Genomic DNA, 71,624 nt, shown 5'->3' with positions numbered 1-71,624 from the left:
CTCACCTTCTCTGCCTGCTGATCGGTATGCCGCTTCACCCCTCCGAGCCAGAGTGCTGCACCTGAAAAATACAAAGCAAAAGGCACATGCTGAGATACTGCCCCAAACCTCTGCCAGCCACCAGCAATTCCTGTCTCCCACTCCTTTACCTTCACCACTTGCCCACATGCTCTCCATGATGTTGGCTTGTGCACCCTCTGTAAAATAGATCCAATGGACAAACAGAACTCCTAATACAACTTAGACTCTTACTGCTGTTCCACCTACCCCTGACTCTACAACCTCGGGCAGGGCAGCTCCACACCAAACACACCCATGTGCAGCCCAACACGACACAACACTGTCGACAATGCGACTCAAAGATCAGAGAAGACTCTCCACAAAAAGAATGACTCCAGACCAGAGACGGCCTCGGGCAAGATGTCAGTGCTGTGGCTCTGTAGATGAGGAGGCTCTACGGCAATGCCATCAAAAAGTCAAATGTAATGGCCCATTACAAGAAGTGACTCTCAGAAATGAGATGATGTATGCGCAAGAAGCCTGACTTCAAGACCTGGGACCATAAGGATGCAGGGAAGAAATCCCAGTCCCTGAAAACGGATGCCGAGAGAACACAGCGGCTCATGCAGCCGGGAATGATGCCACAATAACAGGACCATCCAAGAACGTCCGAGATGCAAGGCCAATATGCACTTTAAGATTCTTATGCAAGAAAAGAAGCGCCCACTGGGCATGATGCCAATGAGTACAGGGGTTTGAGACCCTACAGGTGGTGCCCGAGGCTCATGTCCTTCCCCTTGAGCACAAAGAGCAACGAGGACATCAAGACCTGAGGAAAGTCTAAGACGCAGGAGACAGACCATACAAACTACACGACAGACACCGGCCGGAACTGCCCTGCCTGGCACACGCTGGCTTCGTGCTGAAGAGGAACCCGCCCCCTTTACCTACCCAGAGGGCACTGCCACGGGACAGCCCCCTGCTCCGCTCCAACTTTAGAGCCCCTCCCTGCAACGCCCAACCTAGTCCCTTTCCTCCCCCTAACAATCTCCAGTGCCAGACCCTCAACTTGGCTTTCAGAGGACCAGACATTTGAAGCTATCCTCCACGAGGAAAACCACAATCAGTCAACTAGATCAGTCCTGCAGTCCTGAGGCTCCTCTCCATAATGTGTAAAAAAAAAAAAAACCACAAAAAAACCCAAAACAAAACAAAAAAAACCCACACACCAAAAAAAAGGAAAAGGCAAAGAAGAAAAAAACATTCCACACACAGCAGTGCTGTCAGTGAGCATAACATCAGGCAACATGGACCTTTCCCACAACACCGCCCACCTCAGATGTGCTGTGCCATTCTGTTCACCTGCTCCGCACAGATTCCAGAGTTGGACTTATCAGCATTCACTGTTTGCGGTGCCTAAAAAACCAAGAGACACAAAAATACCATTGAACATGCAAGACACCAGCCCCAGGTGCCTCCTCTCTACTACCTGGCCCACCTCAAACACCCATCCGGTTCCAAAGGCAGCCTGCACAGCACCTGAAAAAACAGAGAAACACTTCACTGACCTGCCATGTAATACTTCGCTAGTAGACATCAACCCCATCCACAACAGCCTCACCACCTCAAACCGCTCGCCAGCATGCGGCGTCAGCCCTCCAAGCCTGTGTACAGCACCTGCAAGAACCCAAGCAAAATGGCATGTGCTGAAATTCTTCCCAAAACCGCAGCCTGTGTGCGCCAATTCCCATCTCCTGCCCCTTTATCTTCACAGCTTGCCCGCTTGGCCTCCATGAGTTGAGGTTGCCAGCTTCAGACTTGCCGACCTCTCTCACAATTCCCCCGTCCTCAAAAGCATGATGGCATTCTGCTCAGCTCATCATTCCACAGTCGGATGCTGTCACCGTCATCACTTGTGGCACCTGAGATAGTAATTTTATTTCTTGGTGTCTCTAATGCTCATCAACTTCCAAAGGCGGCTCACAGAGAACCTGCAAAACCACAAGGTAAATAGTTATACCAAGCTGCCATATCATACCTTAGTATGAGACACCAACACGGCCCACAACCGCCTCACCTTCTCAGCCCGCTCATCGGCATGACGCTTCACTTCTCCAAGCCTGTGTGAGGCATCTGAAAAATACAAAGCAAGAGGCACATGCTGAGATACTGCCCCAAACCACAACTGGCCCCCAGCGATTCCTGTTTCCCACTCCTTTACCTTGGCTGCTCACCCAACTGCCCTCTATAATTTTTGGGCTGTTGCTTTGAGGCTTGCGCACCCTCTGTAAAACAGAACCAAAGGACACTGCAAACATCACCCACAACACCTGAGAAAGAAGGGCTACTTCAGGCCACTAGTCACTGCTCACTTTGCCCGAGGCACCTCCAGTGCCAATATCCTGCTTTACACATAATTTCACAACTTCAAAATTAAAAAACCCACCACCAAACCCTAATGTAGGCCCATAGCCACCAGCTGCATCTTCCCCCCCCCCTCCGATACCATGCACCGACCAACCATCTAACAGTGCCCTGCTCGCTTCCTCCATCGCTATTTGGTGCGCATCTTGTCCCTATGCGTCTGAAAGAGCAGTAGTTAAAAGTCACCCAGACGCTGATCAGCAGATGAACAAGTCCAAGTGTCCTGTTTCCATTCAGGAATACCATCTAGACTCCAGCTACAGCCTGCCATTAAAAAAAAAAAAAATTGGACCAAACATTAAGCCCCACACACACAAGCCTTAACACCTTCCATCTTCTTCGCTACCGCCAAACAGCCCATCCAAAAAGGCTCCAATCATCTCCATTAAACTAGATGGAAATGACTGTCCCTGCCCATGGCTACTTGATCTGCAACGACCATATAGCTTTTGCCTCCACAGATTGGTCAGACCAACATCAACCACAAACTCTTATTGCTGTTGCACCTACTCCTGGCTCTACACCCTCAGGCTCAGGCCTCAACGCTGATCCTCAAGCCTCAGGCCTCAACGCTGAGAGAAAACTCCCAGCAAGAAGAATGACACCTGGCTGGAAGATGCCATCGGGCAAGAAGACCTGCAGGACCACGATGGTGACTTGAGGAAGCTCTAGGGAAACCCTAGAAAGTGACTACAATGTAATGCCCTGGGACAGGAAGTGATTCTCAGAACTGAGATGATGTATGCACGGGAAGCCTGGCTTCAAGACCTGAAGACATAAGGATTTAGGGAAGAAGTCCCAGTCCCTAAGTATGGGCCGTCAAGAAACTTCTGAGGTGCAAGACTGATGCACACAATAAGTTTGGAACACAAGAAAAGCAGCACCCAATTGGTGCTATGCTGATGAGTACAGGTGTTCAAGACTCTAGGGATGTTGCCTGAGGTACATGCCATGCCCCTTGAGTGTAAGAAGACATTGACACCTGAGGAAAGTCTAAGACACAGAAGGCAGACCACACAAACTAGGCAACAACAGACACAGGCTAGAACCATCCTGCCTGGCACACGCTGGCTTCATGCTGAAGAGTAACCCACTCCCTTTACTTACCTGCTCCTGGACAGCCTCCTGCCCTACCCTGACTTTGAACTTCTCCCTGCAACTCCCAACCTTGTCCCTTCCCTCCCCCGAACAATCTCCAGCACCAGGCCCTCGACTTAGCTTTCAGAGCGCCCAGGATCTGAGTTCATCTTTGACAAAATCCACAGAAATCAGTTAACTGATGTATCCCTGCAATCACCAGTTCCTCTTCATCTGCAAAGAAAGAAGAAACCACAGCTCCAGCAGTGAGCATCATGACCATAGATGTCAACCTCTTCCACAACACCCTCATCCTCAGAAGCAGAAATTACATCAGCAACTTTCACAGTATGAAGCAAAACGGGTGCAAAAACCCCACAATTCCATCTTCAATAAAGTTGGGAATTCCAGGAAAATGCTGTGTGCGTGGAACAAAGGAGAGCAGAGTATTAAACCATGTTGCGACCCCTGGATACTCACTACAAAATTACTAATGGACAAAAAAAAAAAAAAAGCTAAAGCAAAGGAAAAACAGCATACAAGTTGCCTTTCTCCTATATATACTGCTGAACCTTGACTGGCCTATAAGGTCTTACCTCAGGCTTCTCACCTCTGCATGCCCAAACACACCTGCCCAAACAGCTGAGCCAGCCCCAAAGCTGCAGTCAACTGAAGGCCGAGCAGAGGTCCAACCTCAGACAACCCCCAAGACAAAATGAGCTCCCTGAGCAGGGACACCCGCCCCCTGGACGTCATATACCCCCCAGGCCACGCCCACCTCCCTCAGGCCCCGCCCACTGACCTTCCCACAATCCCCGGGAAAGGGCAGGGCCAACACCCCACCACCCCAACCCCTGAGACATAAAAGCGGCCGGAGAAGCAGTGGGATGTTTTCTCACCTGGCTTAAGTTTACAGCCCGCAAAGTACCAAAGAGGGAAAGCAGCCCTTATTAGAAATGACAGTGCTTGCTCTTTTACTGCAACTCCCTCTATTGTGTCAGTAACGTGACTGGTTAGCTAATCAAACTTATTTTTTCTGTGGTGTAGATACAAAGAAATAGATGTTAAAATAAGCTATGTAGGAAAGTAGTTGATTAAATGCAATATTATTATAAAAAGTTATGTGTTTTAGTTTCCTTTAAAAAAAAAAACCCACACAATGGTATAGCGGCATACTTCATTTCCAGCAAGACTACGCAGACTACCCAACTTCTGACAGAACTATTCTTTGTAGGACTGCATGACAAAGCAGACGTAGTTCCCACGAGAAAACCTTCTCATAAATCACTGACAACTTAGAATCACGCAAGAAAAGAAGCGCCCACTGGGCACGATGCCGATGAGTGGAGGCGTTCCAGACCCTACCAGGTGGTGCCCAAGGCGCGAGCCACACCCCTTGGGCACAAAGAGCAACGAGGACATCAAGACCTGAGGAAAGTCTAAGACACAGGAGACAGACCACACAAACTACACGACAGACACCGGCCGGAACTGCCCTGCCTGGCACACGCTGGCTTCGTGCTGAAGAGGAACCCGCCCCCTTTACCTACCCAGAGGGCACTGCCACGGGACAGCCCCCTGCCCGGCTCTGACTTTAGAGCCCCTCCCTGCAACGCCCAACCTTGTCCCTTCCCTCCCCCGAACAAATCGCCAGAGCCAGACCCTCAACTTAGCTTTCAGAGGGACAGGGGTCTGAAGCCATCCTCCACGAGGAAAACCACTATCACTCAACTGGATCCATCCTGCCGTCACCAGGCTGCTCTTCACCATCTGGGGGAAGGGAAAAAAAAAAAAAAAAAAAAAAAAAAATTATTAAAGGGAAGGAAGGTACAACCCATTCCACACACAACAGTGAGCATCACAAAGGTCAACACGGACTTTTCCGGCAACGTCCCCCTCCTCAGATGCTCCGTGGCATCCTGCTCACCTGCTCCGCACGGATTCCAGAGTTGGGCTCATCAACAGTCACCGTTTGTGGTGCCTAAGAGACCAAGAGACACAAAAATACCATTGAACGTGCAAAAAATCACCAGCCCCGTGTGCCTCCTCTCTACTACCCGGCTCACCTCAAATGCTCATCCCGTTCCAAAGGCAGCCCGCGCAGCGCCTGCAAAACCAGAGAGACACGCTTCACCGAGCTGCCACGTAATTCTCAGAGCCACCAGGCACGTCTTCCTTCTAATACCAGACAACTTCAAAATCCCTCCTACAATTGCCAACCTTGTCCCCTCTTCCCAATCCCTCCCCGGCCCCGATCCCTCCACTTAGCTTTCACGGGGCCGGGGGTCTGCAAGCGTCCTCAACACAAAACCGCCCAGCCGCATCAGCTAGCCGGGACGTTCCTGTAGTCGCCGCGGTCCTCTTCACCATCTGCAATAAAAACACACAATGCACAAAACAGCGTCGGCAGCCAGCGTCGCACCCGTCAACGCCAGCCTCTTCCACAAAACCCCCTCCTCAAAGGCACCGTGGGCTCTCCGCTCACCCGCCCCGCGCAGATTCCAGAATAGGATGCGGCGGCGGTCATCGCTTTTAGCGCCTAAGACGCCAAGGGAAATAAAATTACTGTTGTGCTGGAGAACACAGATCTGGGCAAATCAACGTCTTACCCCTGACTCTATACCCCCGGGCAGGGCAGCTCCACACCAAACACACCCCTGTGCAGCCCAACACCACGCAACACGGTAGACAGTGCGACTCAAACATCAGACAACACTCTCCGCAAGAAGAATTGCCTCCAGACCAGAGGAGCCCTCAGGCAAGAAGACCTAAAGGGCACCAGCGCTGACGTGAGGAGGCGCTACGGCGATTCCAGAAGAGAGTCTAATGTAGTGGCCCGTTACAAGAAGTTCCTGTCAAAACGCAGAGGATGTATGCGCAAGAACTTTGGCTTCAAGACCTGGGAACGTAAGGATGCAGGGAAGAACACCCAGTCCCTGAAAACGGATGCCTAGAGAACAGAGATCCTCACGCCGCAAAGAAAGGACCGTGCAGAAACATCCGAGATGCAAGGCCGAACTGCGCTTTAAGATTCTTATGCAAGAAAAGAAGCGCCCACTGGGCACGATGCCGATGAGTGGAGGCGTTCCAGACCCTACCAGGTGGTGCCCAAGGCGCGAGCCACACCCCTTGGGCACAAAGAGCAACGAGGACATCAAGACCTGAGGAAAGTCTAAGACACAGGAGACAGACCACACAAACTACACGACAGACACCGGCCGGAACTGCCCTGCCTGGCACACGCTGGCTTCGTGCTGAAGAGGAACCCGCCCCCTTTACCTACCCAGAGGGCACTGCCACGGGACAGCCCCCTGCCCGGCTCTGACTTTAGAGCCCCTCCCTGCAATGCCCAACCTTGTCCCTTCCCTCCCCCGAACAAATCGCCAGAGCCAGACCCTCAACTTAGCTTTCAGAGGGACAGGGGTCTGAAGCCATCCTCCACGAGGAAAACCACTATCACTCAACTGGATCCATCCTGCCGTCACCAGGCTGCTCTTCACCATCTGGGGGAAAAAAAAAAAAAAAAAAAAAAAAAAAAATTATTAAAGGGAAGGAAGGTACAACCCATTCCACACACAACAGTGAGCATCACAAAGGTCAACACGGACTTTTCCGGCAACGTCCCCCTCCTCAGATGCTCCGTGGCATCCTGCTCACCTGCTCCGCACGGATTCCAGAGTTGGGCTCATCAACAGTCACCGTTTGTGGTGCCTAAGAGACCAAGAGACACAAAAATACCATTGAACGTGCAAAAAATCACCAGCCCCGTGTGCCTCCTCTCTACTACCCGGCTCACCTCAAATGCTCATCCCGTTCCAAAGGCAGCCCGCGCAGCGCCTGCAAAACCAGAGAGACACGCTTCACCGAGCTGCCACGTAATTCTCAGAGCCACCAGGCACGTCTTCCTTCTAATACCAGACAACTTCAAAATCCCTCCTACAATTGCCAACCTTGTCCCCTCTTCCCAATCCCTCCCCGGCCCCGATCCCTCCACTTAGCTTTCACGGGGCCGGGGGTCTGCAAGCGTCCTCAACACAAAACCGCCCAGCCGCATCAGCTAGCCGGGACGTTCCTGTAGTCGCCGCGGTCCTCTTCACCATCTGCAATAAAAACACACAATGCACAAAACAGCGTCGGCAGCCAGCGTCGCACCCGTCAACGCCAGCCTCTTCCACAAAACCCCCTCCTCAAAGGCACCGTGGGCTCTCCGCTCACCCGCCCCGCGCAGATTCCAGAATAGGATGCGGCGGCGGTCATCGCTTTTAGCGCCTAAGACGCCAAGGGAAATAAAATTACTGTTGTGCTGGAGAACACAGATCTGGGCAAATCAACGTCTTACCCCTGACTCTATACCCCCGGGCAGGGCAGCTCCACACCAAACACACCCCTGTGCAGCCCAACACCACGCAACACGGTAGACAGTGCGACTCAAACATCAGACAACACTCTCCGCAAGAAGAATTGCCTCCAGACCAGAGGAGCCCTCAGGCAAGAAGACCTAAAGGGCACCAGCGCTGACGTGAGGAGGCGCTACGGCGATTCCAGAAGAGAGTCTAATGTAGTGGCCCGTTACAAGAAGTTCCTGTCAAAACGCAGAGGATGTATGCGCAAGAACTTTGGCTTCAAGACCTGGGAACGTAAGGATGCAGGGAAGAACACCCAGTCCCTGAAAACGGATGCCTAGAGAACAGAGATCCTCACGCCGCAAAGAAAGGACCGTGCAGAAACATCCGAGATGCAAGGCCGAACTGCGCTTTAAGATTCTTATGCAAGAAAAGAAGCGCCCACTGGGCACGATGCCGATGAGTGGAGGCGTTCCAGACCCTACCAGGTGGTGCCCAAGGCGCGAGCCACACCCCTTGGGCACAAAGAGCAACGAGGACATCAAGACCTGAGGAAAGTCTAAGACACAGGAGACAGACCACACAAACTACACGACAGACACCGGCCGGAACTGCCCTGCCTGGCACACGCTGGCTTCGTGCTGAAGAGGAACCCGCCCCCTTTACCTACCCAGAGGGCACTGCCACGGGACAGCCCCCTGCCCGGCTCTGACTTTAGAGCCCCTCCCTGCAATGCCCAACCTTGTCCCTTCCCTCCCCCGAACAAATCGCCAGAGCCAGACCCTCAACTTAGCTTTCAGAGGGACAGGGGTCTGAAGCCATCCTCCACGAGGAAAACCACTATCACTCAACTGGATCCATCCTGCCGTCACCAGGCTGCTCTTCACCATCTGGGGGAAAAAAAAAAAAAAAAAAAAAAAATTATTAAAGGGAAGGAAGGTACAACCCATTCCACACACAACAGTGAGCATCACAAAGGTCAACACGGACCTTTCCGGCAACGTCCCCCTCCTCAGATGCTCCGTGGCATCCTGCTCACCTGCTCCGCACGGATTCCAGAGTTGGGCTCATCAACAGTCACCGTTTGTGGTGCCTAAGAGACCAAGAGACACAAAAATACCATTGAACGTGCAAAAAATCACCAGCCCCGTGTGCCTCCTCTCTACTACCCGGCTCACCTCAAATGCTCATCCCGTTCCAAAGGCAGCCCGCGCAGCGCCTGCAAAACCAGAGAGACACGCTTCACCGAGCTGCCACGTAATTCTCAGAGCCACCAGGCACGTCTTCCTTCTAATACCAGACAACTTCAAAATCCCTCCTACAATTGCCAACCTTGTCCCCTCTTCCCAATCCCTCCCCGGCCCCGATCCCTCCACTTAGCTTTCACGGGGCCGGGGGTCTGCAAGCGTCCTCAACACAAAACCGCCCAGCCGCATCAGCTAGCCGGGACGTTCCTGTAGTCGCCGCGGTCCTCTTCACCATCTGCAATAAAAACACACAATGCACAAAACAGCGTCGGCAGCCAGCGTCGCACCCGTCAACGCCAGCCTCTTCCACAAAACCCCCTCCTCAAAGGCACCGTGGGCTCTCCGCTCACCCGCCCCGCGCAGATTCCAGAATAGGATGCGGCGGCGGTCATCGCTTTTAGCGCCTAAGACGCCAAGGGAAATAAAATTACTGTTGTGCTGGAGAACACAGATCTGGGCAAATCAACGTCTTACCCCTGACTCTATACCCCCGGGCAGGGCAGCTCCACACCAAACACACCCCTGTGCAGCCCAACACCACGCAACACGGTAGACAGTGCGACTCAAACATCAGACAACACTCTCCGCAAGAAGAATTGCCTCCAGACCAGAGGAGCCCTCAGGCAAGAAGACCTAAAGGGCACCAGCGCTGACGTGAGGAGGCGCTACGGCGATTCCAGAAGAGAGTCTAATGTAGTGGCCCGTTACAAGAAGTTCCTGTCAAAACGCAGAGGATGTATGCGCAAGAACTTTGGCTTCAAGACCTGGGAACGTAAGGATGCAGGGAAGAACACCCAGTCCCTGAAAACGGATGCCTAGAGAACAGAGATCCTCACGCCGCAAAGAAAGGACCGTGCAGAAACATCCGAGATGCAAGGCCGAACTGCGCTTTAAGATTCTTATGCAAGAAAAGAAGCGCCCACTGGGCACGATGCCGATGAGTGGAGGCGTTCCAGACCCTACCAGGTGGTGCCCAAGGCGCGAGCCACACCCCTTGGGCACAAAGAGCAACGAGGACATCAAGACCTGAGGAAAGTCTAAGACACAGGAGACAGACCACACAAACTACACGACAGACACCGGCCGGAACTGCCCTGCCTGGCACACGCTGGCTTCGTGCTGAAGAGGAACCCGCCCCCTTTACCTACCCAGAGGGCACTGCCACGGGACAGCCCCCTGCCCGGCTCTGACTTTAGAGCCCCTCCCTGCAATGCCCAACCTTGTCCCTTCCCTCCCCCGAACAAATCGCCAGAGCCAGACCCTCAACTTAGCTTTCAGAGGGACAGGGGTCTGAAGCCATCCTCCACGAGGAAAACCACTATCACTCAACTGGATCCATCCTGCCGTCACCAGGCTGCTCTTCACCATCTGGGGGAAAAAAAAAAAAAAAAAAAAAAAATTATTAAAGGGAAGGAAGGTACAACCCATTCCACACACAACAGTGAGCATCACAAAGGTCAACACGGACCTTTCCGGCAACGTCCCCCTCCTCAGATGCTCTGTGGCATCCTGCTCACCTGCTCCGCACGGATTCCAGAGTTGGGCTCATCAACAGTCACCGTTTGTGGTGCCTAAGAGACCAAGAGACACAAAAATACCATTGAACGTGCAAAAAATCACCAGCCCCGTGTGCCTCCTCTCTACTACCCGGCTCACCTCAAATGCTCATCCCGTTCCAAAGGCAGCCCGCGCAGCGCCTGCAAAACCAGAGAGACACGCTTCACCGAGCTGCCACGTAATTCTCAGAGCCACCAGGCACGTCTTCCTTCTAATACCAGACAACTTCAAAATCCCTCCTACAATTGCCAACCTTGTCCCCTCTTCCCAATCCCTCCCCGGCCCCGATCCCTCCACTTAGCTTTCACGGGGCCGGGGGTCTGCAAGCGTCCTCAACACAAAACCGCCCAGCCGCATCAGCTAGCCGGGACGTTCCTGTAGTCGCCGCGGTCCTCTTCACCATCTGCAATAAAAACACACAATGCACAAAACAGCGTCGGCAGCCAGCGTCGCACCCGTCAACGCCAGCCTCTTCCACAAAACCCCCTCCTCAAAGGCACCGTGGGCTCTCCGCTCACCCGCCCCGCGCAGATTCCAGAATAGGATGCGGCGGCGGTCATCGCTTTTAGCGCCTAAGACGCCAAGGGAAATAAAATTACTGTTGTGCTGGAGAACACAGATCTGGGCAAATCAACGTCTTACCCCTGACTCTATACCCCCGGGCAGGGCAGCTCCACACCAAACACACCCCTGTGCAGCCCAACACCACGCAACACGGTAGACAGTGCGACTCAAACATCAGACAACACTCTCCGCAAGAAGAATTGCCTCCAGACCAGAGGAGCCCTCAGGCAAGAAGACCTAAAGGGCACCAGCGCTGACGTGAGGAGGCGCTACGGCGATTCCAGAAGAGAGTCTAATGTAGTGGCCCGTTACAAGAAGTTCCTGTCAAAACGCAGAGGATGTATGCGCAAGAACTTTGGCTTCAAGACCTGGGAACGTAAGGATGCAGGGAAGAACACCCAGTCCCTGAAAACGGATGCCTAGAGAACAGAGATCCTCACGCCGCAAAGAAAGGACCGTGCAGAAACATCCGAGATGCAAGGCCGAACTGCGCTTTAAGATTCTTATGCAAGAAAAGAAGCGCCCACTGGGCACGATGCCGATGAGTGGAGGCGTTCCAGACCCTACCAGGTGGTGCCCAAGGCGCGAGCCACACCCCTTGGGCACAAAGAGCAACGAGGACATCAAGACCTGAGGAAAGTCTAAGACACAGGAGACAGACCACACAAACTACACGACAGACACCGGCCGGAACTGCCCTGCCTGGCACACGCTGGCTTCGTGCTGAAGAGGAACCCGCCCCCTTTACCTACCCAGAGGGCACTGCCACGGGACAGCCCCCTGCCCGGCTCTGACTTTAGAGCCCCTCCCTGCAATGCCCAACCTTGTCCCTTCCCTCCCCCGAACAAATCGCCAGAGCCAGACCCTCAACTTAGCTTTCAGAGGGACAGGGGTCTGAAGCCATCCTCCACGAGGAAAACCACTATCACTCAACTGGATCCATCCTGCCGTCACCAGGCTGCTCTTCACCATCTGGGGGAAAAAAAAAAAAAAAAAAAAAAAATTATTAAAGGGAAGGAAGGTACAACCCATTCCACACACAACAGTGAGCATCACAAAGGTCAACACGGACCTTTCCGGCAACGTCCCCCTCCTCAGATGCTCTGTGGCATCCTGCTCACCTGCTCCGCACGGATTCCAGAGTTGGGCTCATCAACAGTCACCGTTTGTGGTGCCTAAGAGACCAAGAGACACAAAAATACCATTGAACGTGCAAAAAATCACCAGCCCCGTGTGCCTCCTCTCTACTACCCGGCTCACCTCAAATGCTCATCCCGTTCCAAAGGCAGCCCGCGCAGCGCCTGCAAAACCAGAGAGACACGCTTCACCGAGCTGCCACGTAATTCTCAGAGCCACCAGGCACGTCTTCCTTCTAATACCAGACAACTTCAAAATCCCTCCTACAATTGCCAACCTTGTCCCCTCTTCCCAATCCCTCCCCGGCCCCGATCCCTCCACTTAGCTTTCACGGGGCCGGGGGTCTGCAAGCGTCCTCAACACAAAACCGCCCAGCCGCATCAGCTAGCCGGGACGTTCCTGTAGTCGCCGCGGTCCTCTTCACCATCTGCAATAAAAACACACAATGCACAAAACAGCGTCGGCAGCCAGCGTCGCACCCGTCAACGCCAGCCTCTTCCACAAAACCCCCTCCTCAAAGGCACCGTGGGCTCTCCGCTCACCCGCCCCGCGCAGATTCCAGAATAGGATGCGGCGGCGGTCATCGCTTTTAGCGCCTAAGACGCCAAGGGAAATAAAATTACTGTTGTGCTGGAGAACACAGATCTGGGCAAATCAACGTCTTACCCCTGACTCTATACCCCCGGGCAGGGCAGCTCCACACCAAACACACCCCTGTGCAGCCCAACACCACGCAACACGGTAGACAGTGCGACTCAAACATCAGACAACACTCTCCGCAAGAAGAATTGCCTCCAGACCAGAGGAGCCCTCAGGCAAGAAGACCTAAAGGGCACCAGCGCTGACGTGAGGAGGCGCTACGGCGATTCCAGAAGAGAGTCTAATGTAGTGGCCCGTTACAAGAAGTTCCTGTCAAAACGCAGAGGATGTATGCGCAAGAACTTTGGCTTCAAGACCTGGGAACGTAAGGATGCAGGGAAGAACACCCAGTCCCTGAAAACGGATGCCTAGAGAACAGAGATCCTCACGCCGCAAAGAAAGGACCGTGCAGAAACATCCGAGATGCAAGGCCGAACTGCGCTTTAAGATTCTTATGCAAGAAAAGAAGCGCCCACTGGGCACGATGCCGATGAGTGGAGGCGTTCCAGACCCTACCAGGTGGTGCCCAAGGCGCGAGCCACACCCCTTGGGCACAAAGAGCAACGAGGACATCAAGACCTGAGGAAAGTCTAAGACACAGGAGACAGACCACACAAACTACACGACAGACACCGGCCGGAACTGCCCTGCCTGGCACACGCTGGCTTCGTGCTGAAGAGGAACCCGCCCCCTTTACTTACCTGCTCCTGGACAGCCTCCTGCCGTACCCCGACTTTGAACTTCTCCCTGGAACACCCAACCTTGTCCCTTCCCCGAACAAATCGCCAGAGCCAGACCCTCAACTTAGCTTTCAGAGGAACAGGGGTCTGAAGCCATCCTCCATGAGGAAAACCACAGTCAACTGGATCAGTCCTGCAATCCCTAGGCTCCCACACATCATCTGAAAAAAAGATAAAAAATAAAAGGAAAGAAGGTACAACCCATTCCACACACAATACAGCAGTGCTGTCAGCGAGCATAACATCAGGCAACATGGACCGTTCCCACAACATCCCCCACTTCAGATTCACCATGCCACCCTGCTCTGCATGGATTCCAGAGTCAAACTCTGCGGCAGTCACTGTTTGTGGTGCCTAAAAAACCAAGAGACACAAAAATACCATTGAACGTGCAAGAAGTCACCAGCCCCAGGCACCTCCTCTCTACTACCTGGCTCACCTCAAACACCCATCCGGTTCCAAAGGCAGACTGCACACCACCTGAAAAACCAGAGAGAAACACTTCACTGAGCTGCCATGTAATACTTCGCTAGTAGACATCAACCCCATCCACAACAGCCTCACCACCTCAAACCGCTCGCCAGCATGCAGCGTCAGCCCTCCAAGCCTGTGTACGGCACCTGCAGGAACCCAAGCAAAATGGCATGTGCTGAAATTCTGCCCGAAACCACAGCCTGTGTGCACCAATTCCCATCTCCTGCCCCTTTACCTTGACAGCTTCACAGCCCATCCTCCATGAGTTGGGGTTGCCAGCTTCAGGCTTGCATACCACCTGCAATATCCAAACACAGGTTGCTTATAACTCCACCAGCAAAACAACACCTGAAAAAGAAATGATACTTCAGCCCACCAATCACCACTCACTTTGCCTGAGTCAGCCCTGGTGCCCATATCCCACATCGCACACATCAACTCGAAGTTGCAAACTGAAAGATAAAAACCCATAAAGTAGTCATGGAGCCAACAGTCCCATCTTCCTTCTAATACCACACACTGACCCATCTACTTTCAGTGCTCCGCTCAGCTCTGCTACACTGCCCTGCACAGCTTGTCCCTCTGCATCTGAAAAAAGTGTCAAACAAGTCACATGGATACAGAGGGACGGCTTCACGTTGCAAAAGGACTTCTTTCTACATAGGAATACCATCTAGAGTCCAACTACAGCCTGCCATTAAAAACCCACAGACTTAAAGCCCCCCACAAAGCAGCCACAATATCTTGGAGATGCAATCTGCTTCCTTACTGCTGAACAGCCCCCCCCCATGGCTCTGATCTTCCCCATAAAACACTAATGAAAAAGCTGTCCACACAACCCGCTGATGGCTACCTGATCTGAGACAACTGTACCACCTTTGCCTCCACAGTCTAGGCAGATCCACATATTACGCACAGAGTCTTACTGCTATTCCACCTACCCCTGACTGCACACCCCTGGGCAGGGCGGCTCCAAGCCACACACGCACAGACCAACACTTCACACAACACAACAAACAATGCGCCTCAACGCTGAGAGAAAACTCCCAGCAAGAAGAATGACACCTGGCTGGAAGATGCCATCGGGCAAGAAGACCTGCAGGACCACGATGGTGACTTGAGGAAGTGTACATAGGTACACAGAATTGCATAGAGAGATGCAGGAAAAAAAATTTGAAAAACAACAGGGTACAAGGAACAGTGTCAAGAAATTAAAATTAGATTGGGCAGACACAGGGAAAGGCAGCAAGAAAATTTTAAACACAACTGGGTTCAAAAAACATTAGCAAGAATTCAGAAGAAAGGGATGGGGAGCTAGAAATAAAGGTTCAGAAGTGATGGGGCACAACAAACAGCGAAGAATTAAAAATTAGGGACAGGGAGCCTGATAGCTGTAACCTGTGGCGTGTTAACCTTGGCCGGCCGCTGGGTGCCTACTGAGCTGCTCTATCACTGCCCTTCCTCAACAGGACAGGGAGAAAATGTAGCAAAGAAGCTTGTAGGTAGAGATACGGAAAAGAGATCACTCACCGATTACTCGCAGGCAAAACAGACTTAGCTTGGGAAATTCATTTACTTTCTTGTCAATCAAATATTAAGAAATAAGAACAAATCTGAAATTAAACACCTTCCCGCCACCCCTTTCTGTTTTTCCTGTGCTCATCACCACTCTTGACTTCTCTACATCCTAATCCTGAGCAAGGCAGGGTGACAGGGAGCAAGGGTTGCGGTCAGTTCATCTCACATTATCTCTGCTGCTCCTGCAAACATTAAGCTGCACACAAAGTGGCCTTAACATCTTGGAGATGCAACCTGCTTTACTACCACTGAACAGCCACATAAGTCTGCTCATCCCCAAAAACCCTAATTGAAGAGCTGTCTACACAACCCGCTGATGGCTACCTAATCGGAGATGACTAGTACCACCTTTGCCTCAACAGTCTAGGCAGATCCACATATTAACCACAGAGTCTTACTGCTATTCCACCTACCCCTGACTCTACACCCCTAGGCAGGACGGCTCCAAGACAAACACGCACGTGCACAGACTAACACTACACAGAACACTACAAACAATGTGCCTCAAAAGTGAGAGAAAACTCGCAGCGAGAAGAATGACACATGGATGGAAGTCACCATTGGGCAAGAAGACCAGCGGGAGCATAAGGGTGATGTGTGGAGGCTCTAGGAAAACCCTAGAAATGAAGTGTTGAACATCATGGCCCGTGACAAGAACTAAGTCTCAAAACTGAGATGATGTAAGCACAAGAGGCCAGGCTTCAAGACCTAAGAACAAAAGGATGCAGGGAAGAAGTCCCAGTCCCTGAAAACAAACAGCTAGGGAGTAGAGCTGCTCGTGCAGCCAGGAACAACTTGGTAAATGAAAACAAACCAGAAATTTCTGAGATGCAAAACCAAACCACACTTTAAGCTTGTAATGCAAGAAAAGCAGCACCTAATTGGGGCTATGCCGATTAGTAGAGGTGTTCAAGACTCCAGGGATGGTACTCGAGGCACACACCGTGCTCCTTGAGTATAAAGAGGACATCAAGATCCAAGGAAGGTATAAGACAGAGAAGACAGACCACACAAACTACACAATAACAGACACAGGCTGGAACCGCCCTGCCTAGCTTACTGCCGGCCTGCCCTGCCTGGCGCACCCTAGCTTTGTGCTGAAGAGTAACTGCTCCCTTTACCTGCCCAAAGGGGACTGCTCCTGGACAGCCCTCTGCCCTATGCTAAGTTTAAAACCCCTCCCTGCAACTCCCAACCTTGCCCCCTCCTCCCAGCCCATCCCCAGCCCTGGTCCCTGAACTTAACTTTCCGAGGGCTGGGTGTCTTCAATCCCCCATCGACGATAAAATAACACATCAGCTACCTGGGACATTCCTGCAGTCACCGCTTCATCATCTGCAACTAAAACAAAAAACCAAAAAGGACAGGCAAGTACCACCAAAGAGGTCAATGCCAAACTCTCCCACAACTCCCAGTTCCTCAGAACACAATGGGATTCCACTCACCTGATCGTTGCAGAGTCAGATGCTGTGGCCGTCGTCACCTGTGGCACCTGAGATACCAGGAAACAAAATTATTGTTGCACATGTGAGAAGTCACTGAACTCGCGCTCCTCGCTACTGCCCCAGCTTACCTCTAATGCTCATCCATGTCCAAAGGCAGCTCACTGAGAATGTGTGAAACCACAAGGTAAATAATAAACAAAGTTGCCATATCACACTTTCCTGTTAGACACCATCATGGCCCGCAACTGCCTCACCTTCTCTGCCTGCTGATCGGTATGCCGCTTCACCCCTCCGAGCCAGAGTGCTGCACCTGAAAAATACAAAGCAAAAGGCACATGCTGAGATACTGCCCCAAACCTCTGCCAGCCACCAGCAATTCCTGTCTCCCACTCCTTTACCTTCACCACTTGCCCACATGCTCTCCATGATGTTGGCTTGTGCACCCTCTGTAAAATAGATCCAATGGACAAACAGAACTCCTAATACAACTTAGACTCTTACTGCTGTTCCACCTACCCCTGACTCTACAACCTCGGGCAGGGCAGCTCCACACCAAACACACCCATGTGCAGCCCAACACGACACAACACTGTCGACAATGCGACTCAAAGATCAGAGAAGACTCTCCACAAAAAGAATGACTCCAGACCAGAGACGGCCTCGGGCAAGATGTCAGTGCTGTGGCTCTGTAGATGAGGAGGCTCTACGGCAATGCCATCAAAAAGTCAAATGTAATGGCCCATTACAAGAAGTGACTCTCAGAAATGAGATGATGTATGCGCAAGAAGCCTGACTTCAAGACCTGGGACCATAAGGATGCAGGGAAGAAATCCCAGTCCCTGAAAACGGATGCCGAGAGAACACAGCGGCTCATGCAGCCGGGAATGATGCCACAATAACAGGACCATCCAAGAACGTCCGAGATGCAAGGCCAATATGCACTTTAAGATTCTTATGCAAGAAAAGAAGCGCCCACTGGGCATGATGCCAATGAGTACAGGGGTTTGAGACCCTACAGGTGGTGCCCGAGGCTCATGTCCTTCCCCTTGAGCACAAAGAGCAACGAGGACATCAAGACCTGAGGAAAGTCTAAGACGCAGGAGACAGACCATACAAACTACACGACAGACACCGGCCGGAACTGCCCTGCCTGGCACACGCTGGCTTCGTGCTGAAGAGGAACCCGCCCCCTTTACCTACCCAGAGGGCACTGCCACGGGACAGCCCCCTGCTCCGCTCCAACTTTAGAGCCCCTCCCTGCAACGCCCAACCTAGTCCCTTTCCTCCCCCTAACAATCTCCAGTGCCAGACCCTCAACTTGGCTTTCAGAGGACCAGACATTTGAAGCTATCCTCCACGAGGAAAACCACAATCAGTCAACTAGATCAGTCCTGCAGTCCTGAGGCTCCTCTCCATAATGTGTAAAAAAAAAAAAAACCACAAAAAAACCCAAAACAAAACAAAAAAAACCCACACACCAAAAAAAAGGAAAAGGCAAAGAAGAAAAAAACATTCCACACACAGCAGTGCTGTCAGTGAGCATAACATCAGGCAACATGGACCTTTCCCACAACACCGCCCACCTCAGATGTGCTGTGCCATTCTGTTCACCTGCTCCGCACAGATTCCAGAGTTGGACTTATCAGCATTCACTGTTTGCGGTGCCTAAAAAACCAAGAGACACAAAAATACCATTGAACATGCAAGACACCAGCCCCAGGTGCCTCCTCTCTACTACCTGGCCCACCTCAAACACCCATCCGGTTCCAAAGGCAGCCTGCACAGCACCTGAAAAAACAGAGAAACACTTCACTGACCTGCCATGTAATACTTCGCTAGTAGACATCAACCCCATCCACAACAGCCTCACCACCTCAAACCGCTCGCCAGCATGCGGCGTCAGCCCTCCAAGCCTGTGTACAGCACCTGCAAGAACCCAAGCAAAATGGCATGTGCTGAAATTCTTCCCAAAACCGCAGCCTGTGTGCGCCAATTCCCATCTCCTGCCCCTTTATCTTCACAGCTTGCCCGCTTGGCCTCCATGAGTTGAGGTTGCCAGCTTCAGACTTGCCGACCTCTCTCACAATTCCCCCGTCCTCAAAAGCATGATGGCATTCTGCTCAGCTCATCATTCCACAGTCGGATGCTGTCACCGTCATCACTTGTGGCACCTGAGATAGTAATTTTATTTCTTGGTGTCTCTAATGCTCATCAACTTCCAAAGGCGGCTCACAGAGAACCTGCAAAACCACAAGGTAAATAGTTATACCAAGCTGCCATATCATACCTTAGTATGAGACACCAACACGGCCCACAACCGCCTCACCTTCTCAGCCCGCTCATCGGCATGACGCTTCACTTCTCCAAGCCTGTGTGAGGCATCTGAAAAATACAAAGCAAGAGGCACATGCTGAGATACTGCCCCAAACCACAACTGGCCCCCAGCGATTCCTGTTTCCCACTCCTTTACCTTGGCTGCTCACCCAACTGCCCTCTATAATTTTTGGGCTGTTGCTTTGAGGCTTGCGCACCCTCTGTAAAACAGAACCAAAGGACACTGCAAACATCACCCACAACACCTGAGAAAGAAGGGCTACTTCAGGCCACTAGTCACTGCTCACTTTGCCCGAGGCACCTCCAGTGCCAATATCCTGCTTTACACATAATTTCACAACTTCAAAATTAAAAAACCCACCACCAAACCCTAATGTAGGCCCATAGCCACCAGCTGCATCTTCCCCCCCCCCTCCGATACCATGCACCGACCAACCATCTAACAGTGCCCTGCTCGCTTCCTCCATCGCTATTTGGTGCGCATCTTGTCCCTATGCGTCTGAAAGAGCAGTAGTTAAAAGTCACCCAGACGCTGATCAGCAGATGAACAAGTCCAAGTGTCCTGTTTCCATTCAGGAATACCATCTAGACTCCAGCTACAGCCTGCCATTAAAAAAAAAAAAAATTGGACCAAACATTAAGCCCCACACACACAAGCCTTAACACCTTCCATCTTCTTCGCTACCGCCAAACAGCCCATCCAAAAAGGCTCCAATCATCTCCATTAAACTAGATGGAAATGACTGTCCCTGCCCATGGCTACTTGATCTGCAACGACCATATAGCTTTTGCCTCCACAGATTGGTCAGACCAACATCAACCACAAACTCTTATTGCTGTTGCACCTACTCCTGGCTCTACACCCTCAGGCTCAGGCCTCAACGCTGATCCTCAAGCCTCAGGCCTCAACGCTGAGAGAAAACTCCCAGCAAGAAGAATGACACCTGGCTGGAAGATGCCATCGGGCAAGAAGACCTGCAGGACCACGATGGTGACTTGAGGAAGCTCTAGGGAAACCCTAGAAAGTGACTACAATGTAATGCCCTGGGACAGGAAGTGATTCTCAGAACTGAGATGATGTATGCACGGGAAGCCTGGCTTCAAGACCTGAAGACATAAGGATTTAGGGAAGAAGTCCCAGTCCCTAAGTATGGGCCGTCAAGAAACTTCTGAGGTGCAAGACTGATGCACACAATAAGTTTGGAACACAAGAAAAGCAGCACCCAATTGGTGCTATGCTGATGAGTACAGGTGTTCAAGACTCTAGGGATGTTGCCTGAGGTACATGCCATGCCCCTTGAGTGTAAGAAGACATTGACACCTGAGGAAAGTCTAAGACACAGAAGGCAGACCACACAAACTAGGCAACAACAGACACAGGCTAGAACCATCCTGCCTGGCACACGCTGGCTTCATGCTGAAGAGTAACCCACTCCCTTTACTTACCTGCTCCTGGACAGCCTCCTGCCCTACCCTGACTTTGAACTTCTCCCTGCAACTCCCAACCTTGTCCCTTCCCTCCCCCGAACAATCTCCAGCACCAGGCCCTCGACTTAGCTTTCAGAGCGCCCAGGATCTGAGTTCATCTTTGACAAAATCCACAGAAATCAGTTAACTGATGTATCCCTGCAATCACCAGTTCCTCTTCATCTGCAAAGAAAGAAGAAACCACAGCTCCAGCAGTGAGCATCATGACCATAGATGTCAACCTCTTCCACAACACCCTCATCCTCAGAAGCAGAAATTACATCAGCAACTTTCACAGTATGAAGCAAAACGGGTGCAAAAACCCCACAATTCCATCTTCAATAAAGTTGGGAATTCCAGGAAAATGCTGTGTGCGTGGAACAAAGGAGAGCAGAGTATTAAACCATGTTGCGACCCCTGGATACTCACTACAAAATTACTAATGGACAAAAAAAAAAAAAAAGCTAAAGCAAAGGAAAAACAGCATACAAGTTGCCTTTCTCCTATATATACTGCTGAACCTTGACTGGCCTATAAGGTCTTACCTCAGGCTTCTCACCTCTGCATGCCCAAACACACCTGCCCAAACAGCTGAGCCAGCCCCAAAGCTGCAGTCAACTGAAGGCCGAGCAGAGGTCCAACCTCAGACAACCCCCAAGACAAAATGAGCTCCCTGAGCAGGGACACCCGCCCCCTGGACGTCATATACCCCCCAGGCCACGCCCACCTCCCTCAGGCCCCGCCCACTGACCTTCCCACAATCCCCGGGAAAGGGCAGGGCCAACACCCCACCACCCCAACCCCTGAGACATAAAAGCGGCCGGAGAAGCAGTGGGATGTTTTCTCACCTGGCTTAAGTTTACAGCCCGCAAAGTACCAAAGAGGGAAAGCAGCCCTTATTAGAAATGACAGTGCTTGCTCTTTTACTGCAACTCCCTCTATTGTGTCAGTAACGTGACTGGTTAGCTAATCAAACTTATTTTTTCTGTGGTGTAGATACAAAGAAATAGATGTTAAAATAAGCTATGTAGGAAAGTAGTTGATTAAATGCAATATTATTATAAAAAGTTATGTGTTTTAGTTTCCTTTAAAAAAAAAAACCCACACAATGGTATAGCGGCATACTTCATTTCTAGCAAGACTACGCAGACTACCCAACTTCTGACAGAACTATTCTTTGTAGGACTGCATGACAAAGCAGACGTAGTTCCCACAAGAAAACCTTCTCATAAATCACTGACAACTTAGAATCACGCAGATTATTTTTCTTTGAGTGATTTCCCTAACAGAACTAGGTAAGGACAGAAAAGGACCAAAACCGATGGAGATATAAGAAACGTATTAGAAACTATATGAAGCAGCCTAATTAACACCTAGTTAGCTAGAACAATAGCAAATTTCAAACTACAACAAAAGTCACCACAGGAGATGTGTCTACAATAGGTGAAGGCTATCAAAGAGGAGATCGGATCTGACAGTGGACATCTTTGGGGTACCAGATACGAAACAGAAACATACTATAAGACAGAAACCAAATGGACCGGAGCACACAGATGGCTCTGGAAAAGGTTCTGGTAGAACAAGAAGCATCGCCAGAAGGAATTAGAGAGGTCCCGAAGGAGCCAGAGAGACCAAAAATGTCTCAGGGATGCAATGAGCTCAAAAGGGAATTGAGCAAAGTACAGATGTGCTCAGGGAATCAGGGACTGAATGGCAGTGCACCAAACGGATCAGAGAACAAAAAGACCGACTGGGGTAACAGGTGTGGACTCATGAAAGGTTCTGAGGGGAAAAGAGGGGTGCAGACTGCCCTAAGGATTTAAAACGAGGCTCTGGGGGATAGGGGATGTCTCACGAGACGTTGGCAAAGGGAGCAGAGGAGTCCTGCTGGGGTGTGAGAGACCAAAAAAGCCTCATAGATAACACTAAGAAACAGAAAGGAAAACTGCTCCTTGTTCTCAACTGTCTCTTGGAGCTGCTTTCATCGCTCCGCAAACCTTGTGGCTCTGTGCTCACCCGCTCCAGGTGAGGGGGGGCCGAGAGGGGTCTGGAGGCGAGGCCGATATGAGCAGGAGGCGAGGCCAGGGATCGCAGGAGGCGGGGCTGAACTGGCCAGAAAGCTGGGCCGGGGAGGGTACCAGCAGGCCGGGCCGAGGGGAGCAGGAGGCGGGGCCGGGTAGGGCCGGGAGGCGGGGCCGAGAGGTGTTGGGAGGTGGGGCCGAAGAGGCGGGAGGGGAGGGTGGAGAGGCGCGGCCGAGGGGGCAGCAGACAGCTCCCCACCTGCGACACCGGCTTTTGGTAGAAAAGTCTTGAGCTGGGACAACCAGTCCTCCCAGTACAGGGCGTTAACGCCAGGGGTGGTCTTGAGGCGGGGCCTAGATGGCCGCGAGGCAAGGCCAGAGGGGAAGCAGAACATGTGAGCAGGGAGTGATGGGAGGCGGGGCCGAGAGAAAGCAGGAAGCGTGGCCAGAGAGGGCCTGGAGGCGAGGCCGAGTGGAGACTGGAGGCGGGGCCAGATTTTTTTCCCTCTCCTTGGGGAAAAAAACGTGTCAGAGATTGAAAGAAAATTATGATTCAGAGATCCCACCCACGAGGGAGCTGTGGAGGTATTAACAAAAGTGAAGACCAACAGCAGCAACATTGAGTTAAATTTGGCTTTAATTTTGGTCACATCCTTAAGAGACCCTCCAAGTCTACACCTCATTCCTCTGAAGGACTAGTCCTTCATTTCTCTCCTTCAGATGGCCAACATCCCAAACGTCAATGTTACATAACTAGGAGCAAGGCCGTATATCAGCATGCCAACTCCGTAAAGGACACCACAGCGAAGAGCAGCCACGGAGGGGTGGCTGGAGGCTTCCCCGCACCCCAGCACAGGGCTGCTGTCAGCAAACTCCACCCATGTTGGCCTAAGGTGCCCTCGCCAGGACTGCCCTTGGGGTGTCCAGGCGGCTGCGGGCCTGGGGAGAGCGTGCATGTGGCTGCTGAGGTGCAGGACGGTGGCAAGAGCAGAGGCAGGGAGCAGGCAGGGATGGGATCAGGAGGGTATTTAGGGGAGCATGCCGGGGGTAGGTAAGCAGGGGGCAGGGGTGCTGCCGGAGCACGGTGCGGGCAGGGCTGGTTGGGTCGTGCAGCCCGATGGTGCCTCCCGCTGCTCGGCCTTGAAGGTGCCGGCGATGCAGTGCACGAAGACGTAGAACTGCGGCGTCCCATTCCTCCCGCTGCAGCCGCTCCAGCTCGCCCTTCTTCTCGCCGGCCTCCGAGGGGCTGGGGCTCCGCCCGGCTCTCTGCGCTGAGCCGGGCCTGGCCGGCTCTGGGGGGCCGCTCGGCGCGGCTCGGCCCGGCCGCGGCTCCACCCCCACGCGCCAAAAAGGACTGTCGTGGTTTTACCCCAGACAGCAGCTCGGACCACGCACAGGCAGGATTCACACCCCAGCACAATCGCGAGGAGAGAAAAGGAGGGGAAACGGAAAAAAAAAAAAAAAAACAACTGGTGGGTTGAGGTAAAGACAGTTTCACAGAACAGTAACGGTGCCCCCGAGAGCCCCCAGGGACCCGGAAATTTCCCGCGGTCCCGGTGCTCACCGTCCTGACGTAGCCTGCAGCCCCCCGAAGCCCGCGGTCCTTCCCAGTCCCGAACCACCCCCCAGCATTCATGCGGCCAGCGGCGGGCCGCAGCCAATCAGTGCGCGGCTACGGCAGGCTGACCGCGCGGGGCATGCCGGGAGTTGTAGTCCCCGCACCGGTGCGCGCATGCGTACGGCGCATCGGGCCATTGCGGCTGTGCTGGCTGCGCTGCGCAGGACGGAATTGTGCGTGCCAGGACCAACCCCGGGCGCGGGAGCGAAACAGCCTTATTTTGGATAAGGTTAGATTTTAAATCCTGCGCCGTGATCGGTAAATGACTGAATAAACACTGACTGATAAATACTGAGCCCCACAAAACAAAATAATGAACCGTAAGCCTCTCAGTGAGAAACCCTCCACAGCAAACTGAACGAAAAAAAAAATATAAATGAAAAGCTCCAAACCCTCCTTTTTAAATTAAAACCACACACACACATATAAGCAGGAACCAATAAAGGGAGGCTGTGGAATGTTTTCTCGCAGCTAAAAAAATTTTGCCCCTCACAAATGTCAACAGTGTCTTTTGGATAAATACTGGGGCATTTATCTTCAGAATTTTTTCCTTGTGAAAGCAAAACCACAAATCTCCACCTACTGATTTGCACGTACATCTTAGCAGTCAAAAGTGAGTCTATATGCCAGCACAGAAAACAGATGAACGTGAAGAGCCTGTGCCTCAGTCTTTATATGGTATTCTCTGGTCTGCCTTCAAACACAGTACCACTGGATTTGGCAGTCCTAGAGACAATATGGAGTAGTACAGTTGTCCAAATTTCTCATTATTGAAGTTTATAATTCGTGATCCTAACTTCACTACTGAAAGAAAACTATGGGACCGAGTCTACGTTACGCTGAAAGCCCGTAGGACACATCATTGATGTTTGTGCCTCTAGTTATCTAGCTAGCCTTGTGGGTCAGTCAAATACAGTAGCAAATAAAAATCAATTGTTCACATAAAGTGCACATTATTGATGAGTAGGAATGAAAAGGTCTTGATATTCAGAGAATATTTCCATGAATAAATGATTTCTGTGGTATTTGACCCTGAGCTAAGAAAACATAATATAGTCATTAAAGTTTTGAAGATGTTTTGCAGCGAACTCACCATCAATGAAAAGCCAGCGAGGTAGCTTCTAGAGCTGGAGGAAAAATAAATTTTCTCTCCTTACGTTACTAAGCATTTTGTTACTAAACAATGAATGTTGGTATGACAGTTTGTGTAAATAGTAACATCTGCAAAATATCTGGACTAAGGTAAAGAGCAGCATCAGTGCTATAAAATTGCCATTGGCACTTGAAATAATTTTCCCTCACAGCTTGTTGTTTGACTGAAATACTATTTTAAAGGAGATAATGCACCCCATAATATTATGTGCAGATTGTTAAATGTTTATCTTAACAGTTATCTTTTGCTGAACAAGTAGATTCCCAGCCGCCATAGTTTAGTCTCACCAGACACTCAGGATTTTCAAAGCAAGCTTCATCATCTTTGCGGAAGGTGGGGTGAGAGGGTCTGTGGATGACTTCAATGGATTTAGAATTTGTTTCACCAATAGCAGAAAAATGTTTAGAAACTTCCTTTAAGTACTTGATATAAGAGATGTGTTTATGTCTCTTCTAAGCCTGCTTTGAGTACGTAATAGAAATGCCTGGCTGTAGTCTGATAGCTTGCCAAAGTGATCGAATACTTCCAGGCAAGCTGTCATTTAACTATGAAATCGGACATGACCTATTGACTGATCCTCAGCACCAAAATTAAAATATAATGATTAGCTTTTTAGAGTTCTCAGTAGAGGAAGTTTATTTATCCTATACAGGACACTTGGATCAGAGATACATTTTTGCAGGGTGCTAGGAGAATCATCTAAAAGAGCGCTATAGTACTAGATACACTTTTTACCTCGTATTGATTCTAGTGGTGGAGTTAGACATTTCTACCAGGCATGCCTAACAAGGCCGTAGCCTTGGCCATTGCACTACTAATGCTGGCTCCAGGACAATCTTTGTATGCATAACAAGCATATTTTTTTCCTTGTCCTTCCATTCCTAAAACAAGGTCTCTTTCCCTCCCTTCTTCCCAGCATTTTTTGCAGACATTTCCTGAAGTTTCGACTGTTTGAAAGGGTGTTCCCCAGCATACCATCGGTCCCCAAAATACACTGTAGCGATCCAATAGGCTCAAAAAAAACCCAAAACCTGTGTTGATTTTAAGCTCTCTCAAATAATTTTCATGTGTCACCTCATCTTACAAGCTGTGATCTATTCCCGAGTGCCAGGCGGACTTTTTAAAGAGAGCATTTACTCTTAGAATCTTAATGCAAGCAAAGGAAGAAATTATTTACAATGAGTGTGGTGAGACACTGGAACAGATTGCCTGAGAAGTTGTGAATGGCCTATCATTGGAAGTGTTCAAAAGCAGGTTGGATGGTGCTTTGAGCAACCTGATCTAGCGAAAGAAAGCCCTGCCGGGGACAGAGGGCTTGGACTAGGCATTATTTTAAGGTCCCTTCTGACATTAACCATTCTATGATTCTATGTACCTTTAGCCTGTAGAAATTCTGCTGACATTCTTTCACTTTCTCCTCCTCCACATTAATCTTTTCTTTTTTAAACTCGGGGAAGGGTAATTTAGGATAGGGAGTATTCATTCTGTTCCAGGAGCTTCCTCTTTATCCTTCTTTAGGGAGAAACAGATAATGGTAAGTTTGTGGAGTACAGGTGAAACTGTGGGTTCCATTTCTAAATCTGCCGCACGCTGACATCACGCACGCATGATGTATAGTGCACAGCTTTACACAATCTTTTACTGAAAGTAAGCAGACAGCACAACATCAGCACAACAAACCTATTTATTCACCTGAGTTGCAGGACGACTCTGCTGCAACAATACATCTGATGTAAAGAAAAGAATAGGAAAGGGAGGAATTTTAAGTAAAAAGTTAACAACAATAGGTTGTAACTCGTCAACAATTATATCAATTAATATGTGTGGCCCTTGCATTCCTAAACACCTAGAAAATACCTGTTCTTTGAGACTAGGCAGTTTGTGCGCTCTTTTGTACTGGAAAATATTTCAGACCATTCTCGGTATTCTTCCTGCTGAGGTCATGTGGAGGGGTAGCTGAAGGCCTTGAATAAAAAGGGGACTTGTGTCTCCTGGTCTGTTTTTACAGACTATGCATAAGTATCACTAATAAGAAGAATGACTGGCATCTTTAGGATGTCCGACACTTAGACTGGAATGATAATGACTGGCTCCTAAAAAGAAATACTGAATTATATGGATGGGGAAAATGGTGTAAAACAGTTGCCTCATTCAGGGGTGCTTTAGTGAATTCAGTATGACAAATAAAATGGTGTAAGGAGACTAAACAAGAGGTACAGAATTGTAGAATATAAGGACAAATGCTGTCTATGAAGAGGGGCCAAAAGAACTACGATTGGGTTTTTACATCAGGAGTGTGGTGCTAAGCCATTCCAGAACAGATTGTCTGCAGAAATTTACAATGATACTAATTGGGAAGATTTACCTTCATATCTTTGGCATATGCAAGCCCAGTTTTTGCTGCTTCTGAGATATGTAAACTAAAACTTGGTACTAAAGTTTTCTTTCAATCTGTTTGTCTGAGGCTGAGATCTTTCTTAAAACTTGGAAGGTGCTGGAGAGACGAAAGGGAGGATAATGTGAAGGAAGTTAGAGCTGCAGATCTTTTCTAGCCTTTTTTAATAAGGTTTTTCACCAGTCATAGATAAACTATGCTTGGAGCGGTGGCAGACTGAACTGCAGATTGATTTTCTCCTCCCTCCATCCCTAGCAAATATAAATTCAATGGGCAAAGCTTGCGCTCCATCATTTGCTCCTGTAGCAAAATAAACTGCTTATAATGTGAAATTTTCTCACATGGACAGAAGATGGCAGGGGTCATAACTTTTTATCGGACACCGCAGTTCTTTAATTTTACACATTTTTGTAAAGAAAGGTATGTTTTATTTTTAATTTCCCATTTATTTTTAATTTGTTTGTCTTTAAAAAATGTCTACCTTGCCTATTTGTATAGCAATTTGCGAAAGTATTTTCATGTTTAGTAGGCTGCCTTCGCATAAAGGTTCCTCTCTAGTCATCGGTATTGCGGCTGTAAGACTGCAACTTCCATTTGATTTCCTAACACTCCTATTTTACAGGGTGAAAATTAATCCCTTTTGAACAGAAAACACTATGTTAAAGCACCTTTATCCTAAAAAAAAAATAATTAGATTATTCTGGTTTTAGTGTAACTGAATTCTATTGAATTGTACTGTACATAAAATGAAGAGGTAAATCTACAGACCTACAGGTTATCCCTGTACATAAAAAAGAAAAATATTTTTGTTAGTGTATACAATAACATAAACACAGAAGATGAATTTAAAATCTTGTTCACAATGTAGTATCCTGTAACGGAGAAAGAAACAAACATAGGAAAGAAAGGCAAGATGTGCAATTACATGCATATATTGCCAGTTTACCTGTACTGAGATGATAATCATTTAGGAAAATGCTGGTAGAGAATTTTTGCATAAATCATTTATTTTTCACAGAATCGCAGCCAAAGGTAGCAAAGCATAACATCTAGACCCTCTGTTCTGTATTTCAAATGCGGGTATCATTGATCACGGGAAACTGAACTGATTATGGTGATTCTATTTATTTGTTTATTGTTGACATCTGCAAACAGAAAGCAATTGTCTGTGCCAAAATATATGCTGAAACTTTTTTTTCAATCTAACAATGCAATTTTAGCAAGATGTTTTATTCCCTCTCAAGTTCCTTTGTACAACCAACTTTCACTGCGAAACAATAATTGGACATTACTGTAACTTCAGGTGTGATGTGGGGCTCGGAACATCCAAAAAGGAGGACTGAGAAATATTCCTCTACCTTCATTAGTGTCCTAAATATAAACGTACAGCTGTCACACTGCTGTCGGATGATGGTTCAAATGGGCCACACAGTGCTCTTAAAATCCTACTCCACATCAGGCACCTTAGTTTCCACTGACTTGATGCAGACTGAGGGTGCTTAATACCTCATAGCGATGTGCTTCTCAGGATGTCTTTTACTGATAAATTACACTCGTGCAGATGATGTACTTCTCCATCTTGTAGACGAGAGAGAATAACACCTAGAATATCAATGAGCAGTGGGTCGTGTTGCCATGGTTACAATGTGAGATATGATGTTTTTTCCCACTGTCATTTTTTTTGTAATGTGTTAAGGACTGCAGCTTTTACAATGTTTGATACTTTTTTCTCTCATACGTCATAGTGTTAAGATGGCAGAATAACCATGGGAGACTGGAATTTCCTTGGAGGCATTTTAGAGGAGGTCCACATTCATTCCACCATTATTGGAAAGATTTGGCTAACGATCCTCTTCATATTTCGAATGCTTGTCCTCGGAGTGGCAACTGAGGATGTTTGGAATGATGAACAATCAGAATTTATATGCAATACTGAGCAACCTGGTTGCAGAAATGTGTGCTATGATGAGGCCTTTCCCATCTCTCTCATAAGATACTGGGTCTTGCAAGTTATATTTGTATCTTCCCCTTCCTTGGTGTATATGGGTCATGCCCTATACAGACTAAGAGCCTTGGAAAAAGAGAGGCAAAAAAAGAAAGCTCAAGTAAGAGTGGAACTCGAAAGCACTGAATTAGAAATGACTGAAAATCGGAAAAGGCTGGAGAGAGAACTCCGGCAATTGGATCAAAGAAAGCTAAACAAAGCACCCCTGAGAGGCTCTTTGCTCTGCACTTACGTGATACATATTTTCACAAGATCTGCAGTGGAAGTTGGTTTTATGATTGGGCAGTATCTTCTGTATGGCTTTCATCTAGATCCCCTTTACAAATGTCAGAGAGATCCGTGTCCAAACACAGTTGACTGCTTTGTATCTAGACCAACAGAAAAGACAGTGTTCATATTATTCATGCAATCAATAGCTACTGTATCATTGCTTTTAAACATCCTAGAAATTATCCACCTAGGATTCCGAAAAATTAAAATGGGACTGTGTGGGCAGAATAAAACCAAGGACGACCCTGACAATTTCTCTGTAAACAAATCTAAGAAATACTCTATGATACCACATTCTTCTTTGGGAATATCCACCACCCCTCAAAAAAACGTTCCTTCTGCACTTAGCGGTTATACCTTTTTAACAGAAAAGCAAACTGACGCTGCTGTCTACCCGGTTCTAAATTCTCCTCCCGTGTTTCAGTCTGTGCAAAATAATCGTACAGAAAGCAGCAGCAATTACACCCATCACAGTCGGGAAAATAAATCACCAAAGAAGAGGCCGGCTACAAATGCTTTAGACAATCAGACTCAAAATACCAGCACAAATAATAATGAAGGCTTGTTTGGCAAGCTTGGGACTGAAATGTGTGATGTTCAAAAAGAAGCTCAAAAGAAACATGTTCTTGTTGATACTCAGAATGTAGATACAGCTTCGAGCACGTGCTTGAGAAGCTTTGCTGAAATGCCATCTCAAACATCGCTGCAACCTGATACAACTTTTCCTATTGCCGGTTTCAGAAGACAACATGGAATCAGTTCATCTTGGAACTGCTCGACAATGGTTCAGAGTGCAGCATCTTCAACAAATTCTCTTCCAAAGAACAGCAACAGAAGACAAAGCAGTTTCAGTGCAAACCAAGCCCAACCTCCTTACAATACTGACGTTAGAAATTCTAGCCGGCCAGACACTCCTGACTCTACAGGGAGGGTGAGCTCAGAATCTAAGCACAGCAGGAACTGCGATAGTCCTAAGCCTTTCTCTCTGTCCAGGCAACTGTCGCTGTCAAGTAATGCCAGCAGCAGGCGTGCCCCCACTGATCTTCAAATATAGAGAGACAGACCCTGTGAATCACGCTAGTCAGTGCTAGCATAATTACTGAACATTGCAACATAAGCAAGACCTATGTAAGAGTAGTCAAATCCTTCAACTTTGTCCAGCTGTTTCACGTAGATAGAAAAGTTGTGTAGCCCTTTGAATATTAGCCAAGTAACTTTTAAGCAGCCTCTCCCTTGGTAATGAAAGGGTGGCTTGGCGTATAAACTTCTCATCGTATAAACTTCTACACTACCCTTCCAGCTAAAAAGGAAAACATACATCATGTAAGTCCACGTATTAGGAAAAATCAGGCATAAAATCACAGCTGATACTATTTAAACTAAGTAGAAGACAAAATTTACAGTCTAAAAATATATTTTATGAAGACCAGTAAATTAAGTTAGGAGAAATATGGGACTGGCACTCTCAGGAAAAATACGTTTCTGCTTAATCTCTCTCAGAATTCAAACAGACATTGGATAGCTGTCTGAAAGCAGAATGTCAAACATATTCCACTGTTTGAACAGTGTTAAATACAAAAAGAACTAAACATTTGATACATGTATCACTAATTCTCTGACTCTACGGTAGACTTTTTTTTTCAGTGTATCACCACTGACTTCCTCAGGAGAAAAATAAGAGTGAATCTCTTATCGTATACTATTACTGTTAAATACACTATTACATTTTTAAAGCATCATGAATTACATGAGTTGTGAGCTTTAATTTTAAGATTTGCATAACACTAGTAACTAGCTATTTTTTATTTTTTTAATCAGAAAACAAGTTACTGACATTTATTAATCAGAAATTTTGGATTTCACAAACCAGAAGGCTTACTATGCTAAAAAAAAAAGAAACAAAAATAAGAAGAAATGGTAGTACCTTCCTACTTTAGGCTACAACATCAAAAAACATATAAAAGGTTTATCAAACTGTAAAACTACTGCTTACCTGAATGCTATGGGGTCCATCTTTCCCCCGAATTCTGACAAACTTTTAAATCAGAGTGCTTATAATTGTTTAGAAGGAGCATTTCCATTTGTGCTTTTTATGGGGGTAATAAAACAAATAAAGGACATTCATCCGCTTGATGCTTCGGTCCACATAGTGTAAAGCAAGTTCTATGAAACATCTTGAAATAATAGAGAAGGGAAAGATGAACAAAATTCTATGTTACATTGGTAATCGAGACTTCTATGAATGAAATGCATTTACTTGAGTCGTGCAATGCTGACAGGCTGTAAATGCTTGGTGAGGTGGTCGCATCTGGGATGCATTAGTGTATACATGTGTATTTTTTACTAGAGTATTTGACTTATTGTATGTCTACTGGAAAAATAATTTGTGAGATGTACTGTCACATTGTTACGACATCATTAAATTCTTAATGTGCATTATCATTATGCTTAGAAGCCAGCCATGTTTCAGATTGGCTGAAGGCTGTACAATATTAGGAAAAAAAGGAGCCAGAAAAAAGAAAAGGCTCTTTTGCTTGCAGCAGCAGCATTATTTTGGCCCTGTCTGTGTAAGAAATACACACTAATACTATTAAAACTATTCACTGTAGACTTCTGCCAGGCAGCTGTTCTTCTCATCTCTACGTGTATACATAAATACAGCCCTATGTAATTCTGCTTATGCTGTAAAATTAAACACTGTGTAATATACAGGAATGTATATAAACATATAGTGTGATTAATGCTGCTACTGTGGCTTTAATTCTTGCACTTCTTGATGTGTAAGTTTCTGTGGGTGGTAACTGTGCTAACGCATGTTTTGCACTCAATGTCTCTGTAATAAAAAGACTAGTATTTAATGCAGTCCGTGCCCACTGTCTAAATAATAGAAAATTAGCATTTAGATGGACACATATGGGATATGACATTTGCATTTCTGTCAGTTCAAGTTAAGATACAAAAGAATTTGGTTTTCTGCTGCTGACAGAGGATTTTTATTAACTTTTTTTGGTGTGTGGACATGGGCCAAACATTCTATTTCATCACAGCACCTTGTCAACAGAAAAGTGTAACTCCAGTGAAGGCTGAAGACGTCGCACAAGAGGGCACAGAAAAACAGTGAAAAGACACTGACATCGCCGGTGCAGGATTAATCGGTTGGTTCTTTTTTTAATTTTTATAATTAACAGATTTTATCAGTCAGTAGATACCACAGTGTTTCACAAAAATAAACCGGTATAACCGCTTCCGTTTTTCAAAACAGGCTAAGGCAAAGGTCTTTCCTGACGGTGCGGAGGTTTCCCTCCGGGTGCCCCTCGGCCGGCGGCTCCGCAGCCGCGGCTCCTCCCTCCGCTGATCTTCCGCTCAGCTCCGGCTGCTGCTCTAGCCACAGCCGCGACCCTGCGCTGACCGGACGCGGCGATCGCGGCGTCTCGAGGCCGCCGGGCAGCGCCGAGCCGGGACCGCCGGCTCCCAACGGCGCCCCGGTACCGGCGTGGGGCGCGGAGCCCGAAGGGGGGGCGGGGCCGTTCGCCCGTCGCCGCGGTAACCGCTGAAGCGCTCGCGTGGCGGAGCAGGGCGCAGGCGCGGGGCAGGCGCGGTGCGGCGTTGATGGCGCATTGCAAGGTAGGAGGGAGCGCGCCGGCAGCGGGGTTGGCGCGGCGGGGCGGGCCGTGGACGGGCTCCGGCTCGGCCCTTCGTGCCGCCCCCGCGGCGGAGAGGGCGGCCGGCCCGGTCCTACCGACCGCCTCTGTAGCTGAGGGGGGGGCGCCGCCGATCTGACCGTGTGGGCGTCCTCCCTCAGGCCGCGGACTCCAAGCGGGAGCAGTTCCGCCGGTACCTGGAGAAGTCGGGGGTGCTGGACACGCTCACCAAGGGTAAGTTCCCGGCCCCGCGTCGGCCCTTCGGGCGCTTTCGCGGGCGGGGGCCGTTGCCAGCGGGGCGCGGCCGCCCCTCGGCCGCCCCGGCGCTCCCCGCCCGCGCCTCGCCGAGCCGGGCGCTCGGTCTGCGCGGCGGCCGCGGCAGAGCCCGCCTAGAGCCTGTGCACGGTGTGGGGGGCGGCGGTACCCTCCGCCGGCGCGGCCCCGGCCGCGGAAGCCGTAACCGCCCGCTGGCGGCGCGCACGGTCGCGGCGTGTGGAGGGTGTTAGGAGCTGCGCGAGGACGAGAGGCGGAAGGAGCGGGAAGGCGGTTCCTTTCCCCGGACGCGGTGCGCCGGGGGGTTCGGCCGATGTGCCGTCGTCTGTGTTTGCTCGTGGAAACGGCGGGATTTCTTGGGGGCTGTTCTTCTGCCAGAGCTCTCCAGAGAAAGCAAATGCTTGAGACAAAATAACAACAAACGTGCTCTTAAAAGCACTTTATTTAAAAAGACTCTCTCTTGAGAAGAGCTTGGCGCTTCTCCTAAAATTAATGAACCCGTAAGTTTTCTGAGACTGTCCATACCAGAATGGGAAAAATGCTGCTGCTGCACTTGATGCATACTTTGCATACTTTCTGTATGGCTTAGCATCTTCTAAATCTTCCTGAAGTCTTTTTGAGAGCCTTCCAATAGCGTGTGGAGAAAATCTCCCAATATTCCTGCTGGAAAAATACGCTGTTTAAAGAGGGAGCAGCAGATCTAAGATGTCAAGCGAATAGGTGCCGTTCTAAGACTCTTGGCCTGGCATGTGGGTGCCATTTGAATTCTTATTGCAATACTAGGCGTCCTATGGGATACTAAAACAGTTTTACAGATAGTAAAACTTTCAAGCAGTGTGGCATCCTAATTTTGTTTTTAACTTAGGTGCTTAGCTTAAAATGACCTTGGTGGTGCAGCTTGGATATCTGAAACTGGGAGAAGGGCTTCTAGGTATTTATGAAAGCAGATGTCTTCTATAGCCATGTGTGTGACCCTGTGAGGAAGTGGGAGTGGTTATGTCTGGGAAGTTTCTGAGTATTCGTGTGACTGAGTTCTCCAGATACGGAGTTGAAATTCTATGGCTAGTTTTATTTCAGCTGTCAGGGTACTGCTGCTTGTGACTGACCTCTCTGGGCTGCTAGAGGCCCCATCCATAAAGATTATTAGTGTCACCTACTCTGACGGTAGCCATTTAGTTTTGTAACTGTAGGTGTTCGATGGAGGCTTGCTTTTTTGCTGGAAGTTACAGAATTGCTGACGTTGTGCTGCGGTTCAAAGACGTAGCTTAAGTGAAGGCGATGGTTTATGAAGGGAGAATATCTAAATAGTTAGAATTTCAATTTTGCTGGTGAAAGCCAATGTAGGGTTGTGTGTGGAATATGTAAAAACTGTTCAGGCTGTTTTGTGTTCTGTGCTAGAATAGCTGAAGACTGTGGCTAGGGGATCAACAAAACTGTCTAGGTGTTACTGGGTGGGATGCTCTGTTCCCTCCTGTACAGTGGACCTATTCTTTATCTTGAAGTATACAGGTGAAAAACCTTGTTAAACAGAAACATGTCATATTTACAGCACATTTAACTTGTATGCCTTCCGACTGGTGGTAGCTGTTTTAAAAACTTAGAGTTGCAAGAACTTCCTGCAATTGTTGAATATTTTCTATTTGCAGTGTTGGTAGCCTTATATGAAGAGCCAGAGAAACCAAATAGTGCACTGGAGTATCCTTTCTCTCTTCTGTGAATTGTTCGTAGAGACTTGATGTGAAACAGCTGTCCTGCTTCTGACTCGTAGGTGAAGTGGGGAGACTCATTTAGAAGATTTAAGTTGAGAACATGGCTTTTACAGATGAAGTTGGCTAATAACTGCATTGTTACAAGTTAACAGAAAGTCTTGAGAGAATGCAAGAGAACTGTGCGTATCAGTATGCCAGCAATAATGAAGTTAAGTTATAGGCCATGACAGAATGTCGTAGATCTGCAGTGTTAAGTTTGAGTACTTGCAGTATCTGTGGCTTCTGAAGTTGGCTTCTTCACGTTTCTTTTTTCTTTTTTTTTTTTTTTTTTTTTTCTTTTAATACAAGATGGGGGGGGGGCGCGGAAATCAATGTCTTTTGTTTTTTGCTGGTTTTAAGCAGGGTCCCTTTCTGGCTATTCCTTTTAACTCTTCAAAACTTCTGCTTTTAAGAGAGGAAAAGGAGGATGTATTAAAACATGAGACTTTGTCCTGTGTGTACTGATGTCTTGTTTTCTTTTTTTTTTTTTTTTTTTGTATTTTTAGGAATATACCACTGAACTTGAAAAGCTTTCTTATTTTTGTAACTTCGTGCTGTAGGATGAAAAGCACTATAGTAATCTTAAGTGGTTTAATGCAATTCTGGTCACATGTATTGCAGTACTAACTTCATCGTAAATTTTAAAACTAAAATGTGGTTGTACTATCTAACTGAAGAAATACTTAACATCTAAATGTCAGCTTTCTGAAGCATCATCTAGGAGCTTCAGCTCCTGAGAATCCAGAAGTAGAGGCACTTCGCTTGGAAGTGGCAGAGATGAAAGAAAAGTATGAAGCTGTGTTGGAAGAAAATAAAAAACTGAAAACCAAGGTAACAGTCTACTTAGCATTCCTCAGTAGTTCCGTATCACACAACACGAATACTTTAATACTTAGAACACAGATAACTTTCTTCTATTAGAGTAACTGATAAATGTTGTTGCATTGTTTAGCCTCATGTCTGAGGAATGCTGATAGAATTTATCATAGTAAAGATTTTTTTTTTTTTTTTTTTTTGGATGGGACACTTCTTATATTCTATAATGCAGAACAGTATTGCTAAACTGTGGATTTTATTTAGTGAAAGTATATGTTCTCAAGGCTAATCCCATGTCTTCATTCAGCCCTGTCTGGATGTGTTTAAGTTGTCTTATGTAGCTCATGTTTCCACATGAGTTTTGAAAAAGAAAAAAGCTAATGTATCTATTATAAAGGCTTTCAAAAGGCAAACTGAAGGAGAAAATATGATATATATTAGCTTGTGTGACCTGGCACAGACTTGCATGTGGCAGAATGTTACCAGCGGAGGCACTCGTATCCACGTCAAACAGTAACTTGCACTATTCAGCTAAAACGACGCTGGTATTCCTCTAACTGCAAAAACGGTGGATCTGAAGGGCTAAGGCAGAGCCATTCTTTAATGGGTCTACAGGCTGTCTGAAACAGCTCTGAAATGTGAACAACTTCCCCTTACCAGAGGGCACTGACTGTAAAATGAAAAACATTGAAGAAGGAAACATTTGAGAACCTTAATAAGCCGTACTTATGTGCTGCTGCAGGTTTCCATGCATTTTTTAGAAAAGAATGGCTGTTGTTGTATGTGAAGTGGTCTATGAGTTTTTCACTGGGAAGCTACTACCACACCTTAGTTTGGGAGAAGGGATTCTTGGGCATTACCCCTTCGTATTTCTTATCTGGAGTGCCCTCTTGCTGTCCTAGTAAATCTCCTTCTGTTACGCACTGTGAGTCCTTACAGCTACATTTGTTAGTTCTTACTAGGAAATATGGCAAAGAGCAGAATTTTAGGGGGAGTAGCAATAGACCAGCAGTTCACTCGGCACAGCCGACTTAAAAATGCAACCTATAGTAATTAGATACATGAAAGCAGAGTAACCTGGGTCTTTGTTCAAAGAAATCTTTTAAAGAGGTCAAAACTTGTTCCAGGAAAGTAAGCATTTTCCATAATCATGGGGGTTTTGTGCTTTCACCTTCTTCAGCCTTCAAATGATAACTTGTACTATACACGTTTTCCAGAACTAACGTTTTTGTATTTTTGCTTTCTTTCCCCTACCATCTTCTGCCTGTCATTCTGACATACTGTAGAAGTTCACGGAGTTCCTGGGGACAGAACGCAGGGAGAACACTACTGTTTAGCTGCTTTTTTTTTTTAGTGGTCCTCTGGCATAACATATGGGCATTTACCTGTGCATTTATTGGTAACTTGAATCATGTCCAAATAGGTGGTGTTCTTCTGTTGCATTCATCTATGAAAACCTGTTCTTCTTACATTTACTGGTCAGAATGTCAGGTATTTGGGTGGAGGCAAGGCAGAAAGCCAATAGTTAGGCCCTCTGTGGAAAAGAAAACAGATTTTGGATTGTGTACTGGCCATCTTTTGTGGTATAATCTACAAGAAAGACAAAATGCTATTTTAGTAGTTCACGTTAGTGGCAATAGTGATTGCTGTAATTTAGTGTTGTTATGAGAAACACATAGGTATTTTAATTTTTTATGTATTTTGTTTATTTTTAACCTACTCTGCAATTTGCAGGAGAAGGGAAGAATCTTAATTAAGGAAAGTGGACTGGTATATTTCAGAGACTCAGTCCTAATGCTTCAACTGGTTTTGAAGCTTGAGCTTATCTTTAATATAACTGAGGTTAAGTAAACACCTTCATATATTTACTTGGAAATAACTTTAGTGCATAGTTGCCTAGGCCATACTTTCCAGAAAGCATAATGAAAACTAGAATGATTACAGGAAATGTAAGTTTGGGCACTGTTGCTGTGAGAATGACTGTTTCATTTAATCGTATTTCAGTGAAATCAAAGCTTGTAAGGCACTGATCTTTATCAACTGCAGTTTAAGATGAAAAGTACTTAATGAAACGGAGAACAAGAAATGGAAAAAAATTAAGGGCAAGACCTACATGCTTGAAAGTGCATTTTAAAAGACCCCTTGTTATAGCAGTGTGATTATACAACGTGACAAATTGATGTTTTGAGGGAAGGGTTACTTTGTTGCCTGACTTGAAAATGGCCTTGCATAACTATCAGTGATGGATTAAAAAGCACAAACTGACTGAATGCTTCCAGACCAAATGTTTTCCTATACTTCTTAATGTAAAAACTGTCTCTGAAATGCTGCAGCTAACTGAATTCTTCTCTTTAAATCCACAGCTGGCTCAGTATGAACCACCTCAAGATGACAAGCATGGTGAATAACAGTGGTTTCTCTTTTAATGCCTTGACTTAATAAAGGGCTTCCTGAGAACTGCAGTCTTTTTTTTGTTTGTTTTGGTGTATGTTTTTTGTGTGTGTGATGTTGTTTTTTTTCTTTCGTTGTTGGAGATGCAGTACCTACTGAACTTAAACTCTTTAATTTGCATGAGGTGTACCTATTTCCACGCAGTTCATGTTTCTGATTCTGTTTCAGAAACCAGGCCTTGGAGAGTTGATCCTGATACTGCCTGGACAGTTTTGAACAGAATACAAAATTCTGACTTGTAATGGATGTCCTGTCTAATCAGAGTGGCACATGTAAGAGTACAACGTGGAGTGTTTTGCCTTCTGATTCATCTAATGGGGAAAAGGAAAAGTAGGCAGGGCAGAAAATCTAAGAGGGAGTGGGTGAGTGAGTGTGAGTGTGAATTGCCATTTCTAATTTCACCTCTATGTTCTATGGCCCCCGTTTCCCTGAATTGACTTCACAATTCTTCTGAAATGCAAAGTTGTCCCTTTCTTAAAAAAAAAAAAAAAACAAAACAACTTATAAAGAGCTGCATTTGTCTTCTATCCTACAACTAGGTAGTTTAAAGGCAACCAATGACAGGAAAAAAAAAAAGGAAGGGGAGGGGGAAAGAGTGCAGTAGCTGTCTTATGTATTAGATCTACTGGCTATTAGTTTAACTTCGTTTCTAGGAAGGGTTTTGCAGATTGTCTTACAGGTGTAGTAGGCAGGATCAGAACTTTTGCTAAAGGCAATGTACGAACTGAAATCAAGGGCTAATGAATGTAATAGTTGCTTACCTTACTGCACTACTTACTGATCTAAAGAGACCGGAAGAGAGCAAAATGAGAGGAAAATACTGTGTTAAAGCTTTAAAACAGCAACAAAGAACCTCGCCCTGAAGAAAATAGTCCAGGAAAAACTCCAAACATAAAAAAATACCCCACCCTCTGTGTTTCTTCACTTTAGGTTTCCCATGAGGGTGTCTCAGGCAAGAATCCAAAGGAAAAAAAGAAAAAAATTACTTGAGTGGTACAGCAACAAGGACAGCTGCCTTTGGAAAGGAACACAGAACCAAGAAATTCCTGGGTGATGATACCCTTACAAATCTCATGCACCACCTGGTTCGATGGTAATTTGTGGTCTGGGGTCTCTTGTTCCTCACTGGATTCTTTCTGTCTCTGTGCAGGCCGTTAACCGTTCTTATAGAGTTGCACACTCTGCTGACCATAGTAGCTTCCTTATCTCCAAGTCACAGGGCCTTCCTATATGTAATTAACTGTAAGTTCAAAACAAGTTCAACTTACCTAGGTGAAAGCTGCAGGTTGTGGCCTACGGTGTCAGTGACTTCAGCCACTAATGCTAAGTGTGTTCTATAGAACGGATCACCTGGTGTTAGGCCACGTTAGCGCACCGCTTTTATTTAAACTCGACCACTAATATTCCCTATTTCTTTGCACTCTGCAGCAAAGGAGAGAAGGGAGCTCCCTTTAGTTAGAACCCGTACCTGCCGTTAGGTCGCAGCCGGTGGGAGCAGGGAGAGGATGACGCTGTGGGGTCCCGGGAGCGGCGCGGGCCGGAGGCCGGGGGCGAGCGCCCAGCGGGGCTCGCTGCAGCGCGCTTACGCGTGTCGGCGCTGCCTCCACGCCCCTCTGGACACAGTTTGCTCTTGCGAGCCCTCAGTTAGGGCGGTGATTAAATAACACGTATTCGCTAAAGCTTCGGTCGAGACGCCTGCCTGCCTGGCTGCGCGAGTGACGCCGACAGTCAATTAAGGACTGTAACGCGCCGCTCCCGCCCTCGCTTTACGGCGGCTTTTGCGCCGCGCGCCTGGGCCGCTGCTGGCTCCGCCTCTCCCACTCACGTGCGACAGCGCCGTCAGGTGACTCGGGTCGTCTGACCGGAGCCACCCTACCTCGCTGCCTTCCTGAGCCAATTGGCGCCGCGGAGCCTGACGCCAGCCAATCCGGAGCCGGGTTGGGTTGGGCGAGCAGGGGGAGGCCGCGGGGCGGGCGCTGGCCGGAGGGCGGCGGGCGGACATGGCGCTGCAGTTCGGCGGGGCGGGCGCGGCGGAGGAGCCGGCCTTGGTGGGGGGCAGCTTCGGGGCTGCCGACTCGTTCCCCAAGGACTTCGGCTACGGGGAAGAGGAAGAGGAGGCGGAGCTGGAGGGAGGCCCAGGGCCCGGCGGGCCCGGCGGCGGCGCGGGCGGGCCTGGCGGCGGCGCGGGCGGGGCGGACTCCAAGCCGCGGATCCTGCTCATGGGGCTGCGGCGCAGCGGCAAATCCTCCATCCAGAAGGTGAGGGGCGGCCGGCGGCTCCCTGGCCCCGGGCTCCTTCCCCTGTTGCTGCTCAGGCCGTTTCTGCTCTTTAACGTGGGCGCGTGTAGCGAAGTTGGAGCAAGAGGAAGGTGCCTGCTTAAGGACGGTTCCTTCCCAGAGCGGACCGCGGTCCTCCGGCTCGGAGGGGGAAGCTGACTGGCGTAGGTGGTAGCCTCTGTAGTTCTTCACTGTAACGCTTCAAAAATAAAAAGTGAAGACGCTGGTGTGAAATTTATTATGTCTTCTTAGGGACATGAGAGCACCGTGAGCGGCACAGGTGCATGCTGTTTAGCTAGTGCTCCCGGTAGGAAGAAGTTGTTCTGCCTTTTGATCCTTTGAAAGAGACTTCTGCTTTTGTACGAGCAGAAAGGCTGCCTCTGGTTTCCTTTGGTGTGCTAGACTGAGCAAACGAGAGTCGCTGGTCGAGGAAGAAATACAATGGTTCCAGTGCCTTAGGTTTGTTGGTAGCTTCGTAAAGTTGCTAGTGTTTCTTAATAAAAAGACAAAACTGACTAATTTGCTGTGTAGCTCAAGAGAAGTGTAGCACTAAGAATGACTGTTGTTCAGTGCAAATTTTGTGTTTGCAGTCCCTATTACCAAGTTTTCAGGTGATATCTTTATGGGAAAGCATTAGTAGTGAAATGTGACGGTTCTCAAGCTCTAGGCTTAGGGACTTCAAACTTTCTCAAATCCAAGTGTGGAATCCTTCAGAGATTTTCCTTCAGAATTATGATTTGCATACGTGGACTTGCTGTACTGTCCTTAGGTAATAGGAACCTGGAAAAAGGTCAGAGTACCTGATCTGGAGTTTTTGGGGATGTGGGTCTTTTTGTTTGTTTGGTCAGGTGTGTGGTTTTTTTTGTCACGGTAACCAGACTTGCTTCTCTGCCTTCATAAGATTAGCGTAAATATATTATTGGGGAAGGAATTTGTGTGTGTGGTAGAACTTAAAGCAGCAGCTTGTTTGGAGCTGCTGTAAACCTTTCATTTATACCCATTTTTCTTTAAAGGTGTTAAATGAATTAGGTGCATAGGGAGTCAGAAGCAGCTGTCTGTCATCCTTCCGTAGCAAGCTCTAATACTTAGAAAATCTTATAGCAAGATGTATAGTAGTGCTCCTAATAACTAGTGAATTTCTTTTAAAACTTTGTCTGTCTTGTCTTCCTTTCGCTGTACTTACTCTCTTCCTTCGTCATCCCACTCCCCCCAAATATCTCCTCTGGGAAAAAAAGACAGCTGCTACTTCTGAGACCATCTCATTCATTATCACAGCTTAAGAAATCCACAAAATTAAAGCAAAGGTTCTAGAAAGCATGAAAATGATGACGTGGTTGTACATCTTATTGCTGTTAGGGAATCCTATGGAAGTTGCTTTTCGTGGTTACCTGTGAAGAGTTGCTCACTTCCAATTATGAGGTTCTCAACACGGTCTTGCAATATGATAACCTTTTCTCTCTCTTTTCAGGGACTTCTTTCCATCTGCCCATGTAAATTCCTCTATGGACATCAGAGCAATAGAAATAGTGGGATATTATTTCCAGAAAAAAAAAGGCATTAACTGACTGGAAAAAAAAACAGTTTGAAAACCCATTCTGTATTTGGACTTTTAGGTAGAGGAGCCTGTTTTTACATGATCCTGTGCTGCAGTGGGGAGACTGGCTGTTTACGAAGGGCAAATTGCCTGCATTGGCTGTACAGACTTCACTGAGGCACGCTTTGTGGTGGCTTGGGAAAACTCCCCGTGATGGGTTCTTCCCTTTGAGTTACTTGCACTGTAAAGATTCTTGGAAAAGTTCTGGCTCTGGTTGTTGTTTCCTTTCTGAGGAAAAGTATGTAGATTTCTTGGATATAAACCAGTTGTTCATGTTTGCAGACCAAGTGTCAAAGGAAAAAAAAAAGGGGGGGGAAACTCTCCCTTGTTACTTTCTCAGCAACTTGCAGTTCCTGCCTTAGATATTCTTGCAGTTTATAGGTGTTGCTACAATGTACCTGATAAGGTGTCTTGAGGTGGCAGGTTAATATTTGATCGTAAGCTCTTGTAGTAGGGATGTTTTGGAAGTCATGCTTGTCACTTGATGTATAGGATTATTGTTTTGTGGTCTGGGAAATTATTGTTTGTATGAATTAGGCCAACATTTCATCTGGAAGTGAAATTCTGAATATAGCCGTTCTCTGATTTGTTTCAAAAAACCAACAAAAACCCCCAAACAACCACGTACTTCCCTGAAGAGTCCGTTCAAAGTTTAAGGCAGCGGGAATGAACATATTGGACAAACTCAAGTTGCGGATCCAAGGAAGGGTAACTACTCACAAATTGAGATTGTGACTTAGAAAAAAACAAACGAATCAAACAAGAAAAGGGCAGCCCGAAACCACAAAGATGGTTCAGAAATACTGCCCCAGGTGTACAGTTTACCTGCTGCAATTCAAAACTAAAACCAAGTCCTGCTGTAGAGAAGTTATTGTAGAGAAAAGGTTGACATATTAGGAAATAAAAAATAAGTAAATAAAAAAAAACAACCCAAAAATTTAGAGATCGTGACAGGTCAGATGTGAATGGGAAATTCAGAGGGATAGGAAAAAAATCTGAACGAGTGTACTGCTAAGAGTGCTCAAACTGAGAGTGAAGTAAAAGCAGGAAGTCTGCCAGGAAGTCGATGAGACCATTGGATGTTGAAGGTATACAAGGAACACTTAGAAATGATAAGAGCCGTATAGTGAGGAAACTCAGCAGATTCTTAGAATTTTATTAGCTCTGTCTGCTCTGCCTGTATATGCCTAGTCAAAATTGCTTGGCATCAGTGTTAGCTGCGTGCTTCCACAGCGTTATTATTTGCTTTATCGAAGCTGTGTAAAATGAGTAAGAGTAGGGATAGATGCTAGGTGACAGAAATGAAATTGGATCAAAGCTGTGTTTCGTTCCCCTATTAGTATAAGAAACAGATGGGGAACACCAGTCCGATGAAATGCACTGCTTTGGGAAGCAGGGGAAAGGGGGGTGATGGCATTGCTTCTCAGAGACTTATCTGCTTTAGACTGGATTCACTAATTCTGTCCTGCTCCCTGTGGGAGATGATGAATTCTGAAGAAGGAACGTTGATTTCAGAACGCTCTAAAACTGCTGCAAACACCGAGGAATTTCTAGTCCTTGCAATACAGCTGCTGCGTATCTAGAACTGGTCTTATTTTTCCATACAAACGTCCTGCTGTTTAAAACCTCATTTAGATCCTGGCTTCCTCAAACTTTTTCCTTGAGGAACTGTGGGGTTTTTTCCCTCGGTCTTAAAATTCTAGGCTGACGTACTACTTTGAACCTCACTAAACGATCCATTAACTACGCTGGGTGTGGAGTTGTTTTTCTTGCAGTTTTTCTGACTGAGATTGTTGCACTATATCTCCTTAATGGATGACTTCTGTAACTTTGTGAAACATGAAAAAAAAAAATAATTACCAAGTGCTATATAGAAACATCTTTCATTTTGCGGTCCTAGTGTTCAACTGCCTTATGTTTGTAGTAAGTTCTGTAATACGTGTTGGAATTGCTTTAGCACAATGTTTGCTGCTGGAACTGACTGCTTTTGCTACAGACTGCTTTGCTGTGGGGTTAGGTGTTCTATTTGTTCCAGGAAGGGCTAAAATCCTAGCGGGGCTTTTTGAGTACTAGCAATGAGTATGTTTTTCATCACTGTAGCTAAACTGTTTACCAACTAGCTTGAAAGCTTTCATCGTTTCTTTAGGGTTTTTGAAAGGAGAGGGTCAACAAACATAATTTAGTTTTTAATAGACGTCAAACTACCTAGCTATTCTGGTGTCTAAAACTGAGATGATGTACACTTCGATGGTCATTTAGAACATTCTGATAATATTCTATCCTAACACTTGATACCAAACTAAAAGCAAAGTTTCCATTAGGAATTTCTAAGACTGGAAAGAAATGGTTCCTAAAAGCTTGCAGTTGCTTAATTAACAAGCTGGCTTTGTACCATATCTGAATTGGCTAATATAGCAGAATTTGAAAATATTGTGTTAGACTTGCAAGGAAGGAGGAGTAACTGGAATGTCTGTGTCTTTAGGCAGTAGTGTTATTTAGACTTGTGAAAATGTTGAACTGTATTCAGTTGCTTAGTTCTGGTTGAGGGTAGGTATTTCCTTAGCTGATACAGAAAGCTGTCTATTTACTGAAAGGAAACAGTACACTTTAGAATGGACAAACCTATTTGTAAGATTCAAGTAAAAATTTTTACCAATCTCTTCTAGTAAGATAAAGTTGAGACTATTATTTGTATTCTTTTAACAGGTGGTGTTTCACAAAATGTCTCCCAATGAGACTCTGTTCTTGGAAAGTACCAACAAGATCTACAAAGATGATATTTCCAACAGTTCATTTGTGAATTTCCAAATATGGGATTTTCCTGGACAGATGGACTTTTTTGATCCAACATTTGATTATGAGATGATCTTCAGAGGAACAGGTGCTCTAATATATGTTATTGATGCCCAGGTAAATACAAATCACTAAGAGTCACAAGGAAGTTTTCTTTTTGCTTTGTGTGTGAAAGGAATTATCAAGAAGCTAATAATTTTTATTTTTAGATAAGTTCGTATAACATCTATTATGTATGAAAGGATGCGTTGGGAATCTAACTTCTGGTGTGTGGTTTTTAGTTTTATGAAGTGACTGGAACACGCGCTCCCAATGGAGAGAGTGGAAAGGGGCGAGTACTCTGAACTTACTTTTTCTACTGTAACAGTGAGACCCTGCTGTGCTGGGTGGTCTGAATTATCTCTTCCCTCTGCTCTTGGCTGCTATGGAGTTCATTTAATAACAGCACACTCTGACCTGGTTCAAGTACTGGTACTATTTGGTATCTGGTAGCTTCTAGTGAACTTATGAACTGCACCATGGAAGATTACCTGGTTATTAGGACCATCTTGGAGATTGCTGCTGCCTTTTGCTGGAGCTGAAGTGTAACCTTCTTGTTGCTCTGAAGCCTAGTTCTGTATAGTTGAGCCTTGTATAGCTAATACAACTTAATTTACATAACAGAATCTAGGCTACTTGGATTTCTGACACTCCAAGGTATTCTCCCATACTTCTGTTTAGTTACAGAAGTGAAGTTCTTGCACTGAAATATTTTGTCCTTGTGCAGAATGGAATAGTTATTGGAGATAAAGCCTTGTCATTCATTCCTGCCAAAACTGATTTACAGGATGACTACATGGAAGCTTTAACAAGACTCCACATTACAGTTTCAAAAGCCTACAAGGTCAACCCGGAAATGAACTTTGAAGTTTTTATTCATAAAGTTGATGGTTTATCAGATGACCATAAAATAGAAACTCAGAGGGATATTCATCAGAGGGCTAATGATGACCTTGCGGATGCTGGGCTTGAAAAACTTCACCTTAGGTGAGTTAAAGATTCTGGCATATGTAATTCTACTGTTGCTGATATGCATACAGACTAACGGCTTTTAGATGTAATAGTGGATGGACTGGAGCAAGGTCTTGTTCGTTTCTTAATATTGTGCGAACTCTTGTTATAAAATACACTGCTGAATTTATGGCCAAGCCTCAGCTGTTAGGCTGACTAGAATAAGGCAGGCTGCTGCATCAGATTCCAATCAACAGATTTTTTCGTAAACTCGCTGATAATTCCAGGTCCGTTTGCATACTTTTCATTTAGCATAACAGGCCAAATTTTTGCATGTGGCCTGGAGAAGTGGGGGCAGGGGAGGGAGAGGGGAAGCTGCCTGCCTTCTAGTCCTGGCTAGCGCTGACTTTTCAGCGTGTTTGGTTTTAAAAATTTAGTCTCTTACTTGATATTTGGCTTGCTTTTAAGCCAGGTGTTTTCTACCAACACCTTTTAAAAGAGCTATCTTTTCTCTGTTTTTATTACTGTTTTGATTCTCATGGAGCCTTTAAGTATTGCCAGTATCTCTCAGTGTTAGTGTGAATACAGTGGAAGGCCAGGAATGGGACTTGAAGAAATCTAGTTGAGCGTTTAACACCTTTGTGATAAGCATTCTGTAGGCTAAGTGTGTTGTGAAAGCATGTTCAGATTTTTCTCTTTGTTCTCCCATCTCCTGGGGATGGGAGGAGTCTGTTTCACGTTTACTGCAGTCGCTCAGAAATTAGGTTCTTGGTACAATGGCCAGGTATATTTGTGATAAAGGCATCCCAACTAAATCATCTGTTCTTAATGTTAGAAAGTATAGTTTTAACATTTCTATTGCAATTCTGAAATTCTCTTCAATCTTTGGGTTTTTTTTCTTCTTTTTTCCTCCCTCCTTATCTCAGCTTTTATTTGACCAGTATCTATGACCATTCAATATTTGAAGCCTTCAGTAAAGTGGTACAGAAGCTTATTCCGCAACTGCCAACGCTGGAAAATCTACTAAATATCTTTATATCTGTAAGTGTTAATCTAACAGAACTTTGAGCGAAATACATGGAATGGTAAAGCAAGTCCTTCTGCTAAGGAACACTGGCTAGATCTGCCTTTGGGAGACTTGGGTGGCACTCATGTTGGTGATCTCTGCTGGCCCAGTTGTCTGCATTAGAAGCTCTTTACCACAGCTAAATTGTACTGGTGTGTGCTTTGTGCGGGCTTCTCTAAAAACTGACAAAGCATAGTTTGGTTATAACTGTTGATATGGGAGTTCTCTGCCAGCACGATACACTGATTAGACTGCTGAGGCACTTAGTAGTTTAATGTAGCTGTACTAGCAAGAGACTTTTTTTGTAATATAAACTTGGCCTTGAACTAAAGTGTCTATTTCATGTGGCCCGTGAGACTTTTGCCCTTATTCTTTTGTATTTGTGTTTCTTAAAGAATTTGTGACATAGGAATTTGCTGCTGTATACTTTAAATCAAATAAAAAAGTCACCCTATAGACAAGGCTGAAATACCTTGTCTCATGTAAGTTATGCCTGTGAGGCTGTTGCAGGCATGTGGACAACGTGGAAAAAAAAAACAGTTGCGACTGAGAGGAGCTGTGCCGGTCAGACATGTCACCCCACGCTACTGTATAATGCTCGTTTCCTGTGTTGGTAGAAGACTGTCTCTAATAATCTGGCCCAGTGGATAAAGGGCACGTTAATGGCTCGCCCCGGTCAGTGCCACGAGGGTATGGATGTGCTCCTGATACCAAAAGGATCATCTGGATGTCCTCTGGACACTGCCTTGGGTATTCAGACTAGCTAGGAAGAAGCGATAAGGAATGCTTCTGGTGCATAAATAGAAATTAAGCTTTGCCAGAAATCCACAGTCTACATGTGGTAACTTGTTTAACAGCAGAAGGCTAGGCTTCTGAACTTGGTATGAGCACGTGCGCTTTGCCAAAGTGCTCAGTTACAAATGGCACGGTACAATTGGCTTCATCCTTCCCCATACCCATAACTGCCAGAATGTGGTACTCTCTGTGGAGTCATAACTTTAGAAGCTGACTTTATTTGCTCTAACTACACGGCAACTGCCTTACACAGAAACTGAACTGCCAAGATACTACAAGCGTAAAATTTAAGTGTCAGCATACTGCCATGAAATAACTTGTCTCTGAGCCTGGTCCATCAGGTGGATGTGAATGTGTGGCTCTTCTGGAGTCAATAGAACCACAGAAGAGGAAAACTACTGAATTTGGGTTCTGGAAGCATAGTAAAATGTAACCTTAATTATAATCAGGTAAATAATAAACAGAATTCTAACCAAGTCCCCAGCTTTAGTTTTGTCAACTAGAAGGTTAATATTGATATGTAGTATGGCAATGAGGTTATTGTATTTATAAAGTGTATGCTCTAAGTCTTGATTCTGTCTTAAGCCTCTAAATTGGTTACGTTTAAACCATTTCCTGCTATTAAGAATGTGAAAGTGTATGAATTCTACTTGCGATTTTTAAAATGCAGTTATTTTAAAAATTCATCCAAATTCTTTCTCTTTCTGAAGAATTCAGGCATTGAAAAAGCTTTTCTCTTCGATGTAGTCAGCAAAATCTACATTGCAACAGACAGTTCCCCTGTGGACATGCAGTCATATGAGTTGTGCTGTGACATGATTGATGTAGTGATAGATGTTTCCTGTATATATGGGTAAGTGATGAATACTTATAGGAAAAAAGTCCTTAAAAGTTGTAGAATAGGTTGCAAACTGTGCAAGCGGTGCTGGCTTTGTCATCCAGCAAGATGCCATTGATTGATCTGTTGAGCACATTGGTTCTGTAAGTCACTAGAATAAAGCCAAATGATTTGGCAGCTGGACCGAGCATTTGTACGCAGTTTGTTTCCCTCCACTCATGGCCTTAGACCGCCATCTGACATTTGTAGAAGTCAAGTGTTCCATGTAAAATATGAATATTACTGTGCCCTGTTTGGCATGGTGGGTGCAAGTAATTTGGGTAGATATCATGCCATAGTTTGTGAGTGTAACTTACAGTCAGGTTGCTTTAAGACTTGCCGCTGTCTGAACAGAACAGTTTTTCCGAGGTCAACTTGGCACTTGCTGACTTTCTCCGAGGGATGCATATAATGCTTGTTCTCGCAATTTATGGCCGAATTATACTTCAGAATGGATTTTTGAAGTGGTTCTGGAGAAGTGGTAACTTATTTTAGAACTGTGGTTGTAGGCTGGAAAATACAGTGCTGCCAAGAAATACCACAACGTTTAATGGTCTGTCTCCTGACCGGTCAGCCCAGGGTTGTGTAACTGTTTTGGGGTTTTTTCAGGAGTGAATGCTTGGAAGTAGCTTGCGATACATCTTTTGCTTCTACAGTAATTTAACTAACACTATTAACTTGCAAATAGAAAGCAGCATCCTAATCTTTTCTTGTAAATGCAGGCTGGTTTAGCTTGAGACCAAAATTGCCCTGCTCCCTGTTGCATGCACCTTGCCACCCCCCCGCCCGCCCCAGCCTTTGTATTAATTTACTAAAAGGAATTTTGCCAAGATGTCACTCCATTGACCTTTCTACATCGAAGTCCTGCATTAGAATCTTCAAACCGATCACCTGATATCTTACTGTGGCATTATAAGCTCAGTGAGACAGTGACCCTTTGGGGTTGAAGCTAAACTACCGTATAACTAATGTATTTTACTACCTCCATTAAGAATGCTCAGCTGTAAGCTGAAAGCAGTATCGACTAAACAGCCACAGCTCTAGGTTTGATATCAAAAGAATGCATGCTGATAGCTTGCTCTTAACTACTCATTGAAGATAGACAGTATCTAGTTGAAGGGCCTCTGCCCTGTTTAGGTCTAGCTTTCTTGAGAAACTTACGGTGTGATAATGGTCTTTCTTACAACAGTATTAAAACCTGCATTGCAGGTTCTTTACTTGCTCACTGTTCAGTAATATTCTTCAAACTGCATTTAACAGGTATTTTTCTTGAAGTTACGTATGTGTGCCTACTAGATTATGTCTTGGGTTAACTCGTTCTTTCTTAGGTTAAAGGAGGATGGCACTGGAAGTGCTTATGATAAAGAGTCAATGGCAATTATCAAGCTCAATAACACAACGGTCCTGTACTTAAAGGAAGTAACAAAGTTTTTGGCATTAGTTTGCATTCTTAGAGAAGAGAGTTTTGAGCGCAAAGGTAAGGACTTACCCCCATTGAATGACTTTTATCTAATGGTTTTTATCAACTATAAAATATTAATATGACTTTACAAGTCACCTTGATTTTTGTGTAACTTTTTTTCTGGGAGGGATTGCATATGTTATGGGTTAGAAATGACAGTGTAGGCCCTAATTTCTAAGTATTTGACTTAATGGTGACAGTACTTACCTTGGTGTTTTAAAAAGATAAAAACCAAGTGTGTTCTTTTAATTGCTGTACAGTATTTGATCTCAAAGTTTTTCTGACCCTAACCTGCTGTTTAATTATGAATATACATCTTGCATTCCAAATAAGTACTTTTAAAATTTTTTTTATATAAACTGAGGTAATCTAAATAAATATTGGCATCAGTAAAACTTTGTTAAATCTTCTGAATCCAAATTCATACTAAAATAAGAAGCAAAATAGCTGTTGGTTAAATGAAATCTATTTATTTTGAAGCTGTGTTGATTACGTAAATGTGCCAAGCTGAGCATGGTTTTTCCTCTCCCTTCCCCCTTTGACAGGTCTGATAGACTACAATTTTCATTGCTTCCGCAAAGCCATTCATGAAGTCTTTGAAGTAGGTGTTGCTTCCCACAGAATCTGCAACCATCAATCAAGCGCCTCCAATATGAAAGCAGTGACTCACAATGGCACACCTAGGAGTGCAGTCTAGAGGAAAACTAAAGACATTGGATAGACTTGTCAGCTCTTCACTCCAAAGTTTTGTGGAACAAGAGAAGAGTAGTCTGAAAGCCTGAAGGAGAAGAGTGGCGCTAACTGTGGAATAGCAGCTTGTAACTCACGTTGGGACACCTGAAACTACTGTAAAAACACTTTTGAGGCCAGTGGACTTAGAAATGCCGGTTTGAAACCAGCTTAATTGCAAATGCAGTGGTTTTTCAGTTTGGAGTCCTATTTTAACAGTCTGTCTCTGACGGATTGCCCGGTCAAAACTTACAAATGATTGAGTAGACTTTTGCGTGAAACACTGAATAGTCACTTGCTCAACGTTTGTTTTTTTTTTTTTTTTTTTAAATTAATCTGCAGAATTTCCACTTTTGCTTAAGTTTACCCTTTTGTTACAAAAAAAAAGAAAAAAGGTGGTGTTATTATTTAGGCTTCTGAAACTCAGGCTTTTTGTTTGGTGAGACTGGTCTCACTAATCATTCCATAAAGTAGTTCTTGCTCTTGCCGGTGTGTTCAGAGTGTTGTGAATTCTGTACTTGTTAGGCGGCTGCAAGGCGCTTCTATGTTTGTTTGGAGAGCTGACCTGGAGCTTCATTTTAAGAGATCGTGATACTTTGCTTTCAGACCACACTTCTTGGTATCCCCCTTTTGACAGAAGGGAAGTATTAGAACCAGAAATAAACTACCTGCTCTCTTTTGCAAAAACATGGATGTCATAAATCTGTGTGATTAATCCTATTCACAAAACAACTGCATGGCTAACTAAACTGAAATGTCTGCCATCTGTTGGAATAAAACAACCACTTCCAGCTATTCCCAAGCAAAGAAATCAAAAAGTTAGCGACTTTTGATGGTGGATCTCTCTCTGCTCTCTGACTGATAATCAAGACAATTCCTAGGAAAATATCTGAGGGCGTTATCCTTGCACGGCAATTAAATATCAGTGTGCCACAACCTACTAATAAAACTGGACGTTGAAAGTGCATTGATTCTGTACTGTGGCAAACACCTTGTTTGTCGCCATGCAATCTGAATAGAACATTGTGGTTTTTTGATTTTGTGAATGCTCGCTTTCGTGCTATGGGAGGTATATCTGAATTGTTTCAGTTTAATTTATTGGTATTATTGCTGCAGATGTCCTACTGTATATCAGCCTTGCTATGCAGTAAGCTCAGCTACTGGCCCGTAAAGATCTCACCTCTTTTTACCTGTCCCTGTGTATGTATAGGTGTTGCGAAGCCACCTGACGAACTGACTATACAAGTGCCACTGTAAATTTTTCTGCAAGAAGATCTGTAACTGTAAGCGATCTCTGCAACTGATGTATTTATGTGGTCAGAAATAACCACGAGATTGCTTCTGTGCTTATAGAATGGATTTTCATTGAACTATGTAAAAATGAATATACATGCATTAACATTAGGGTGTATCCACATACTGTCTAAATGTTTTTCCTTTGTTTTAAAGATGATGTATGATACTAAATACATAAAAGATCTGTTCCGAAAGTTACCACAGTCAGCAGGAGACTTGAGAATTCAAGTGCTCCAGTTCAGCTCTCTTAATAGCAGCTGTAGTTCTGAACCTAGGCCAAGCCCCTTTTTGATAATAGAACTGCAGGGTTTTTTTTTAAGAAAATGCTGCAGGCTTGTAAGATTGAGTTTTGTAGCTTGCAAGCTCTATCACAGTGTTTTAGTGCTCGAGGTGAGAGGAGAAGTAATTGGCAAGATCACAGGAAGAAAGAAATCATTCCCATTTGTGCAGTGAGTTTTCCATGTTCTAAGTACACATGTATGTTCCTCTCTTTGTCTTCACTCTCTACATGATTTTGTGCTAATAAAATGAAAAAAGGTCAAGCGTAACATTGTTATTTCTGTTGGTGGGTAAGACACTTCAGCAAAAGTCTATAAAGGCCTACATGATTAAGCAAATTTTAAAAAGCCATGTTATCTTCACCATATTTTTAAAAAAGGTAAATATCACCTTCCCGTGTAAGGCTTTAAGAATTTTAGTCACTCTTAGCTTTCTTCTCAATTAGAAGCTGATTTCAAACTGAATACTCAGTTTTTAGAAGATGTCTTGATACTTTAAAGGCATATAAATGATGAAGTGACTTGTTCTCTTCTTTTGATTAATGCTGAGCCTTAGGCAGTGTTCTGAAATTCTGCCTTGTGGTGTGTGAGTGTTGCGGGTTTTTGGTGGTGGTGTGTGGTGGGGGGTTTCTTTGGTCAGCATTACCTTACCCTTAAAAATTGCACTTACTAAAGGTTAATGGTAGCATCTCAAAACAGAATACTGATTATTTTCACTATTACCTGAACAATACTAGCTTTAAAAGTTAAATTTGTCTCCAGTAAGGAGCACAGTATTTCTTTAATGTACTACAGCTAATCCTAACTTCTTTCCTAAATCAATTTAAGTCAGATGCTGCTATTCAAGTAAAGTGTTACTTAACCTGTTGCTGCTTTAGTGAGGCAGTTATTGGTTTCTGATGAAGTCGTTATGCTGCTGGGGAAGGATAGTAATTATGCTTTATTTTCTCCCTGTCTCCCCTTCCTGCACTGACCTGCTGCGGGGAGATAGAGACTCCCTGTTAGAGAGAGGGGAAGGCAGTATCACAGTCTCTCCGATAAAAGGACTGAAATTGTAAAGGAGACTATCAACTAGGGCTTCATCTTTCTCCCTTTTTTTCCCCCTCTGAACCTGTGGTGGTACAGAATCTCTGCAGTTGTTTTTGTAAACTGAGGCCGTGTGCTTCCAAGGAGAAAAGATGCAGACAGAGGCGGGCGTGAGGGAAAAGGTGACTAGTCTGCAGGGAGCAGGGACAAATCCCTTCCTGTTGAAGACTAAGGCAATCCCCTGTGAGGTACCTTCTGAAGCCTGAGGTGTTCCGCGCCGGCTGGTTGGTGATGGCAGGCTGGTCTGCCAGTGAGGGTCACGGCAGCTGCGGCGCAGGACCGGGGAGGGAAAGGCCCAGCCCGTGCCGAGGGGGCAACGGACGGTGGTGTCCGTCTGCTGTCCTGAGGGTTTCAATCCGGCCGTCTGGTGGTGGAGCAAGCGGCCTCCGCCAGACCGAGCGCCTCGCTCCGTAGTGCGGGGGGCGGCCATGGGGGCCGCTCTCGGCCGCGGTGTCTGCCCTGGCCGGGGGGGGGTGCCCAAGTGGCGCGAGGGCAACTGTCACTCGGCTTCCGGGCGGTTTCCCGCGCGCTTCCGTTCACCCCCCGGGGCTGAGCCCGAGCCCCGGCGCCGCTACTCGCCCCTGAGGGCGCTCGGCGGGGTACGGCTCAGCGCGAGACGAGCCGCCCGAGGCTGGCGGGTCCCCGGCGGCAGGGCCCGAGCCGCCGGTCGGGCCGCGGAGGCCCCGCGTTGCGCGCGGCCTCCCTCGGGGCAGCGTCCGCATCCCCGTCAGCGCGGAGCGGCGGGGCCGGTGTCACTCGAGAACCCGCTCGCGGCAGATGGCAGTCTTGTGACGTGTCTACCTGAGCATCTGAAAAGCCGCCTCCTTCCCTAAAGCCGGGTTCCTCGCTTTCCGCCTCACGCAGGTCCCCTCGGGGCCCGCGCACCCGCCGGCCGCTGACTGGAGGGTGCGGCCGGGGGCGTTCGCGGTTCTTTCCCGGAGGCCGCGTTAACTCTTGGAGCAGCTGAGGAAAACTGTCGTCTTTAAACTCTTGTGTTTTTCAAGTGCTGCTGCTGTATCCCAGGTAAAGTGTTTAATTTTTTCGTGCTTTACATTTCCATTGACTCCTGTTACTGTGCCTGTGGCCATCTCCCTTCCTTTCCTCTTCCACTGTGCTTTGGCTTTCCAGCACTGGTTTCTACTCTGAGAGTTGGAAATGGCAAGCGGGAGAGAAGTATCCCTAAAAAAGGAGTTATACAGGTGCCTTTACTGGCTGCTGGAGTGTTTTTTGAGTCAGCTTACATTTGGTAAAATTCTCGTATGTTGTCTGGATAAGTAGGATCTTCTCCTGTTAGTTTACTCAAGTGGATGGTAAATGTTTTTTTGCCCAAGATCCCAGTGCCCGATGTTAGGATTTTTTCCATTGTGTAACAGAGTATTTTTTCACGCATGGAACTATTACTGTATTTCCTTATTTTCAGTATGACTGTTCACCTCGTTTTTGCAACTACGTAATACCCCTTTTAACATCAACATTTTTTTCTTACCACGTTATGTAGATGGACCATCAGAGAGGAGGTACAGAGATGATAGAGCCAAGCTATTCTTGATAGTGGCTGATGGCACGATGAGGGAGAGGAACATCAAGTTGCAGCTTGGGCATTTCAGATTAGATACTAAGGAAAAAAGTCTTAGTTAAGAAGGTCGTGCAGTACTTGGAACGGGTTACCCAGAGAGTTATGGGTGTCCATCCTCAGATGTTTCAAGCTTCAGCCAGGAAAAGCTGGGGCTGACCTGATCTGGTGTTGGCGATAGCTTTGACAGGGCGGTTGGACATGATGACTTTGGGGCTCCTTACATCCACCAGCTCAGTGATGCTGCATAATATTTCTAACTCTGCTGGATGAAGAGTATAAGCAACAGATGAAACGTTTTCTAATTTGCAGTATTTGTGCGGTTCAAAATACAGTATCACCAAAGAGAGATCAGTGTAGGAGCACCAGACATAGATATGTGGTCTGTAGGGTGTAATGTGTTCAAAAATAGCGAGAAAAATGCTTTTGTCTCTCAGCAAGTGGTTTGGTATTATTCCCCAAGGGAATGTGAGGTAAGTAAGCAAATGCTTGGCTACTCTTGGGAATAAAGCTTCACGTTTATGCAAATATTGCACGGGGCCAAGCAGTAAAGCAAAATAAAGTGTATATTTTTGTTTTAACTAACTTTGTAGTTTTAAAGGATGGATCACTGAAGTTTTCTGGGAACCAAGCAAATCTACAGAGCTTTTCTTAACACATGGCTATACTACTTGCACTTTCGTCTTGTTTTAATAACTACTTGTCATTCTTCACTGCTCCTGAGCTTCAAAGCTGTATGTTGCTGCCTAGTTTGGTCTTAATGGGTGAACAGGTATCCCTTACATATGAGAAGGAAAGCAATGCCAATTTCTTCATTTTCAATTAACCCTACATTAACCTTAGCTTGTTTTCTGTGTGTGCTCTGGAACCCATGTGAAGATGGTGCTAGTGGGTGTTTGTGTATCTTCAAGTGCACAGCTTTATTAATGGCACCATTATAAAAGTGCGGACATAGTAAAATTAGGAGGGAGAGCCATATTGCAGAGAAGATTGCATAGTCTCGGTATGATTTTGTTTAAATTTGTAAGTTCTTCCTGGTTTTAGTCAGGAAGTAGATTGTTTTTTGTGTAGAAGAGTTTAAGTACAAGCATTTTTGTGGTTCTAAATGTAAGTCAAAGTTGCTACTTTGCAATTTAGATATTGTCCTCCTTCACACTCCGTTCTGATATTTGTTTTGAAAGCTGTAATTTTTCTGGGCATAAGCAGCTACTGTTTTGTTTCTGTGATGCACCTTCCAGATGGTTGTGTTCGGGCTGAAATATTAGCTAAAGACTTTCTAAAAATAAAATATATTCATCATGAAGAGAAATGGCACTGAAACAGCAAATAACTTAAGATGTACTTTTTTAAAAATTCAAGTTTCATTATTTCACAGAGGAATAGATCAATATTCCGTCATCTAACAGTTGAATCTAAAAACCTGCTGTGAAGTGAAGCAATATATCTTATACTGGATGTAAGCTACTTTGATGTTAATTCCCTGGTTTTGTGGCACTTAAGGGCAAATAAGCCTTCCAGCTCCAGTCATGACTCATTATGTCATTATGTTGGGCACTTACTGTACCTCCACAGCTATGCATTTCATATTCAACAAAAAGCTACTTATTTACACTACTGATTTCTTGGTTTCTTAAAAAAATACCTTTTATAGCTTCAAGCAGCGTGGCGTAGTTTGAATCTGTAACATTGTTTGGGTCCTGCCTGGGAACGGTTTTCATGGTATTTTAGAAATGTAAGTAAAGGTACTACCATTTTATTTTTCATTGTTCCTGTGACAGCATTGATCCCAGAAAGAAAATGTGAGCTGTGTCCAATAAAAAAACCTCAAACGCCTAAAACCCCAGAAGCCCCCAATCAAACCCATAAATATTGAGCGATAATATAAATTGTAAAGCACCTCCTTTGATTTAATGAACATCCACAACACCTCGGTCCTTTGCATGGCATGAATATTGACTGTTTACCAGGCTAAAGATTTCTGTGCATCATTTAGAAAACGTTTCCCTCTGGGTATTCTTGAACGTATACCATCATGAACTGTTCATAAGTGTAAGTATCAGAGGAGGACTTCCATGTGCCATGAGAGCATTCCAGACTGTGTGTGCCTGGATTGGGATTACTTCTGCAGTTATTGAATTTTACTTGTCCGGCCTTCTGTAGTTGTTTTTCACTTGTCAGTGTTAACTGAGCACAGCTGAGGATCTTAACCTACCCTTCCTCCCCGCTCCTACTGTTAAAGTTCCATATAATGGAGGGAAAAACAGATGAGGGGGAAAAGAATCTGAAATGTAGTTTATCTGGTGTATGTTTCTTCGGAACTGAACTACACAGAAAGTATTGAGTGCTTGCTGTTTGACATTGCTAGCATGCCCTTTAAACAAATTGTATTTCTATTTATAGAACCTGTAACTGAAATAATAGACCATTTTATATTTGAAAATATAATTAATGCAGACAATTTCACAGTACTGTCCCAGGTGACAAACAGATTGCTCATTCCCAGTCTCTGTGCATACACAGGATGTAATCTTTTTGAATGACTGGGTAACATACCATACAATCAAAAGCGATTACCAAATAGGATACTTCACCTCAACTTGGAAAAGTAGCATAGTCACCAGGCTTATGCCACAGTAGCCTTTCTCTGTAATCACGCTCAGTGCAAGTACAGAAGGACTTGGCTTTAAAATAATTCACTCAGCAGCATCAAAACCTGGCTACTGTTTTACAGTTACTAATTGTATATCACTTTTTCATCCAGTCTAAGAGGTATCCTGAAAACATCTTCATATGGGCTCTAGGATGACAAATTTGAGTAAATTGGAAGCAGACTTAACAAAACAAACCTTTGTTCTGTGTTGTAGGTGAAAATACAACAAATACCTACAACAACAAAACCCGCCAAAATACAATAAATTATAAAGTGCAACACTGGGTACAAAGCATCTCCAGTGCTAAGTCAAGAAAGGTCCTTCCGTCCTTGTCTGCTCACTTGCATTTAGATGCTGTATCAAGCACACACAGGTGTAACTTGTTACCACCTCTCACTTGAGGGGAGCGGTTGGCATGACTTTCCATGAGAGATGTCTCTTCTGACACAGGCAGGTTTTTTTTCCTCCTGCTCTTCTAAGAAATTACTGACTTGAAAAGTTCTAGGTTGAATTAGAATAGTACCTACTGTGTGCAAATATATTTTCTGTCTCTTTTGTTGGCATTTGTTTAGCTAAGACATTTTTACCACATCATGTATTAATAGTTAATGTATTAATATTACCACATAGTATAAATAAATCAGTCCAAGCTAAGCCAAATCAAATCTGTAAAAGGTTTTGTAGTTTGTTCCAGAGAAAATAGGTTCAGGGCTGATGAAACCTCCTAAAGACTGGTTTTCTGCTTTCTCTCTTTTACTGATGGTGAAGATCTGATGGTTGGTCATGTTCTTCTTCGGATTACTGAGGCTGCAATCAGTGAGTTCTACTGGTATTTAATTGTTACAAAATGAGGTTTGCGAGTAACTACTTTGTCTTTGGTAGCAGGGAGTATGACCACATTTGCTAGCCTCATGGACTTGTTGGAGGATGGAAGACTGTTCTGAGTGCCCTCTTCCTTTTTGTCCTTTATTTGTGTGTTTTGTTATGTTAGAAGATTCTAATTTCCCTTCCTGGTTTTTTACCTTAGATAATGTCACTTTTTTCAGCAATCAGCTAGACAATTCAGAACTAATTATCCTGATTTGCCTCTCAGACACCTGGTGAGGCAAGCAAAGAAAAGCTGTTGGGGACCACTCAGGAGGAAAAGGACCAATTAAAATAAATCTGTGTTTAAACAGGAGGTTAGAAAAATGCTGGAGGCTAGAGCTGAGGCATTTGAAGAGTGGAGTGTTTGCAAGATACAGACTAAAGAATCTGAATTGTGACTTCTCTGGAAACTCTTCACAGCAAAATAGAGAGTATTCCAAAAGCAGGAACAAAGCTCAGCTTCTTGAGTAAAATTTTGTTTTTTACCTAGACCTCATGCAGCCTTTTTAGTAGGGTTTTCATATTTATTTCTAGCAACTACACAGGTCTAAAGTTACACACTTCGCTTCATAATGGAATCATCTGGAGGTGAATTAAGTCTTTCTCTGAAGTCTGTTGCAATCCTAAGGTAGGACTTTCTTTGATTACACAGCGGTAAATGTGTAAATTAGACGGCTGTTAATTCTTTAATGTTCTGTTTTCTTTCCACATCTTGCTTCCGACTTTGATTTTCACAATAGAGGTTTTTATTGTTGATGTTGATGGAAGAAATGTTTTACGCTGAGGGTAGTGAGACGCTGGCCCAGGTTGCTCAGAGAGGTGGCGGATGCCCTGTCCCTGGAAACGTTCCAGGTCAGGTTCGGAGCAACCCGGTCCAGTTGAAGATGTTCCCTTGCCCATGGCAGGGGGTTGGTCTGGATGACCTTTAAAGGTCCCTTTCAACACAAACTATTCTGTTATCCTATGTTGTGTCCATCCCTCCCCCTTTCCTACCTCCTCTGCCCCCACAATGTCTTTCAGGCTGTTAACTGCATATTCTTTATCTGAAATCCGTCAGAGGAAAGCCAAGAGGAAATATTTGTGTTTATAAGCCTAGATAATTTTAAGTGCTTTGAGAGACTGATAATTTTGATTCCACTGAAAGCAAGGAAAAATCTCACTTCCCCATAAGCACGTTCACTCCAAAAATCCCATGAGCCTCTCTGTGTCACCCTTCCAGGCCCCAGTGGCTCAAGGCCAGCTTTTGTCACGTCACAGACCTGTAGCTGGAGATCACTGGGATAAAAACACGCTCCCAGGCGGATACTCGTTGTTCAGAGCGTCTTCTGAGTTGTTGCAGTCACTCGGGTTTTGAAATCTCATGTGAAGATCAACCAGGAGCTAGGCCAGACAGTTTTTGACCTGGAAGATGATCTGATATGCAGCCTTTCCTATGTTAATTAGACAATTATCTTAAGACAGTGTCTTGGCCTGAGCTTGTAATTTTGGTTGATGGTATATGATTTTTAAAATACTATTCAAAGACCGATGAGAGTAAGAAAACGAAACCACCAAATACCAACAACAGAAGAACCCCTAAAATAGTCCTGTTTAATGTGAAAGAATTTATTTTTAAAAAAATAATGATGGGCAACATCTATCTTTCTCTTGTCATCCAAGTACAAGGTATATCCTTTATCAGACTAAGGCATGACTCTGTAGCAACCTTCCATTAGCCGATAGATCAAAACCCTACCTTTTATGGTTCCTGAGGGAGCTTAACTTCTTCCCATTAAAAATGAATAATAAAATTTACAGCTTTTATCATAATGGGGTTAGGAGGAGGTGTTTTGCTTTTTATAGCTATACCACTGATTGAAAAGCCGGTTGAAACCATTGCAAGATTAGGGAAGAGGTCATCAGTAGAAAACCAGTGTAAAGTGTCTTTTAAAGAATGCTATTGGATTGAATTAAAATATTAGTTCTTGCTAGGGTTGGTAAGTGGGCCATCCTGGCTTTGTGTCAGGTATGAAACAAAGAGAAGGTGTGAATTGTCTCAGGCTCACACAGAAATCTAGGGGATGAGTTCCTAAAGTGTGAACGGCCTTCTGTTGACTTTTTCCTAAATCAGTATACAGTAGAATTAAATGTTCCTCCCCACCCCATGCACCCCCCCAATTCCTGAGTGACAACTCAAGACCTTTACTCCATATAGTGGAAATGGCAAGAGATGCGAGACAATTTTGTATGCATTTGTCCCCACACAATCAAAAATATGCCAGGTACCTGTAATGGGTGTAAGAGACAGCCTGCAGTGGTCACTGTGGACTTGCTACGTTAAGAACAATTAGATCTCTGGTAGAGTAGAAAATTAGACCAATAAAAAGGAAATTGGTCCAGAGAAAGAGAAAAACATTGCTGATGAATTATTTTTTTCACCCCACAAGCTTCCTCTGCCCAATCTGAATCAAAACTCTAGAACCTTTTCTCTGTACTTTCTTCAAATGATAATTCAGTTCTTCTGCACATTTTTCTTCATTTATAATATCTGTTCCAAAACGGCTACTGAGGAACTGCATTAAGCTTTCCCACTGCCAGGAACTGATATGAGTAAACGGTAAGAATTATCCAGAATCCTTTCCCACTGGGCTGTAATCCTCAAATTTATCCGATTCTCTAATATTCCAAGAATTAGATACTTAGAGACACTCTGCTTGGAACTCTCACTTCTATGACTTATTGTGAAGTTTACAACTTATCAATTGTGAACTGCTATGGGCATTATGGTTTCTTTTGTGATACTGTAGTAAGGAAGCTCACTGCTAATTTTGCTGCCTTTCGGTGCTGTGTGGTGTTCTGCACCAGAGCCAGTCAGTACTGGGGAGGGAAATGATGAGCACAGTAATGTAAAGAACCTAGACAGAACGGACATCTTTATCCCTGCTTATCAGTGCTTTTAATTTTTTAGACTTCTGTGCCATATAGTGAAAAACATTTTACTTTCATAAAAATGTGTACTTCCTGCGTAAATTATCATCCTAAATAGAGAAAATTGTCACTTTTGGGGACCAGGGTTATCGATTAAGTGCGTTATGTTGAACTACTAAGTAAAAATAAATTCTCTGGTGGGTAACAGTAATGTGGATCCTTTTCACGTTGATTCACATCTATTTGTTTGTTTTGTTTTTTTTTTCCCTGGCTTACAGAGGGTGAATTGGTCATTCAGTGTTCCCTTGTGATCTAAAGATAGTTTATTTTTCTTGCCCTCTAGATGGCTGTCTTGTTCTCTTTTAAAGAATCTGTTACACAATGAGTTTAGTAGAGCTGTAAGGGAGAAAGTTTATTTAAATAGTCACAGTTTTTATGTTTACATATTTGCAATGTACTTAAGCGTTTATGAGCAGAAATGTTGATATGTGACAATATCATTGAAAACCTGCTGTGAACAACTGTGTGCTGATGTGTCTTCTGCTACTGGGCAGGAGGAGAATAAGTACTAACTTGTTTCAGAGAACTGAAAATATTTCATTACGTCAAAAACCTGCTAATTTATCGTGAGAAGAAAAATTCTCTTGTGGTTCTAACAGGCACAGCTGTAGTAGTATTTTTCTACCTACTTAATTCTATAGGAATTTTGCTTAATTCATTTATCATAAAAACTTTTTAAAGTCTTTTGACTATAGCCACAAGTGCGTGGGGAGTATAGTAAAGATACTGAGGGAATGTTCTTGCAGTATTTCTAATGTGTTAGAGCACAGGACGTACAAGAATGTTTTCTGAGTGTTGGTGGGGTTTTTTTTCTGTTTTTTCTTTCTTTTTTTTCCAAAAGACTTCTGCCTTCATTTTGCAAATTTGTATTTAGATGAACTAAGTCTTCAGAAGGAACTTGTGTAGAGAATTCTCTTTAAATGGACTATTGTGAATTAATTTTTAAGATAAGTGTTTTGTACACTTTATGACATACGAAAAGTAATGTAAAAATCTGTTTATTTTGTAAGCGTTGTTTAAAACAACAACAACAAAAAACCCAACAGCAACAAAACCTCCAAGATATTAAAAAAAAACAGCAAACAAACAGAAAACCAACCCACTGGAGGAAACCCCTGAAAACCTCCAAATGAAACACTCATCATGGTCTGTTTTGGCTAGTTTGATCATTTCTAAAACATAAGTGCTTTACATGTATTACTGAATGCTCATGACTCTTTGCAGCATTTGGTTTATATGTGTTTATAGGAGGACAATATGAATAGTGGAGTGCCATGCCACACTCATTGATCAAACCTTTGACTTACTGGATAATTGTAAATTTATGTAATTTGGTAGAATTGTGATTTGTTTGCTTCTTTTTGCATTTGTGTTTTGAAGTATGCACCAGGGTCCTGTTGCGATTACACATGCAGCTTATGGGTGAAATTTTAAATAGTGACTCCTGAATTGTAACTTTGTGGGACGTGTAGGGTGACCGAGCTTATGCGTTCCTATTCCAATGCATTTTTTGGATACTTAAGTCATTAATTGCAAGTCAGACATTTAACCATGTTTTGGGCTAAATAACTTCTTGTGAATCATACAATAATTGCCAAACAACAGCTCCTGAAAACCAAATCTTCAGGAATCACCCTTCAGCGGTGTGGAATGAAAACTTTCTGAGGTTTTCAGTTCTTCGTTGGTAATAAAACTAATATTTTTGTTTCTTGAAGTCCTTAATCTATTTTGTTAGATACAGCTGCTCAACGCAGGAAGGAGTCAGTCTAATGTCTGCTATTCCATTGGCATTTATCTTTATTCATAAGTAAATCGACCTAGAACATGACCTTGGTGTTTGCTGTATTTAAATACAGAGAAGCAGAAGGATCTATTCTACAGTTTCTGAATTGTGATGAAGGCATTTGATTTTTACAGTGTTTCCTTTATTTCTAAATGTCCTTACATACATATTTTTTCCTGCGTCTGAGCTACTGAAAATGGAGTTTTCTCAATAAACGGCACACCGAACAAGCAGTGCTCTCCTTTTGACTGCAGGGCCGATCTTAGGGTGTTTAGAAACAACTGTCTAGTTAATTACTTTTAAAGACATCTGTTAAGGGATGATAATTTATATGATTTAGCATTGATTAAAATAATTGCTTTCTGGAAAAGTCTCTCATCTAATAAGTTCTGAAGGGGAGATTGTTATTAAGCATCCTTCTACTGTCATGAAGAAAGATGCCAGTTTCCGTAAGTGACAATTAGCAGTCTGGTAGTAACTTAGGCTAGGAGGTGACTAGCTTAATCCGCCTCTCCTGCGTAGAACAGGTCATAATGTGATAGATAAGCAGGTATGCTTACTCCATGATTAAGGATGAATCATGTTTGAATATCATGATGTAAAGCATTCAGTGATCTTATCAGTCATTCATAATAACTCCCATGTCATGCAGACTTTCTATGAAAAAGAGCAAAGTAATTGGTATCCGTCACATGCACTTGTGTTAAGATCACGATTTCCATGACAGTACTGCACTTTAATAGAGTCTGTCAACTTGGCTTAGTCTGTAATGGCTCACAGCACATCATTCTTAAAGAATACATGAATTTATTAGTGAATAAGTTAACTGTAATTTTACATGGGATTGTACCACAGAACTCTCCTAGGGACAAAAAGTTAGACATAGAGAAAATCTAGTGCAATGAGATCACACAGCTTCTCAAGTACTGGGATGAGGATAAATGGTCAGTTGACTTAAAAAAACCAAAAGGCAAATAAGAGTATTTTGAGGTTAAGAAAAACCCATCATGAGGTTTACATTTGACTTTATTAAGTGATGCTTTTTTATAGAATTTTCAAGGCTACCTAATTTAAATAGATTTCCAACCAAGTAGATAGCTTGGTAACATTCTTAAAGAGCTTCAAAACTGCATTTGTTTCAACTTTCAGAAATGCATGGTCACCTGAAAATTATTTGTTATAAAAGAAAACAATTAGAAAACTCAAGGAGCTGGAGAAAGCATAAGGTTTATTCATTGTGCAGTGATGTTTGTATGGTAATGATGCGTCACCAGGAGTAGTGACAGTGAAAGCAGTTGTGTTTGAAGAGAAGAATCCCTGAAATCTGTCAAAAGTAAATGAGTGGAAGAGTTGTTGGGGGAGTTTTTGTCTTTGGAAAGCCTGATCTTCTCCCAAGGAACAGGCAACAGGACAAGAGGAAGTGACCTCAAGTTGCACCAGGGGAGGTTTAGGATGGATATGAGGAAAAATTTCTTCATCGAAAGGGTTGTCAGGCCTTGGAACAGGCTGCCCATGGAAGTGGTGGAATTGCCATCCCTGAAGGTATTTAAAAGACGGGCAGACGTGGTGCTGAGGGACATGGGTTAGTGGTGGTTTGGGCAGTGCTGACTTAATGATTGGACTCGATGATCTTAAAGGTCTTTTCCAACCTAAGTGGTTCTATGATTCTATTCTATGATTATTTGTGGCTCCTCTCTCCGTTTAATTTTAAACGTATATATAGAATACCTGCAAAGCAACTTCAGTGTTCCTGACATGATAGAGCATTCACGCTATCCATTTTCTGTCTGCTCTGGAATTGCTTCTACATTTCCCTGTATCTTCTGGGGATTCCGTCAAGCAGAGCTCTATGTGAGGATTCTAAATCTTTCATTTTTTACTGTCATGCTTCCTCTCTAGAAAAGTAACGATTGGTTGCTAGCACAAGTAGATCCAGGCCTTATGTAAAGAAAGTTAAAATAACAAAAGGTTTCTAGTTACCCGAAGAATGAACAGGAAAGACTAGTAGTAACACCACAAGACAATGCATGTAATCTTGGTATGTCCCAAAACAGTGGGGCATTTTATCGGAGTGGCATAATAGCATGAAAAAATTGTTAAGTCCAGTGGCAAGTTTGTCCAGTATGTTTGTTAACTTGCTGCCAGATGATTACTAAATGGCAAATAGTACCGCTCTGTGCGTGTGGAAGATGTAACTGATGTAACTACGTATCAAGTAACCTTCATCAAATTCTAAAGCAAATTGCCTTCCCAATGGTGCATAAGAATATAGGTTGGCGGATAAAAAAATAATCTATCCAGCTGCTAGGATGGAGATGAGTCACCTTTTTTGTTTGTTTACATTTTATTTTTAATTCTGTATAATACTATTAATGAAAGAGAAACGTGTAAAATATTTTACCTTTGTAACCTCTGTTTGTTGGAATAGGAATGTCTGTGTCTATTTATTAGGATGTGATAGAAGACTGTATCTTATCTTATTCTGCATAATACTCTGCCTTAAGTTTTATGACTACCTCACACCAGAAGGTTATTAAACATGAGCATATGGCTTCTGTCCTGGTGGCAGTACTGAGTACTCTGACTGAAATGCACCAAGCGTTTGGAGAAAGGGAAAGGAATACAAAAGAACAAATGAAAAAAAAAAAGAGGAAAAAAAGCTGTAAAATGATAATGAGGGAGCATGCAGTCCCTCTCAGCAAGCAGCTCACCAGAGCAGAAGTGTGGCCTCAGTCACGGCACTGTGACTCATTATTAGAATCCTTTGCCTAAAGGCTTGGAGCAGCGATGCAGGAGAACTTCACGCTGGGAAGCTGATAGCTCCGTGGAGTGACTGTGAGACTAATCAGGCAGCCGCGGCTGCTGAAGGCTTGCGCTTGTTTCCTGACAGACGTATTCAGAATCAAGCATTAGGACTATCAGGTTTTGTGCGTTTCTGTGAGGGCACAAAGCATCCCAGTTTATTTGGTATGAAATGTTGTTGTTGTTGCTACGATAATAAACATTATTATCATTATTACCAGCCTCAGTTCTCTGGAGAATAAGAAAATGTCCTTCTGGAACTGCTGCAACTCTGACGTTTTGTTTTGTAAAATACTTCTCTGACTTGGACAGGCCAGGATGTTCATTTTCAACATTAGAATAATATTTTCCTGTTAGCCTAGGAAGGGCACTACTAGAGCGAATATTCTTCTGGTGCTGCTCTCCATCATTATAGTGACAGCACAGGAATCATAGTATTAGCCTAATTATAAAAAATTTCTACCTTATGCTTATTTTCTGTTCCTGATTGGTTCAGCATCTTTGCGTAACTACTGGAGAGAGTCCATTGTAGGACAACAAAGGTGACTGAGGGATTGGAGCATCTCCCTTATGAGGAGAGAACTGGGACTCTAGCCTGGAGAAGAGAAAGCTAAGGGGAGACCTTATGAATGCTTACAAGTATCTAAAGGGTGGGTTGAAGGATGATGGACCCAGACTCTTTTCAGTGGTCCCCAGTGACAGGACGAGGGGCAACGGGCACAAGCTGGAACATAGAAAGTTCCATTCAAATATGAGAAAAAACTTCTTTACGGTGATGGTGACAGAACACTGGAACAGGCTGCCCAGGAAGGTCATGGAGTCCCCTTCTCTGGAGGTCTTCAAGACTTGCCTGGATGCAGTCCTGAGTAATGTGCTCTAGTCAATCCTGCTTTAGCAGGGCAGTTGGACCAGATGATCTCTAGAGGTCCCTTCCAACTCTGACAATTCCGTGATTCTGTAATGTTACTGCCACATAACTCGTCTTTTGTAATGATAAAGGTGTTCATCCTTGGTCACCTCATAACATTGTAGATTCTTTATTGTAATATCTAAAAGCCTGTTGAAGTGTGAATATCATTCAAGTTTCTTTATGTTCTTAAATGTGTTGTAGGTTCTTAGCTATGTATCTGTATCTGTAACTGTTCATAAAGAGAGCAAAATTTGATGTTAAATGGAAGCATGGGAGGCCTACAGGGAAGGGAAGACCAAATCACGAGAAAGCCAAAAAAGCTTGGTTATACAGTAGGCTGTTATTTCAGCACTGTAGTTCCCATCTCTTGCATCTTGTGACATAATGTAATACGCTGTCCTTTTTCCAGTTATGATGCTGGAAACAGTAACCTCACATTTCTGTCTTTTGACACGGGGTCCAGTCTTAAGCATCTCATTTTCCTTGTACCATACAGAGAAAATACCCAGTGCCCAAAACTGGGGTCTGCAACAGCCTACTTGCTTTAACCAGCGAATAGAAAATGTCAAAGAAAATGATGGGCTTAAGGTTCTGCTTTGTTAAGGATTCAGATGCCTGACTTCATTAAACAACCGAGGCAGGTTAGTCTTTTTTCTCATACAGAATACAACAAGGAGAAGGTCTGCTTTATACCCAGTATCGATAGGCAGGAATTAAAGTGCCTTAGGATTTTCTCCAGCGGAACCCTAAATGCCCAGGGAGTTCAGATACCCTTCAAAGCCGACTGGCAACTAAGTAAATTTTTTTTACTGGCAACTTGTAAATTTTTGTAAATTTTTTGCTGAATGGTTCTTTTGAGTTTGATAGTTCGTTTTTGAAGATCTAAGAGGAGAGAGAAGGTGTGGTTCTTTAAGCCTATGTACATGACCAAACCAATAAAACTTATTTGTGCTCACAACAATGTTAGGAACAACAGTTACACGTTCTTCGGATTTTTAATTGTCTTGCTTGGAAATGTGAACTGTCAAGATTCAGAAAATTGTTTCCTAAACCAAATGGTCATGACACATGCTTCTGTCATCTCATTTCCTCCATTGATTATATTTGAAATGTACTGAATCCAGGAATGGTTTGAAGAAAAGCACTGTAGGTCGAGATGTGATTAAGCCAGAGATGGTATAAAAGGGGGAGTGTCTGAGACTTCAGTTTGCCTTATCTTGCTGAAATGAATTTGAAAATGTAGAATAAACTTACACCCTCGTACGTTCCTGTGACAACCTACTTGACATAAACAGCAGTTGTACAGAACTATGAATTGGACTTCCTTGTGGCTGGGTTCAAATATAAAAATCTGAGCAAAATGAAGGCCTAGATTTGGATGCGTTTTTATGAATTTGTGTCATTGCATTATAACTCTACGGAAGTGAATGGACTGCATATGCCGATTCAGATGCATACAAGCCTGAACCTTAAGTATTTAAAATGGTGTTGGGTAATAATTTTAATGGTTTGGAGGTTGGAAAATATTATTTCTGTCTGTGTGTATTTTGTTTTGTTTGAAAATTTTGTCATGCTTTGAAATGGTGACTTACCAGGGCATTATTCTCCACTAGGAAGTATTTGTGTGTCTGGTCTTATTGACTAATGAATAGTAAATTGCAAGCTGTATGGCCAGAATACTTGCCAACGATTTGCAGATTGCAATACACATACTGAAGAAATTTGTAGAAAAGTTTAAATTCAAGGATTTTGACTTTAAATAATTATGTAATTGTCTCTGGTTTAGATGTAGTGAAGCTGCTGGTATGGTGCAAATGGCGTATTGTCAGCACCAGGTAAAAGCAGTTATTGGAACATTTTATTCATCACTGAATACTTGCAAATAATGCCCTAAATAAAATTAATCAGGGAACATAAATAGAGTTTAAAACCTACGCTTAATACAAACATAAAGAAACTGTGTAATTCTGTGTAACTTGGGAATATAATACTTAGGAAGTGTGGTGTTTTTTGGGTAAATGATGTGGGGCTGCTGTCAGACCTTGCATTGCGAGGCCAATGCAGTGCCAACCATCTGTTCTAATTTTTGTATCTTGATAATATTTTGATTACTTGATAAGGTCAAATCACCACTGACCAGGGCAATAACATGCTCTTTCTTACCTGTATGTTATTCCCAGATACATCTTGATTGATTGTTTTTTGGTTTTAATTCTCTAATCGCTAAATGAACAGTGTAGGCAACGTAATGATTATTTGTGCTGCAGTTTTCCTTTTCAGTGGTGTTTGTTTCCTGAAGAATTACACTGTATGGTTTTCTTTGTTACTGGCCTCTTACGATAGGAGATACGGTAAATGCACTGTTTTCTCCCATCACTTCACTGTATTACCTCACTGAGTTTTCAGTCTTTCTAAAGAATTCCTTGTTTCATCTCTTAAAAATGAACTTTATAAAAGACAGTTTAAATGTCTTTATACTGCATCTCTTAATCCTCTAAACAGCCAAGGCATTAGTTGGGGCGTTTTGACTTTCCTTCTGTTCTGTTTATTGCTTTGAGCAAATAATTTGAGTGAAAATATGAACGTTTTTGTGAAGTGCAATACGCTGAAAGAACATTATCTCTTAATTTTAAATATATTCTGAATACAGGTAGAAATATATTCTGAATACAGGTAGAATGTGAGCCTTGTTTAACATAATATTCCAGTTATTGTATAATAGGGTAAGAAATCCCAGGGGAATTTTGTTAGCAAGGTAAAATAGAATCACATACACTCCTGATATTGCAAAGGTTTCCTTAATTATGTTGTTTAAACTTTTCAATACACTGTAATGTTTATTAGTGGGTTTTCATTTTCAACTGTCAGATAATTCCTTTTGCTAAGTCTGGATAAATAGTACTCTCAATACTTTTGGTTGTAGTTATAGATGATTTATATATGACCAGACAGCTGATGTAATAAAGAAGTATTGTGTTTTCCACTGTGTTGAACTTAGAGATTATTAGAGATAATGCAATTGATTTGATTGTAATATTTTATAAAAGTTTCTTCAACTGAAATACTGTTAGTGTTTCTTGTTGTCAAAGGTTATGAAAGGAAATTAAATGTATTTTGAGCTGTAATGACAGCAGATGGTCAGGGTCTAAACCAGAGGAAATACACATAGTCTCGTGGTCCTTTTTATAATTAGAGGCACCGAAATGTATGTTCTTTTAAATGGGCATGTAGGAGGAAATAAATGAAAATTTTCCAAGATTTGGAATATCAATTTGCTATGCAATTTCCAGTGATTGTTCCCCTTTTCGGCTATGTCTTCATTTTATTTCTTTTGTTTATCAATTCGAAATTTGATTTGTGTTTGAGTCAGAATTATTCTAAGAGAGAAGTGGGTAAGGATCTTGAATAGACC

General features: G+C 44.6%; 3 protein-coding genes across 4 annotated transcripts; all 3 read left to right on the top strand.

The window, feature by feature from the left end:
* The first annotated feature begins 29,979 nt into the window (after positions 1–29,979).
* GJA9 (gap junction protein alpha 9) lies at positions 29,980–31,542 on the top strand. The gene has a single exon (XM_074161872.1). It carries the CDS (start codon positions 29,980–29,982, stop codon positions 31,540–31,542), a length of 1,563 nt encoding a protein of 520 aa, XP_074017973.1.
* Positions 31,543–34,068: 2,526 nt separating this feature from the next.
* Positions 34,069–39,427, top strand: MYCBP (MYC binding protein). Its single transcript, XM_074161874.1, has 5 exons — positions 34,069–34,112; positions 34,291–34,363; positions 36,049–36,097; positions 36,852–36,981; positions 39,330–39,427. The coding sequence occupies exons 1-5, from the start codon at positions 34,098–34,100 to the stop codon at positions 39,372–39,374; spliced, it is 312 nt and encodes a 103-aa protein (XP_074017975.1). The 5' UTR covers positions 34,069–34,097; the 3' UTR covers positions 39,375–39,427.
* Positions 39,428–41,417: 1,990 nt separating this feature from the next.
* On the top strand, positions 41,418–51,967 carry RRAGC (Ras related GTP binding C). Of its 2 annotated transcripts, none has more exons than XM_074162082.1 (7): positions 41,418–41,673; positions 46,094–46,197; positions 46,907–47,106; positions 47,997–48,111; positions 49,642–49,784; positions 51,137–51,285; positions 51,816–51,967. In XM_074162082.1, the coding sequence occupies exons 1-7, from the start codon at positions 41,418–41,420 to the stop codon at positions 51,965–51,967; spliced, it is 1,119 nt and encodes a 372-aa protein (XP_074018183.1). The 2 variants fall into 2 exon arrangements, with proteins under 2 accessions (XP_074018183.1, XP_074018182.1); XM_074162081.1 differs by having other exon boundaries at positions 41,418–41,675; positions 45,994–46,197.
* Positions 51,968–71,624: the final 19,657 nt, after the last annotated feature.

Source organism: Numenius arquata, chromosome 21 (genome assembly GCF_964106895.1).
Source record: "Numenius arquata chromosome 21, bNumArq3.hap1.1, whole genome shotgun sequence".
Classification (NCBI taxonomy): domain Eukaryota; kingdom Metazoa; phylum Chordata; class Aves; order Charadriiformes; family Scolopacidae; genus Numenius; species Numenius arquata.
Note: the sequence above shows the minus strand (reverse complement) of the source record. Positions and strands in the feature narration are given on the sequence as shown.

Coding starts and splice junctions, on each gene's coding strand:
- GJA9 (XM_074161872.1), top strand. CDS start 29,980: ATGGGAGACTGGAATTTCCTTGGAGGCATTTTAGAGGAGGTCCACATT.
- MYCBP (XM_074161874.1), top strand. Junction 36,098..36,851: donor AAACCAAATAGTGCACTGGA/GTATCCTTTCTC, acceptor TCTAAATGTCAG/CTTTCTGAAGCATCATCTAG. Junction 36,982..39,329: donor ATAAAAAACTGAAAACCAAG/GTAACAGTCTAC, acceptor TTAAATCCACAG/CTGGCTCAGTATGAACCACC.
- RRAGC (XM_074162081.1), top strand. CDS start 41,418: ATGGCGCTGCAGTTCGGCGGGGCGGGCGCGGCGGAGGAGCCGGCCTTG. Junction 46,198..46,906: donor TATATGTTATTGATGCCCAG/GTAAATACAAAT, acceptor ACTGATTTACAG/GATGACTACATGGAAGCTTT. Junction 48,112..49,641: donor TACTAAATATCTTTATATCT/GTAAGTGTTAAT, acceptor CTCTTTCTGAAG/AATTCAGGCATTGAAAAAGC.